We start from the raw sequence: 60383 nt of genomic DNA on the forward strand, positions 1-60383 counted from the left end.
TTTTAATCAAGCTTTTATCTTTTGAATTCAATCTTCTTTCCTTTTTGCAAATTTATTTGCTGACATTAATTCCTTATATTTTTCCATTTATTAGTTTCCAGCTTTGGAACTACTGCACCCAAACCTTGCCTCACCCACATACATCCACTTACATTTCTTTTTCATTTATCCAACCCTCTCCAAATATGCCCAACTCCAACATGCCCCAAACCTAGTCAACTAAACCCATTTCAGCTTTAGGTCGGTGTTAACTTCGTCTAGACCGGTGAGTTATGAACCCGAGCAATTTAAATCCTGAATTCTAGTATTTATTATTTCTCTGGATTAAGAGTATGATTTCATCAACTCACAAAGTCAAATCAACACTAAGTCAAAAAAGACGTCGTTTGAGTTAGTGTGGTTAGACGTACAATTGGGATTCCGAAAGGATCGATTGTCTAATCAGTTTTCCGTGAACACATTGACGTGCCAAGTGGGGATTCTTGTTTGGTTCCGTCAAGGGAAGTAGTAATCGGATTTAAATGTCCCACGCGGTTGAGGGCATTGGTTCGTGCTAAGCTCTTCTAGAACGCAAAGATGTAGGAGTTCTAAATCACGAACGTTTTGTAGGTTGTTTGATCGGCAATGGTTAGTTATAGGACATTTCATAACTAATTTACACAAGGAAGAGTTGGTGTCCGAGGTGTCTTTGGTAGCTATAACTAGCTTATTGGAATAGAGAAGTTCATCTAATTTCGAGGATCGGTTCAAAGACGGAAAAACTCATGCCTGAAGCTGAGCTAAATTTAATTGATTTTTCTTCAAATTTACTTAACTGTTTTTATTATTTAATTGTTTCCAGCTTTTACTTTTTACGCATTTTTTCCCCTGTTTATTTCAGGTTTCAAATTTTATCCCCCCAAATTTCTTGGGCATGACAACTTCCCAAACATAAATATGGTCGAGAGAGAGAAACAATTTTCAGTAATCTAGTCTCTAAGGGATTGATCCTACTCCCTATATTACTCAAATTTGCAAATTAGGTGTAGGATTTTATTGGTGGAATCAACAACCATCAGTTTTGGCGCCGTTCCCGGGGACTGGCAACACTCACAATTGTTTAAATCGTCTTCATGACTAAATCTTCATCCAGAGATCTCGAATACGACCCAGAGATTTGAGAAATCAAAATGAGCACGACGAAAAAAGACAGAAGCTCTTAAACATGCAAGTAAAGCAAAAGTTGAGCTAGGACAAGGGATCTTAGAATCCGACGTCGAAAAGTTGAGCTAAGAAATTCGGGCAGAGGCAATTCGACGTGGGAAACAAGTCAAAGTGGTTGAACCTGAGACCGAACCACTTTTTGAAAAAAAGAAGCAGAAGACAACCTCGGTGAACCAGAAAGGATGGCAAACCGAACCATTCGTCAACTAGCCACATAAGCAACTATTCCTTTTAAAAATTTAAATATTCCTTTTAACTTTTTATTTTTGTTGACATGGCAGCTGACATGGTATTTCCACATAAGCAACTATCGCTAACATGAAGCACCACGTTAGCGCCGTTAATGGCCACGTCAATGTTGTAACGGTCAATATTAGTCAAAGGGCCTATTTGGCCAATTTTGTTAGTTCAGGGGCTCAATTGGGTGCAAAAAGTTCGTAGGGGCTTAATTGATTTTTTTTGAAAAAGTTCGAGGACCAAAAATACCATTAAACCCTTCTTTAACTATTGATATTTCTTTTTCTAAGAATCAGTCAACATTAGTTAAAAGGCCTATTTTGTCAGTTTTGTTAGATTAAGGGCTCAGTTGGGTGCAAAAAGTCTGCAAGGGCTTAATTGATTTTTTTTGAAAAAGTTCAACGATCAAAAATACCTTTAAGCCCTACTTTAACTATTGATATGTCTTTTTTAATTAATTTTACATTAGTGCATAGTACAGGCACACTATGTACGAGGTGTTTCCACATATACATGTGAAGTGTATTTTGATACCACGGAGGAATTAGATGAAAATGTGACTATTAAGGTAGTAGTGTCACCTTCTAGTAATTGCAAAGAATTATAATTTTTTAGATGCATTTGGCTAGTAGAGTGTAATTATATTGTAATTCTTTGTGCCTTGTTTAGTAATATAAATTGTAATTACACATTTACAAATTTTAAATTTTTTAAAAAGTATTAATTACTATAAATAGTTATCAATAATACTTGAGAAAAAATTTTAAACAGGTGACATAAATTAAAATCAAATCATGTTATGTTAGTCCAAAAAAGTAACCGACAACACGATTATATGCAACTTTATTATTGCTCTAGCATTCCATGTTTGTTGGGTTATTCTTTTTCTAACATTTAACATATACTTCTTATCATCATCTATTTGTTCTTAACCAATTTCTTCATTGTTGATACAAGGTACAACAATGGAGGGGAGTAAGGAGGAGATAAGGTGGAGTGAGTGGTCGTTTTGTGGAGGCCAGTTCACTTAAAGAGGCGGAGAGTTAGAAAGGAATAAGAGGACAAGCTGATTGCTGAAAGAAAAGATGGTTGTTCAGAGTAACTTTAAGGGTTGGAAAATCGATCCATTCTTCATCGTTGGAAAGGTATTTATAAAAGAGGCCCTCTTGTCCATTAGCATGATGTGGCAAGATAAATGCTCAGTCCCACCAAATGTGTATATTCACGAACATGAAGGATATTCATGATGGGCCCTATTCTATTATCCATTCGATCAGTACAATGTTGTTACGCTCATGCAAGTCCTAATGGCCTCAAGGATGTGTTCACACCAAAAAAAGGGGTGCCTAACCTTTCTAAAGGGTTGGTGCTCCTTTGATCTTAGTGGATGGTCCGGCGAGACATCTTCTCAGGCAGACTCAATGAGTGGGTTAATGTTGTCTATACTGTTGACACGTGTCCATGTGGCGGGGGTATAACATTCATCATCTAAATCAAAATCTGAATATGCATCATTAAGATTATCTAGATCATTTTTTTATCTGTATCATTAAGATTATCAATATCTGTTTTTTTTTCATGTACTGTTTAAAAGTATTGATAATTCCAATTCCACCTATAAATGGAATTGTGAAATATACAACAAGTTAGAACGATTGAACATTGTTTTTCAGACTATATTGATGTGGTTTGTTAATATGGGAAATATTTTTTTAGAACAACAAATATCCTCTCAACCACATTTCAAAACTTTGAATAAAGAGTTTACGAGCCGTGTTCGGTACTTGTGTCTAGCTCTGTTCTTTCAAATGATATTGTACCCCGTGATATACTGTAAAAAAACCTTTTGCATTTGCATAATCAACATCTACCGCATAATATTTCCTAAAAAAATGTAACAATTTAAATAATTTGTGAGAAAAATAAAATAACAGCAAGGTGATGATAATATTAATGTATTTATGAAATACAATTTTGATCTATTTTCTCTCCCAAACATCATTCTTAGCATTCTAGTATCTGAGGCACAAATCAACTTTATAATCCTTCAATTATAATAGTTTTTATAAATCCAATTTGCAGTTTACTATGTGTTCAAATAATAAACCAAATTAGATAAAAGAAATAATATAAATTTTATAATATAATTGTTATACCCAATTTTAGCTCGGGCTCACATATGGAAACATAATTTTTGAGGATATGCAATCTTATATATGATATGCAATCCTAGATATGATATATGCAATCTTAGATATGATATGCAATCTTAGATATGATGTATAATCTTAGATATGATATGCAATCTTAGAAGATATGATTTTGAAATCTTAGAGATACCCTTTAATCTCAGCCGTTGATGTAATTGATCTGTACCGTTGGATTTGGGGAGGCTCAACTATAAATAGAGGCCTCTCCCTTCATTGCATGAGGAGAAAAAAAGAGGAAAGGGAGGAATAAAAAAAGAGAACGATTGACAGTTTTTTAAAGGTGGCTTACTATTTTTTTCGTTTGATTATTTTGTACTTATTTACAATTTTAAAAAAGGAGAAGGTGATACCACTACGAATTTTATTTATTTTTTTTATTTAGCCCCTCCGCCTTTTAATGTCTTTATAATTAGGTTTTTTTTTATTTTTTTAAAAATTTTGCCCTTTAATTTATTTTAATTTCAATTTAACCCTTCTTGAACGACACCGTTTTAGAGGAGAAGGGAAAATTTCCCTTCCAGCCCCTTTATGTAATTCGCGTATTCAATTTAGTCCTCCAGACTTTATTTATTTGCGAAATTACCCCATATTTTTTATTTGTAATCCAATTTAGCCTTTTTTTCATATTTTCTTCAAAAATCAATTTTTTTTGATGATGCAATTGTTCTTATCTTATAATTCTTATCTGTAATTATTATTATATTGTATATATGTTTTTTAAAAAAACATGTAGTTATGCCTTTTTTTAATTAGTATTTTTTTCGCGTACTTATATATATATATATACTTGTTTTATTTATTTAATTATCTTTGATATTATTTATTTCAAACCTATGTATTTTTATGTGCACTTGTATGTATTTTTTGTTATTTATTTTAATTATTCGCTTATTAATTTATGTTTGCATATTTTCTGCTCATTTATTTAATATCTTTTGCATGTCATTATTTATATTCAATTGTTTGTATTATTTCCATGCTATTATTGTACTTGTTATCATTGTTATTATGACATTTGCGCATATAAAATAATGTTACATTATTTTTTAGAAAAAACTCAAATTTAAAAATATAATTTTCAAAATTGAGATAATACTCGTATTTAGGATTGCTCAAGGAAATTGAGCCCTAACGTATTGGGTTCCGATTTTTTTGAAAATCTAACAATCGAAGATTGCTCTTTAAACCAACTAAAAACTCATTATTGGGAATTCAACACGTTGTGTCCTAACGTATTGGATGTGACGCATTGATTTCTCGATGTAGATTTTTTAAAAATCATAAAGGAAATATTCCGAGTTTGGGATTTTTAAAGGAATCGTGCCCTAACGTATTGGGTGTGATTTCTTAAATCTTGGATAAGTGGATGTTCTTTTAAAGTAAAGGAAATATTCCGAGTTTGGGATTCTAAAGGGATCGTACCCTAACGTATTGGGTGTGATTTCTTAAATCTTGGATAAGTGGATGTTCTTTTCAAGTTTTATTGTACAAGTATTTTGGCCCAATTCATTTTTGGGGGAAAATTAGAATGCTGTGCCCTAACGCATTGGGTGTGGTATCTTCTTTCTCTGAAATAAAAAGGGTCTTAATACGTAGCCTTTTAAGTTTTGCTAAGGATTACGTTTTTCCAAATTCTCGACCTTAAGATACTAATTAATTAACCAGGTACAAATTTTGGGCGTTACAAGGGTGTTAATCATTCCTCGAACGTAACTGACTCCCGGATCCGTTTTTCTAAAACTTGTAGACCAAAGCCGTTTTTTAGGTGATCCCTCTCACACCTCAATAAAAGATTGGTGGCGACTCCCAAATTTTCATTTTTTTTAAAGTCGACAACCTAAAATTTTTGTTTTTCAAAAAAATAGTTTCGACAATAACATTTATAAACAATGTTTTCTATAAAGTGTTGAATAGCTTTTACGGTGCTTATGTTAAAGTGCTCAAATATGTGGCCATACAAGAATAGTATAAAAATTATAATACATGCTTTATAAGCGCAATTGGTTAGGTTAAAATTTGCTTTATAAAACACAGGAGTTAAGTGAGATGAAAAGGGTTTCTCCTACCTTAATCAGTAATCGAGGGTTTAATCCTCGCCTAAGTATGGAGTAGCTTTAAAACTTGTGGCCAGCATCTACCCCCTTAATGGGCCTACAAAATGCGAAGGATTAGTTACCGGGCGCGCTTCGGTAGATACATTGAGGAATCAAAAAAAAAATTACACCAAATATTTTGACTTATGTGTCTAATAACAAAGCAGTTTTGACCCGATAAGAAATATATAATTTTATTTTAAAAAATATATAAAATATATGTCATAAAATTAAAATTTTTTATTATTATTGTATTAAAATAAATTTTATAAACTTCTATAAAAAATAATTTCTTAAATCATGTACGTGTGTTTGAAAGACTATAAGATAATTAGTAATTGATTGTAATTACTCACGTAATTACCCCAACTCTCAACTCCCTAAGAATTGAATAGTATAATTGAGGTGCTATTATATTCAATTTAGTGGACCCAACAATTACAATAGTTAGCCAAACATACTATTCCTTTGCACTTGCAAGTAATTACACTTAAATCTAATAATTAATTCACATTAAATTTTTCAAAATCATACACTTTGGGGTCGAAATTAAACTGATTTTTTTTTTAGTTTCCAAACAATTGCAAAGAAAATTCATGAAATTAAGTTGTTTTCAAATAATTAATTCACATTGGAATTTTCAAATAAGATATCACATTACTAATACTTCAATCATTAAAATATTATATAAGACATTTTGCCTTATACAGCAAAATATGAAAATACTAAAACTTAATCCAGTTTAATCATTCTAAAGTTTCTAATTTTGTTTAAAAGTATTTTCAAATATATATGATTTTAAATTTGTATATTTTAACATGAAATTCATTATATTGTAGCAAGATTTTAATGTAATATGTTTAATTTTTTTAATTTAATTCAAACAATTTCACTCGATTCAGCTCGACTCGAATTTTATTTCACTCAACTCAATTTGAAAAAAAATTCTAAATTGAATTAAGATGATAAAATAAGACTTGTCAACTCGATTAACTCAAAATTATTTTACTCAATCACCGCTAGCAATTGCATCCTTGATACTAATAACAACATAAAAATGTATACTCATCTTTTCAAATTAATATGCAGCCACGAAATGGAAATTTCCATGAAAAAAAACTATTGCATATGAAAAAGTAAGTTCCATGACATCGACTGAAGCAATAACAACAATTGCAAAAAGACATTGACTCCTATAGAAATCCATCAGTTTGGAAACTATAACGTATATGCTACAACTGGGTTTTTTTCGTGTGTCACCCGTTAGGCTTTGAATTATGTTGGTAATAAATATAATCTATTTTAATTAAAAAATGAGTAGAATTTAGTAATTTATTATGACCCAAATTATTGGTAAAGTTAAAATTAATTTTTTTTCGAACAAAAACTTTCGGTGCTCAGTACTTATGTGTAATTCAATCTTTCCATCATATATTCCGAATAAGCTAAAAGGCATGGCATGGTGTCTACCTTTGCTCATCCATGTCAGACTTGCAACTCCTTGTATTAACCCTAATTATCAGCCTTCACTAAAGACTTGTAGTTATAAAAGTCAAGAGCAAAAAAGATATGTCCCTCATATCACTTGAGGTGACGAGTCCGCTCTAAACCACTCCATCACCTTGGTATGTCATATCATACTTAAAAGATTCTACTTTAAGCACCTATCAATGTGAATCCATTTGGTGATGAATCAAAGTATGACGGTCAACATATGAGGAGAGTTTGTGTAAGTCTAAGGATTATTTACACTACCAATACATGGGAGTATTTCTATAGAAATTTGAGTGAAATACCAAATGGAACTCTCATAGCGGGTCAAGTTATATTTTATAATTTTTTTGGAACTTTTTAAAAATCATTCATATTTTATTTTTTATATTTGTAATAATTTTTATAATTTTTTATAACTTTTACATTTTTAAAAATATTCTAATAACTTGACCAGCAACATCAACATATATACTTTCACATGGCATGTCACATGTCAACTTGTCATAGCTTCCGCCAACCACATCAACAACCAATATTAATGAAATCAGTCAACAACCGTTTTCGTTAATGAAAGGAGCCAACTGATTTTTTTTCTCATTGAATGCTCAATTGGGTCCATTTTTCTATTATGAACTTAATTGATTTTTTAACTTTTTACTAAGGTATTTTTTACCCTTTAACCTTACATTAATATTCATTACTTTATTAAAAAACTGTTTATAAGTAATTTTTCTGATTGAATTGATATCGAATTAATTCATAACACTAATTTAATAAAATATATTATATATACATAGATATAACTTCATTAAAATCTGTCAATAAAGAAAACACACCATTAGTTTGTCTGAAGTCTCGACTTTTTGAGTCTTAATGGGTGAGAAATTTCTTATATAGAAACTGAAGACGATGGCCCAATTCTTTGTGGAAAAGGAAAATTAGGCAGGAAAAGTATATCCACAAAATGATAGAAGAAGGCTTTGAGCCACAATTAAATCATCTTTAAATTGTTAAACCAAATTAAAGATGGAATCGTCGTTGTCATGGGATCTACACGGGGTGTTCCAGTTTTACGTATCATGAATTTCCAATGTTTTTTTGCATGAAACTTTTGATTCAATGAGAAAGGAAATATTTTCAAAATCATGCAGCTTTGGATTCTAATTAAGCTTCTTCTTTTTCCCTAGCAATTGCAAAAATTTGTTTTGACAACACATAATAAAAGTGTAATTATTAAGTAGTAAGAATTATGATTTTCTAGACATGTTTGGTGACAGTGTGTAATTACATCGTAATTTCCTATATCATATTTCATAGTACAAATTGTAAATTATAATTTATAATTACATAGTTACTTAATATATTTTTTTTAAATATTAATTACTATAATAAATTATCAGTAAAATTAAAAAATTTCTAAACAAGTAACAAAATTAAAATAAAATCATCATATTTAATATGTTAGCCCAAGAAACTAATCGATAATATGATTACTAATAAAAATTATAAGAAAAATGATTTATTTTAGGTTATAACAAATATATATATATTTTTTTTGAACAATGAGATTTGAACCTAAGCTATTCCTTGGAAAGATGAATACTCGACCAATAGACTACAACTTAAAGTTTTTTAGAATATTATAACCATTTTTATAATTCATGAATTAGGTTAAAAATAGTATAAAATTTATAATATATAACAATTATAAAAAAAAATTATAAAGTGTCCAATAACTTCCAAAACACTTCTTATAAATAATATATTTTTTTATCTTAATTTTTTTTTAAATAAGTCATGGCAAAAAATTATAATTGTTTTATAAATAAATATATTATTTTCTACAACATATAGTATAGACACATAAGTAAGTTATATTTAAATTTTTTGACCATAATTTTTTATAAGTAAGTATGTAGTAACACTTTTTATAAAACATAAATTATTTTTATAATATACTTTTGCCTATAACTTTAGAAACTTTTTACGATTTAAATAATATAATTCTTGTCGTAACTTTATAAAATATTAAAAAATATATAATATAAATTTTTAGAACTTATAATATGATTTTAGAAATTTTTATTCATAATCATCCTAAACACGTATGCGTATTTATGTTTATAATATAAATTTTTTAACTTAAATTTGTATAAAAAATATTTTTTAAAAAGTTAAATTATGTATGAATTTTCCGTGAGAAATTAATATATCTGGAAACATGCGTTGACCATATACTTTTGATGAAAATTCAAATCAGGAGGTATCATTATCAAGAAATATGGACCATAGGAAGAGCAAAGATTCAATCCTAAATATAGTATTTGCATTATTGATACTAACATAGAAATTCCATGAAGAAGAAAGCATTGCGCATGATGAATTAAGTTCCATGACAAGGACTAAAACAATGACGATAACTTGCCCCTACAACTATTGCAACAAGAGCTTGAATCCTTTGATGAGTTCCTTTAAATTCATCGTTTGGAAACCATAACATATATGCTACCACTAAATACTTACCAGATTAAACAATGGCCTCATCCCTAACCATTTCTGTTATTCTAGGGGTACTGTGGGCTGCCATCCTTCTTTCCTTTGCTACAACTGTAACAGCAGCATATCCATCGCCATTGGAGTCCGAAGCCATAGCTCTGCTAGAAAGCAGGTGGTGGAGTAACCATAGCAGCAATACTTCACAACGTTGCCAGTGGCCTGGTATAACCTGCAACACTGCTGAAAGCATCACCAAAATTAACTTATCTGATGCGCCCAACATTGAGGTTGGAGATAGATTTGGGAAACTGAATTTCTCTTCATTTCCAAATCTTGTCCTTCTTGATCTTAGTGACCATCAAATTAGAGGAAAAATCCCGCATCAGATAGGTGATCTATCAGCATTGAAGTACCTTGACTTGTCCAGTTGTGGTTTATCTGGTGAGTTACCTCCTTCTCTAGGGAAGCTGACCCAATTAGAATTCCTCGACATTTCCTATAATGATAATATTAATGGTTCCATCCCTCCACAACTGGGGAATCTAGAGAACCTAGTTTCAGCAATTTTTGATTGGTTCCAATACTCACTAATAAGAAAGATTTTTATTTTCTGAATACGTATATAACCTGAATCCATTCTATATCAACAACAACGATAATACACATGATGGAGTGATAGATTACAAGTTTCCATACAAGATTTCACACATACAATAAAAGAAAAATAAGTGAATTAATTCCATCTAAAATGAAATTAAAGAAAGCCAAATATATTGATGATTACAATTATTGATGATTCCAATTCCACCTATAAATGGAATTGTGAAGTATACAATAAGTTAGAACGATTGAACATTGTTTTTTAGACTATATTGATGTGGTTTGTTAATATGGGGAATATTTTTTTAGAACAAGAAATATCCTCTCAACCACATTTTAAAGCTTTGAATAAAGAGTTTGCGAGCCTTGTTTGGTACTTGTGTCTACCCCGTAATATACTGTAAGAAAACCTTTTGCATTTGCATAATCAACATCTACCACATACTATTTCCTAAAAACATGTAACAATTTGAATAATTTGTGAGAAAAATAAAATAACAGCAAGGTGATGATAATATTAATGTATTTATGAAATACAATTTTGATCTATTTTCTCTCCCAAACATCATTCTTAGCATTCTAGTATTTGAGGCACAAATCAACTTTATAATCCTTCATTTATAATAGTTTTTATAAATCTAATTTGCAGTTTACTATGTGTTCAATGATAAACCAACTTTATAACCTTTTTATAATATTTCGATTGCTATTATTTCATGCAAATTAGATAAAAGAAATAATATAACTTTTTATAATATAACATTTATAAACAATGTTTTTATAAAGTGTTGAATAGCTTTTATATAATATAACATTGAAATTTTCAAAATCATGCACTTTTGGGTCCGAATTAAACTGATTTTTTTTTTTAATTTCAAAACAATTGCAAAGAAAATTCATGAAATTAACTTGTTTTCAAATAATTAATTCACATTGGAATTTTCAAATAAGATGTCACATTAATAATATTTCAATCATTAAAATATTATATAACACATTTTGCCTTACAAAAAAATATGAAAATACTAAAACTTAATCCAATTTAATCTGCTCAAGGAAATGACTGTAACACTTAGCTAATTCAATTAAGCCTCTGAAATTAGCTTAACTTCATAAAATTTCTTTGCAATGTTTTGGATATAAATATATATATATAAAAGAAAAAGAAAACATGTTGATTGGATCATATTATTTTCCGTGAGAAATTAAAATACCAGCCAACATGCATGCATTTATTTTGTAGAAAATTAAAACCATAAAAAAACAAAAAGCAAAGATTCAACTCTTTTATTATAGCATTTGTTAGGGGTAAGCAAAACTTGATTCGATTCTAAAAAATTAAAAAAATATTCAAAGTTCAAGTTAATCGAATAAAGTGTTAATTAAATCTTATATCAGACATTTTGCCTTATACAAGAAAATATGAAAATACTAAAACTTAATCCAGTTTAATCATTCTAAAGTTTCTAATTTTGTTTAAAAGAATTTTCAAATATATATGATTTTAAATTTATATGTTCTATCATGAAATTCATTATATTGTAGTAAGATTTTAATATAACATGTTTACTTTAACTCAAACAATTTCACTCGATTCGGCTCGACTCGAATTTCATTTCACTCAACTCAATTTGGAAAAAAATTTCAAATTGAGTTAAGATGATAAAATGAGACTCGTCAACTCGATTAACTCAAAATCATTTTACTCGATTTGATCCAACACTCACCCCTAACAATTGCATCATTGATACATATACAACATAAAAATGTATACTCATCTTTTCTAATCAATATGCGGGCACGAAATGGAAATTTCCATGAAAGAGAAGTATCACGTACGAAAAAGTAAGTTCCATGACATCGGCTGAAGCAATAACAACAATTGCAAAAAGACATTGACTCCTATAGAAATCCATCAGTTTGGAAACTACAACGTATCTGCTATACGACTGTGTTTTTTTGGCGTGTCACCCGTTAGGCTTTCAATTATGTAATAAATATAATCTATTTCAATTAAAAAATGAGTAGAATTCATTATGAACCCAAATTATTGGCAAAGTTAAAATTAATTTTTTTTAACAAAAATTTTTGGTGTGTAGTATTTATGTATAATCCAATCTTCTCATCATATATTCCGAATAAACTAAAAGGTATGGCATGGTGTCTACCTTTGCTCATCCATGTCAGACTTGCAATTCCTTGTATTAACCCCGATTGTCGGCCTTCACTAAGGACTTATAGTTATACAAGTCAAGAGCAAAAAAGATATGTCCACTAATATCACTTTGGGTGATGAGTCCTTTCTGAACCATTCCATCACCTTCGTATGTCATACCATACCTAAAACATTCTACTTTAAACACCTATCAATGCGGATCCATTTGGTGATGAATCAAAGTATGACAGTCAACATACAAGGAGAGTTTGTGTCTTTAAGTCTAAGGATTATTTACACTACCAATATATGGGAGTATTTCTATAAACATTTGAGTGAAATTTCAAATAGAACTCTCATAATTGGCCAAGTTATATTTTATAATTTTTTCAAACTTTTTAAAAATCATTAATATTTTATTTTTTATATTTGTAATACAATAATTTTTATAATTTTTTTTATAACTTTTACATTTTTAAAAATATTTTAATAACTTGAACATCAATATATACTTCCACGCGGCATGTCACATGTCAACTTGCTATAGCTTCCGTCAACTAATCAACAACCAATATTGATAAAATCAGTCAACAACAATTTTCGTGAAAAGAGCCAATTGATTTTTTTCCATTGAATCCTCAATTGGGTCAGTTTTTCTATTATAAGCTTAATTAATTTTTTAACTTTTTATTAAGATGTTTTTCCTTTAACCTTATATTAATATTCATTACTTTATTAAAAAAAACTTACTTTTAGGTAATTTTTCCAACCGAAATGATATCAAATTATCTCGTAACATAAATTCAATAAAATATATTATATAAACATATACATAAATTCATTAAAATCTGTCAATAGTGAAAACACCATTAATTTGTCTGAAGTCTCTACTTTTGGGATCTTAATGGGGGAGAAATTTCTTAGATAGAAACTGAAGACGATATTTAAAGTAAATGCCACGTTAAAAGCTCAGTTCTTTGGAAAATAAATTCCATCACGACTGAACCAAAAATTCCCTTGTGTCGTAATCTTTTGTGGAAAATTAGGCACATAATGGAAAAGTATATCCACAAAATGATAGAAAAAGGCTTTGGGCCACAATTAAATCAACATCTTTAAATTGTTAAATCAAATTAAAGATGGAATCGTCGTTGTCATGGGATCCACACGGGGTGTACGTATAATGAATTTCCCATGTTTTTTTGCATGAAACTTTTGATTCAATGAGAAAGGAAATATTTTCAAAATCATGCAGTTTCGGATTCTAATTAAGCTTATTTTTTTCCAAGCAATTGCAAAGATTTGTTTCGACAACAAATAATAATCGGATAAAAGTGTAATTATTAAATAGTAATTACAAAAGATTTATAATTACAAAATTAGATCGTAATTTTCTATATCATATTTCGTAGTACAAATTGTAAATTATAATTTATAATTACATAGGTACTTAATATATTTTAAAAAAATATTAATTACTATAATAAATAATCAGTAAAATTAAAAAATTTCTAAACAAATAACAAAAATTAAAATAAAATCATCATATTTAATATGTTAGTCCAAGAAAATAATCGATAATACGATTACTAATAAAAATAACAAGAAAAATGATTTATAAGTAAGTATATTATTTTCTATAACATATAGTATGGACACATAAGTAAGTTATATTTAAATTTTTTGACCATAACTTTTTTATAAATAAGTATGTAGTACACTTTTTATAAAACATAAATTATTTTTATAATATACTTTTGGCTATAACTTTAGAAACTTTTTAGGATTTAAATAATATAATTCTTGTCATAACTTTATAAAATATTAAAAAAATATAATGTAATTTTTTAGGACTTATAATATGATTTTAGAAATTTTTATTCATAATCATCCCAAACACGCATGCATATTTATGTTTATAAAATAATTTTTTTAACTTAAACTTGTATAAAAAATATTTTTTTAAAGTTAAATTATGTATGAATTTTCAGTGAGAAATTAAAATATCGAGAAACATGCGTTGATGAAAATTAAAATCAGGAGGTATCATAATTATCAAGAAATATGGACCATAGGAAGAGCAAAGATTCAATCCTATAATATAGTATTCGCATTATTGATACTAACAACATAGAAATTTCCATGAAAAAGAAAGCATTGCGCGTGATGAATTAAGTTCCATGACAAGGACTGAAGCAACGACGACAACTGGCCCCTACAACTATTGCAACAAGGCCTTGAATCCTTTGATGAGTTCCTTTAAATTCCTCAGTTTGGAAACCATAACATATATGCTACCACTAAATCCTTACCAGATTAAACAATGGCCTCATCCTTAACCATTTCTGTTATTCTAGGGGTACTGTGGGCTACCATCCTTTCTTTTGCTACAACTGTGACAGCAGCATATCCATCGCCATTGGAGTCCGAAGCCATAGCTCTGCTAGAAAGCAGGTGGTGGAGTAACCATAGCAGCAATACTTCACAACGTTGCCAGTGGCCTGGTATAACCTGCAACACTGCTGAAAGCATCACCCAAATTAACTTATCTGATGCGCCCAACATTGAGGTTGGAGATAGATTTGGGAAACTGAATTTCTCTTCATTTCCAAATCTTGTCCTTCTTAATCTTAGTGATCATCAACTTAGAGGAAAAATCCCGCATCAGATAGGTGATCTATCAGCATTGAAGTACCTTGACTTGTCTTATTGTGGTTTATCTGGTGAGTTACCTCCTTCTCTAGGGAAGCTGACCCAATTAGAATTCCTCGACATTTCCTATAATGATAATATTAATGGTTCCATCCCTCCACAATTGGGGAATCTAGAGAACCTTGTGACTTTAAACTTAAGTCAATGTGGAATTGTTGGTCCAATCCCTTCTGCTTTGGGTCAATTAACCAGTCTCCAATCTCTGATCCTTTCGGGGAACCAAATCAATGGATCTATCCCATTAGAAATTGGATATTTGAGAAATTTGACTTATTTGAGTCTCTCCAACAATAGAATTGTTGGTCCAATCCCTTCTGCTTTGGGTCAATTAACCAGTCTCCAATCTCTGATCCTTTGGGGGAACCAAATCAATGGATCTATCCCATTCGAAATTGGATATTTGAGAAATTTGACTTGTTTGGATCTCTACAACAGTAGACTTGTCGATTCAATACCAATTACTCTGTACCAATTAACCAATTTGGAAATTTTGTACCTTGATAATAACCAACTTCAAGGTTCTATTCCCCAAGAAATTTGTAATCTAGCAAATTTGACTATCTTGTACCTCTCCCAAAACAAATTGACTGGTTCAATCCCTTCTTGTGTTGGTAGTTTATCAAAGATGCTGGACTTAAGCCTTGGTTCTAATCTATTAAAAGGTCCTATTCCCCAAGAAATTTGTAATCTAGCAAATTTAACTTTTTTGGACCTCTCCCAAAACAAATTGACCGGTTCAATCCCTTCTTGTATTGGTAGTTTATCAAAGATGCTGGACTTAAGCCTTGGTTCTAATCTATTAAAAGGTCCTATTCCCCAAGAAATTTGTAATCTAGCAAATTTGACTTCATTGTACCTCTCCCAAAACAAATTGACTGGTTCAATCCCTTCTTGTATTGGTAGTTTATCAAAGATGCTGGACTTAAGCCTTGGTTCTAATCTATTAAAAGGTCCTATTCCCCAAGAAATTTGTAATCTAGCAAATTTAACTTTTTTGGACCTCTCCCAAAACAAATTGACCGGTTCAATCCCTTCTTGTATTGGTAGTTTATCAAAGATGCTGGACTTAAGCCTTGGTTCTAATCTATTAAAAGGTTCTATCCCAAAAGAAATTGGCAAGCTTTTTGATCTATCAAATCTAAACCTTAGCTTCAACCAACTCTCAGGTCCTATCCCTATCTTGTCTGCTACTCATCTCTACATTGTCGACGCTGGAAATGGTTGTGAAAAGATTTTTCCCGATCCATTTGAAGGCAATAGTGATTTATCACCCTATATGTGTCCTACTCCAGTAACCGAAAAGGCCAACAGCAGCAGAATTCCTTACTATATCAAAATATTCCTCCCTATTGCGATCTTATTCACATTCTCCATTTTAGGATGTTTGCTATGTTCACGGTTTAAGCTCAAGAATAACCATGTCAGCGTACAGCCAACCAAGAATGGGGATTTGTGTTCCATATGGGACTATGATGGAAAGATAGCATACGAGGATATCGTTGCAGCAACAGAGGATTTCGACTTCCGATACTGTATTGGAGTTGGTGGTTATGGTAGTGTTTACAAAGCAAAACTCCCTTCTGGTAAAGTAGTTGCTTTGAAGAAACTTCATCATTTAGAAGCCGAAAATCCAACTTTTGACAAGAGTTTCAGGAACGAGATCAAGTTTCTATCAGAAATACAACATCGAAACATAGTGAAGCTTCACGGGTTTTGTCTACACCGACGATCCATGTTTTTGATCTATGAATACATGGAAAAAGGGAGTTTGTTCTGCAACCTAAGGGATGAAGTGAACGCTGTGGACATGGATTGGACGAAAAGAGTAGAGATCATCAAAGGCATAGCACATGCTTTGTCTTACTTGCACCATGATTGCTGCCCTCCGATAGTTCATCGAGACATATCAAGTAACAATGTTCTTTTAAACTCAAGTTTTGAGGCCTTTGTGGCCGACTTTGGAACAGCTAGAATGTTGGATCTTGATTCATCCAATAAGACCATTATTGTCGGAACTTGTGGCTACGTAGCTCCAGGTGGCGTTTTCTTTTTTTACTTGATTTACTGACCTTTTCTCTGAACATATAATTGAATTTCTTCTTACTAATTTGTGTATGTAGAACTTGCTTATACAATGATTGTCACCGAAAAATGCGATGTTTATAGTTTTGGAGTGGTAGCACTGGAAATATTGATGGGAAAGCATCCTGAAGAAATGTTATCATGGTTGTCATCACCAACTTCTTTGGTAAACATGAAGCTGGTTGATGTGTTAGACAACCGTTTACCACTTCCAACAAGCCAACTAGTTACACAAAATCTTGTTCATGTTGCTACACTGGCTTTCGCTTGCTTAAATCCACAACCGAAGTCCCGACCAACAATGAAGGAAGTGTGTGAAGAGTTCCTTTCTCGCCATACATCCTTGGGAATTCCTCTTCGGATGATCTCTTTGTTACAACTCATGAACCGTGAAATGCATATTGGAGGCAAAACTAAAACTTGTGGTGTTTGAAGTCCATGCGCTTTTTGATTAGATACTGTTTATCATACTCTGATAACTTGTTTGTAAACCATCTCTGGTTTTATATATGATGGAATGAATTGCAATGTTTAATAAACCTGTTTATTCGGTTGCTTTAGAAGACATAAATTCTGCAATTTGATCCAAATATTAAGACATCATCGCTGGCTGCTTCCTTGAATTTTGTGCTTCTTTCAAACCAACTCAAAGATAAATAAAATATAAGTAAATTAAGGGTGAATTTATCAACCACTGCACAAGTAGTGTGTATTTCTTTTGTTATGCATATAAGCACAACTCCTCATATATGAATTATCTACCAAATACTCACGAAAGGCTTTTCAGAAAATAGTAGTTAGTAAAGCCATCCAGGAGGGAATATGCTACTAACGTGAAACGGGCAAAATTACATGGTAAATATGTCTTCATGAGACTGCTGTATTTCTTTAAGAACCAAAAGCACCATAAGTGAAGGCAAAATAGTTTATTGTCTCAACTCTTTATATCCCCATACCTCATTGTGCAATGAATAAAGTACATCAAGCAGGGATTTATCCCTGGCCATAAATATATCGCACTGGTCTTTGCTTTATACAAATTTCTTGAAACACAACTCTGAAATTTTAATATTTGGAACCCCTAAGCTACCTGAAATAACTGCAAGTTACCATGACTAAAGTGATGCATACATACATATATGAAAGTTTCTCAAGCAATGATAAGATAATTAATTGCTAAAAATCTTTATTGATTTTGTGGAGAGACAATCAGACAAGTCATGTCAGATTAATGATGGGACAAAAAGGTTTTCTGGACTTTTAAAAGTTATGAATGCATCTATCAGGCTCAAGCATTTCCAACATCTAATTTATGGCTTACATCTCAAAGCAAAGAATGCAAAGCATCAGGCTTAAAGATCATAATATGCACAAAAAATGTAGTGGCCCTACAAGGTTTGCATCATGTCATGCATGCATAGATACATTACATTACTACAAGCAAATTTACAGCTTTATTGGTCTACAACACGGTAGCATAATTAGAAACTATCAAACATGTCGGAGCGTGCATGTCTGAATCTACAAAGGCAAAAATATACAGGTTTCTTCTCACTGCAGTATAGTATAAACAAACTTCTATTGCCTGTAAAGGATGGAAGATGCTAACTCAAGCCTTACAACAGTGCATACATCACAAGATGCATGCGAGCCAATGGTGCTTCAAGAGACATGAAAATTTACACAGTTAGAATCTTCACGTTTACCCCGAAAATTCAGACTTCAAACAATAGAAAATGGTAGACGAACTAGCTTTTACAGTGTCAAACATGCTGCATTACAACAAAATATTCAGATTGTTCTTCTCCGGTAAAACAAAAGGTTAACATTTAGGGATTAAAACAAACGGAAAATGAAAAAATAATTGGAAACAGACTATTAAACAAAATAATTTCCAATATATATATGCTAAATAAAAACCCAAAATGGCAATCGGTCTTGAATCCCAATCACTTAACAATTCAAGAAACAAATTCCAATTCCAAAAAATCCCAGTCTCTTAACAAAACAAAAACCAAATATACCAAATACCCTTTCCCTTACACACAAAAGCTAATTCAAGAGATTACCAAAAAAAACACTAATTCAAGAACCAAGCTTGAAAAACAACCAAAACCCCCAATTAAAATCTTGGTCAGCTTACCCTGAAAAATCACATAGAAAGAGAAAAAGAGAAACTCACATGTGGCCATGGAGAAAGCAACGAATTTACAGAGTAACCAAAATACAATAACTTTGAAGAACAAAAATAATCAGGGAAATAACAAAAGAGAAAAGCAATAAGTTAAACCCCATGAAGGAAATTCCAACTGCTCATTTACAGAGTAATCAAAATAAAATATAGTGATATAACTTGATAGGATTGGAAAGCTAGATTTTGAAGTTTCTTCAAAATGCAGACTTGGTAAGGACGACGAGATAACAAGACTCGGATTCGGAGATGAGGCCAACGAATAGAGATGAGGAGGAGAGGCGGAGGCTGATGGACAAAGAGGAAGGAGAACGACTGTTGTGATGAGAGTGGAGGAAAATGGAAAATGTCTTACCGAAATAAAATTGGTAAGAAGTTTTCCATAAAAGGCCGTTTCATTTACCCTTGGTTTAGAAAATGTTTTCTGAAGTAATTTATTTTTCATCAAACAAATACAGTAAAATAAAAAAAATATTTTACGGAAAATATTTTACTGATAAATAAACAGAGCCTAAGTATTGCATTGCAAAAGATATAATATCACCCATGTCAACAATATAAACGGACAGACATATTAAAATTTAAATTTAAATTCATAAAAATTTATGTACTTATATTCATGCATTTATTCAAACACAAGAAAGATATATAAATTTACAAGAACAAACACGATGTCAAATCAATATAATTCCTTCCTTCAATACAAACATCGTGTGACATCAACCAACATAAAGAAGATAACAAAAAGTATGGCCTAGTTTCAGCACTCTTTTAAGGCAGTTACTAAAAGTTGTTTTCAACCAAGTTAAAAAGCATATCAAGAAATCAAGTTAAGGAGGACTTCGAATGAAAGTTGACAAGAAATTTTGCAGAGATGGATGTACTATCCAACAATTTGATCTTTAGTCTTACCTTCTATTATAAGAATGAGTAGCCTTTGTTTCTGGCAATTTTTGATTGGTTCCAATACTCACTAATAAGAAAGATTTTTATTTTCTGAATACGTATATAACCTGAATCCATTCTATATCAACAACAACGATAATACACATGATGGAGTGATAGATTACAAGTTTCCATACAAGATTTCACACATACAATAAAAGAAAAATAAGTGAATTAATTCCATCTAAAATGAAATTAAAGAAAGCCAAATATATTGATGATTACAATTATTGATGATTCCAATTCCACCTATAAATGGAATTGTGAAGTATACAATAAGTTAGAACGATTGAACATTGTTTTTTAGACTATATTGATGTGGTTTGTTAATATGGGGAATATTTTTTTAGAACAAGAAATATCCTCTCAACCACATTTCAAAGCTTTGAATAAAGAGTTTGCGAGCCTTGTTTGGTACTTGTGTCTACCCCGTAATATACTGTAAGAAAACCTTTTGCATTTGCATAATCAACATCTACCACATACTATTTCCTAAAAACATGTAACAATTTGAATAATTTGTGAGAAAAATAAAATAACAGCAAGGTGATGATAATATTAATGTATTTATGAAATACAATTTTGATCTATTTTCTCTCCCAAACATCATTCTTAGCATTCTAGTATTTGAGGCACAAATCAACTTTATAATCCTTCATTTATAATAGTTTTTATAAATCTAATTTGCAGTTTACTATGTGTTCAATGATAAACCAACTTTATAACCTTTTTATAATATTTCGATTGCTATTATTTCATGCAAATTAGATAAAAGAAATAATATAACTTTTTATAATATAACATTTATAAACAATGTTTTTATAAAGTGTTGAATAGCTTTTATATAATATAACATTGAAATTTTCAAAATCATGCACTTTTGGGTCCGAATTAAACTGATTTTTTTTTTTAATTTCAAAACAATTGCAAAGAAAATTCATGAAATTAACTTGTTTTCAAATAATTAATTCACATTGGAATTTTCAAATAAGATGTCACATTAATAATATTTCAATCATTAAAATATTATATAACACATTTTGCCTTACAAAAAAATATGAAAATACTAAAACTTAATCCAATTTAATCTGCTCAAGGAAATGACTGTAACACTTAGCTAATTCAATTAAGCCTCTGAAATTAGCTTAACTTCATAAAATTTCTTTGCAATGTTTTGGATATAAATATATATATATAAAAGAAAAAGAAAACATGTTGATTGGATCATATTATTTTCCGTGAGAAATTAAAATACCAGCCAACATGCATGCATTTATTTTGTAGAAAATTAAAACCATAAAAAAACAAAAAGCAAAGATTCAACTCTTTTATTATAGCATTTGTTAGGGGTAAGCAAAACTTGATTCGATTCTAAAAAATTAAAAAAATATTCAAAGTTCAAGTTAATCGAATAAAGTGTTAATTAAATCTTATATCAGACATTTTGCCTTATACAAGAAAATATGAAAATACTAAAACTTAATCCAGTTTAATCATTCTAAAGTTTCTAATTTTGTTTAAAAGAATTTTCAAATATATATGATTTTAAATTTATATGTTCTATCATGAAATTCATTATATTGTAGTAAGATTTTAATATAACATGTTTACTTTAACTCAAACAATTTCACTCGATTCGGCTCGACTCGAATTTCATTTCACTCAACTCAATTTGGAAAAAAATTTCAAATTGAGTTAAGATGATAAAATGAGACTCGTCAACTCGATTAACTCAAAATCATTTTACTCGATTTGATCCAACACTCACCCCTAACAATTGCATCATTGATACATATACAACATAAAAATGTATACTCATCTTTTCTAATCAATATGCGGGCACGAAATGGAAATTTCCATGAAAGAGAAGTATCACGTACGAAAAAGTAAGTTCCATGACATCGGCTGAAGCAATAACAACAATTGCAAAAAGACATTGACTCCTATAGAAATCCATCAGTTTGGAAACTACAACGTATCTGCTATACGACTGTGTTTTTTTGGCGTGTCACCCGTTAGGCTTTCAATTATGTAATAAATATAATCTATTTCAATTAAAAAATGAGTAGAATTCATTATGAACCCAAATTATTGGCAAAGTTAAAATTAATTTTTTTTAACAAAAATTTTTGGTGTGTAGTATTTATGTATAATCCAATCTTCTCATCATATATTCCGAATAAACTAAAAGGTATGGCATGGTGTCTACCTTTGCTCATCCATGTCAGACTTGCAATTCCTTGTATTAACCCCGATTGTCGGCCTTCACTAAGGACTTATAGTTATACAAGTCAAGAGCAAAAAAGATATGTCCACTAATATCACTTTGGGTGATGAGTCCTTTCTGAACCATTCCATCACCTTCGTATGTCATACCATACCTAAAACATTCTACTTTAAACACCTATCAATGCGGATCCATTTGGTGATGAATCAAAGTATGACAGTCAACATACAAGGAGAGTTTGTGTCTTTAAGTCTAAGGATTATTTACACTACCAATATATGGGAGTATTTCTATAAACATTTGAGTGAAATTTCAAATAGAACTCTCATAATTGGCCAAGTTATATTTTATAATTTTTTCAAACTTTTTAAAAATCATTAATATTTTATTTTTTATATTTGTAATACAATAATTTTTATAATTTTTTTTATAACTTTTACATTTTTAAAAATATTTTAATAACTTGAACATCAATATATACTTCCACGCGGCATGTCACATGTCAACTTGCTATAGCTTCCGTCAACTAATCAACAACCAATATTGATAAAATCAGTCAACAACAATTTTCGTGAAAAGAGCCAATTGATTTTTTTCCATTGAATCCTCAATTGGGTCAGTTTTTCTATTATAAGCTTAATTAATTTTTTAACTTTTTATTAAGATGTTTTTCCTTTAACCTTATATTAATATTCATTACTTTATTAAAAAAAACTTACTTTTAGGTAATTTTTCCAACCGAAATGATATCAAATTATCTCGTAACATAAATTCAATAAAATATATTATATAAACATATACATAAATTCATTAAAATCTGTCAATAGTGAAAACACCATTAATTTGTCTGAAGTCTCTACTTTTGGGATCTTAATGGGGGAGAAATTTCTTAGATAGAAACTGAAGACGATATTTAAAGTAAATGCCACGTTAAAAGCTCAGTTCTTTGGAAAATAAATTCCATCACGACTGAACCAAAAATTCCCTTGTGTCGTAATCTTTTGTGGAAAATTAGGCACATAATGGAAAAGTATATCCACAAAATGATAGAAAAAGGCTTTGGGCCACAATTAAATCAACATCTTTAAATTGTTAAATCAAATTAAAGATGGAATCGTCGTTGTCATGGGATCCACACGGGGTGTACGTATAATGAATTTCCCATGTTTTTTTGCATGAAACTTTTGATTCAATGAGAAAGGAAATATTTTCAAAATCATGCAGTTTCGGATTCTAATTAAGCTTATTTTTTTCCAAGCAATTGCAAAGATTTGTTTCGACAACAAATAATAATCGGATAAAAGTGTAATTATTAAATAGTAATTACAAAAGATTTATAATTACAAAATTAGATCGTAATTTTCTATATCATATTTCGTAGTACAAATTGTAAATTATAATTTATAATTACATAGGTACTTAATATATTTTAAAAAAAATATTAATTACTATAATAAATAATCAGTAAAATTAAAAAATTTCTAAACAAATAACAAAAATTAAAATAAAATCATCATATTTAATATGTTAGTCCAAGAAAATAATCGATAATACGATTACTAATAAAAATAACAAGAAAAATGATTTATAAGTAAGTATATTATTTTCTATAACATATAGTATGGACACATAAGTAAGTTATATTTAAATTTTTTGACCATAACTTTTTTATAAATAAGTATGTAGTACACTTTTTATAAAACATAAATTATTTTTATAATATACTTTTGGCTATAACTTTAGAAACTTTTTAGGATTTAAATAATATAATTCTTGTCATAACTTTATAAAATATTAAAAAAATATAATGTAATTTTTTAGGACTTATAATATGATTTTAGAAATTTTTATTCATAATCATCCCAAACACGCATGCATATTTATGTTTATAAAATAATTTTTTTAACTTAAACTTGTATAAAAAATATTTTTTTAAAGTTAAATTATGTATGAATTTTCAGTGAGAAATTAAAATATCGAGAAACATGCGTTGATGAAAATTAAAATCAGGAGGTATCATAATTATCAAGAAATATGGACCATAGGAAGAGCAAAGATTCAATCCTATAATATAGTATTCGCATTATTGATACTAACAACATAGAAATTTCCATGAAAAAGAAAGCATTGCGCGTGATGAATTAAGTTCCATGACAAGGACTGAAGCAACGACGACAACTGGCCCCTACAACTATTGCAACAAGGCCTTGAATCCTTTGATGAGTTCCTTTAAATTCCTCAGTTTGGAAACCATAACATATATGCTACCACTAAATCCTTACCAGATTAAACAATGGCCTCATCCTTAACCATTTCTGTTATTCTAGGGGTACTGTGGGCTACCATCCTTTCTTTTGCTACAACTGTGACAGCAGCATATCCATCGCCATTGGAGTCCGAAGCCATAGCTCTGCTAGAAAGCAGGTGGTGGAGTAACCATAGCAGCAATACTTCACAACGTTGCCAGTGGCCTGGTATAACCTGCAACACTGCTGAAAGCATCACCCAAATTAACTTATCTGATGCGCCCAACATTGAGGTTGGAGATAGATTTGGGAAACTGAATTTCTCTTCATTTCCAAATCTTGTCCTTCTTAATCTTAGTGATCATCAACTTAGAGGAAAAATCCCGCATCAGATAGGTGATCTATCAGCATTGAAGTACCTTGACTTGTCTTATTGTGGTTTATCTGGTGAGTTACCTCCTTCTCTAGGGAAGCTGACCCAATTAGAATTCCTCGACATTTCCTATAATGATAATATTAATGGTTCCATCCCTCCACAATTGGGGAATCTAGAGAACCTTGTGACTTTAAACTTAAGTCAATGTGGAATTGTTGGTCCAATCCCTTCTGCTTTGGGTCAATTAACCAGTCTCCAATCTCTGATCCTTTGGGGGAACCAAATCAATGGATCTATCCCATTAGAAATTGGATATTTGAGAAATTTGACTTATTTGAGTCTCTCCAACAATAGAATTGTTGGTCCAATCCCTTCTGCTTTGGGTCAATTAACCAGTCTCCAATCTCTGATCCTTTGGGGGAACCAAATCAATGGATCTATCCCATTCGAAATTGGATATTTGAGAAATTTGACTTATTTGAGTCTCTCCAAGAATAGAATTGTTGGTCGAATCCCTTCTGCTTTGGGTCAATTAACCAGTCTCCAATCTCTGATCCTTTCGGGGAACCAAATCAATGGATCTATCCCATTAGAAATTGGATATTTAAGAAATCTGACTTTTTTGGGTCTCTACAACAATAGACTTGTCGATTCAATACCCATTACTCTGTACCAATTAACCAATTTGGAAATTTTGTACCTTGATAATAACCAACTTCAAGGTTCAATCCCTTCTTGTGTTGGTAGTTTATCAAAGATGCAGGACTTAAGCCTTGGTTCTAATCTATTAAAAGGTCCTATTCCCCAAGAAATTTGTAATCTAGCAAATTTGACTTCATTGTACCTCTCCCAAAACAAATTGACTGGTTCAATCCCTTCTTGTATTGGTAGTTTATCAAAGATGCTGGACTTAAGCCTTGGTTCTAATCTATTAAAAGGTCCTATTCCCCAAGAAATTTGTAATCTAGCAAATTTAACTTTTTTGGACCTCTCCCAAAACAAATTGACCGGTTCAATCCCTTCTTGTATTGGTAGTTTATCAAAGATGCTGGACTTAAGCCTTGGTTCTAATCTATTAAAAGGTTCTATCCCAAAAGAAATTGGCAAGCTTTTTGATCTATCAAATCTAAACCTTAGCTTCAACCAACTCTCAGGTCCTATCCCTATCTTGTCTGCTACTCATCTCTACATTGTCGACGCTGGAAATGGTTGTGAAAAGATTTTTCCCGATCCATTTGAAGGCAATAGTGATTTATCACCCTATATGTGTCCTACTCCAGTAACCGAAAAGGCCAACAGCAGCAGAATTCCTTACTATATCAAAATATTCCTCCCTATTGCGATCTTATTCACATTCTCCATTTTAGGATGTTTGCTATGTTCACGGTTTAAGCTCAAGAATAACCATGTCAGCGTACAGCCAACCAAGAATGGGGATTTGTGTTCCATATGGGACTATGATGGAAAGATAGCATACGAGGATATCGTTGCAGCAACAGAGGATTTCGACTTCCGATACTGTATTGGAGTTGGTGGTTATGGTAGTGTTTACAAAGCAAAACTCCCTTCTGGTAAAGTAGTTGCTTTGAAGAAACTTCATCATTTAGAAGCCGAAAATCCAACTTTTGACAAGAGTTTCAGGAACGAGATCAAGTTTCTATCAGAAATACGACATCGAAACATAGTGAAGCTTCACGGGTTTTGTCTACACCGACGATCCATGTTTTTGATCTATGAATACATGGAAAAAGGGAGTTTGTTCTGCAACCTAAGGGATGAAGTGAACGCTGTGGACATGGATTGGACGAAAAGAGTAGAGATCATCAAAGGCATAGCACATGCTTTGTCTTACTTGCACCATGATTGCTGCCCTCCGATAGTTCATCGAGACATATCAAGTAACAATGTTCTTTTAAACTCAAGTTTTGAGGCCTTTGTGGCCGACTTTGGAACAGCTAGAATGTTGGATCTTGATTCATCCAATAAGACCATTATTGTCGGAACTTATGGCTACGTAGCTCCAGGTGGCGTTTTCTTTTTTACTTGATTTACTGACCTTTTCTCTGAACATATAGTTGAATTTCTTCTTACTAATTTGTGTATGTAGAACTTGCTTATACAATGATTGTCACCGAAAAATGCGATGTTTATAGTTTTGGAGTGGTAGCACTGGAAACGTTAATGGGAAAGCATCCTGAAGAAGTGTTATCATGGTTGTCATCACCAAGTTCCTTGGTAAACATGAAGCTGGTTGATGTGTTAGACAACCGTTTACCACTTCCAACAAGCCAACTAGTTACACAAAATCTTGTTTATGTTGCTACACTGGCATTCGCTTGCTTAAATCCACAACCGAAGCCCCGACCAACAATGAAAGAAGTGTGTGAAGAGTTCCTTTCTCGCCATACATCCTTGGGAATTCCTCTTCGGATGATCTCTTTGTTACAACTCATGAACCGTGAAATGCATATTGGAGGCAAAACTAAAACTTGTGATGTTTAAAGTCCATGCGCTTGTTGATTAGATATTGTTTATCATGCTCTGATAATTTCTTTGTAAACCATCTCTGGTTTTATATATGATGGAATGAATTGCAATGTTTAATAAACCTGTTTATTCGGTTGCTTTAGAAGACATAAATTCTGCAATTTGATCCAAATATTAAGACATCATCGCTGGCTGCTTCCTTGAATTTTGTGCTTCTTTCAAACCAACTCAAAGATAAATAACATAAAAGTAAATTAAGGGTGAATCAAAGCAACAAAATGCAATCAATACATACATCAAGATTTCACCTCAACTATCTATAATTCATGAAACAATCTCTCAACTTATAAAATGTAAGTGAGATTCCACAGACCTGATATCCAAACTCAAAAGCAATAAAAGGCGTCATCAGAACCCTGGCAAGTGAAGACGACATTCTTTTCAAGCAAGGTAGCGATACAACTTCCTGTCACCTTTATCCCTCTACAGGAACTCACATTAGTATACATTTTTATTTAACATATTATATAAATTACACTTTATAAATCAAAAAAACAAATGAAACTCTGAGTATTACATATATAATAATATACTGCATATTTCCTAAAAAATGATAATATACCGCACATGTTACAATGCATTTTCAAAAAAAAGAAAAAGAAATGTGACCATAATATATAATTTATATTACAAACAAAGGTACTCATATTTTATAGAACATAGGGGCCCTTTCGAAGTTCTTGAGCAAAGAGGCCGAGAGACTGTGGGTAAAGCGAAACCAAGTGTGGTGAATCAAGAGGATTCTGTTCGAGCAAAGTTAGAATGTGGACAAGAGAGTGACATAACTTCTTGTCATCGAGATGCACAAACGAGTAGGACGGTTCGAGTGAAGAAGTGACGTAAGCCGAAGCAAAAGTCCCGAAAGAAGGAAAAGGCTAAGGCGTTGAGACGAGATCGAGGCGAATCAAGCCAGTGCCATTCGGAAGTCGCAACGAGGACGTTGCGAGAATGGGTGGGGGAGAATGTCACGGGCCGCAGTGCAAAGCCCGTGACCATGGCACAAGATGCACCCCATGGAGGTCTATCGATAAGATGGGGAACATTTAGCCCACGAGAGCTGGCCCGATTCAGAGAACTATTGGAGAAGCCTATCAGATTGAAGCCTGGTTGGCCCAATGATGAAAACATGGCAACTTAGGCTAATATGGTAACTAATCTTAGAAGATAGAGAGAATCATATCTTGTAAAGATTAGATTAGATTTGATATAGCATATCTTGTAAAATCCCTAAAATTAAGGGATATGGTTAATCTCGTCCGTCGATGTAAATGAATCTTGACCGTCGGTTTTGGGGGAGCTCAACTATAAATAGAGAGCCTCCCCCTCATTTGTACTCATTCCATTGTATTCTGAATTCTTAAGAGTAATAGAGTTCTGAGAGCATTTACTCAAACACCTTGTGTGCATTCTTTTCTGTGGCTTTCTGTTGTTCTTTGGCGTAGCTTCTTTTGGCCTAAATCGTTTCTGCTCTTCAATTGGTGCCTTGGAGGAGTTCTTAAGGAATCCTCATTTGAGTTAAGGCTGACTTAGGCGAGTTTGGACGAACGGATAGCCTAAGGCCGCACGGGTTGCGAAACAAAAACTCTAGCCCCGTAACACTAGTAAATGTAAAGAATTATAATTTTCTAGATGCATTTGGCTAGTAGAGTATAATTATATTGTAATTCTTTGTGCCTTGTTTAGTAATATAAATTGTAATTGCACATTTACAAATTTTAAATTGTTTAAAAAGTATTAATTACTATAAATAGTTATCAGTAATACCTGAGAAAAAATTTTAAACAAGTGACATAAATTAAAATCAAATCATGTTATGTTAGTCCAAGAAAGTAACCGACAACACGATTGCCGATAAAAAAGAACAAGAAAACTAAACATCATATGCAACTTTATTATTGCTCTAGCATTCCATGTTTGTTGGGTTATTCCTTTTCTAACATTTAACATATACTTCTTATCATCATCTATTAGTTCTTGACCAATTTCTTCATTGTTGATACAAGGTACAACAATGGAGGGGAGTAAGGAGGATGTAAGGTGGAGTGAGTGGTGGAAAAGTATTAATAAGAGAGGTTCTCTTGTCCATTAGCATGACATGGCAGGATAAATGTTCAGTCCCACCAAATGTGTAAAGGATATTCATGAACATAAAGGATATTCATGATGGGGGCACGTTATGTTACTCATTCGATCAGTACAAGGTTAATACGCCCATGCAAGTCCTAATGGCCTCAAGGATTTGTTCACACCAAAAAAAAAGGGTGCTAGCCTTTCTAAAGGGTTGGTGCTCCTTTGATCTTAGTGGATGGTTCAGCGAGACATCTTCTTAGGCAGACTCAATGAGAGGGTTAATGTTGTCTATACAGTTAACACGTGTCCATGTGGCGGGGGTATAAAATTCATCATCTAAATCAAATTTTGAATATGCATAATTAAGATTATCCAGATCATTTTTTTATCTGTATCATTAAGATTATCAAGATCTATTTTTTTTTCCATGTATTGATTGAAAGCATTGATAATTCCAATTCCACCTATAAATGGAATTGTGAAGTATACAACAAGTTCGAACGATTGAACATTGTTTTTTAGACTATATTGATGTGGTTTGTTAATATGGGAAATATTTTTTTAGAACAAGAAATATCCTCTCAACCACATTTCAAAGCTTTGAATAAAGAGTTTGCGAGCCTTGTTTGGTACTTGTGTCTAGCTGTGTTCATTCAAATGATATCGTACCCCATAATATACTGCAAGAAAACCTTTTGCAATTGCATAATCAACATCTACCACATAATATTTCCTAAAAACATGTAACAATTTAAATAATTTGTGAGACAAATAAAATAACAGCAAGGTGATGATAATATTAATGTATTTATGAAATACAATTTTGATCTATTTTCTCTCCCAAACCTCATTCTTAGCATTCTAGTATTTGAGGCACAAATCAACTTTAAAATCCTTCAATTATAATAGTTTTTATAAATCCAATTTGCGGTTTACTATGTGTTCAAATAATAAACCAAATTAGATAAAATAAATAATATAAATTTTCTAATATAACATTTATAAACAATGTTTTCTATAAAGTGTTGAATAGCTTTTATGGTGCTTATGTTAAAGTGCTCAAATATGTGGCCATACAAGAATAGTATAAAAATTATAATACATGCTTTATAAGCACAATTTGTTAGGTTAAAATTTGCTTTATAAAACACAGAAGTTAAGTGAGATGAAAAGGGTTTCTCCTACCTCAATCAGTAATTGAGGGTTTGATACTGTATTGGAGTTGGTGGTTATGGTAGTGTTTACAAAGCAAAACTCCCTTGTGGTAAAGTAGTTGCTTTGAAGAAACTTCATCATTTAGAAGCCGAAAATCCAACTTTTGACAAGAGTTTCAGGAACGAGATCAAGTTTCTATCAGAAATACGACATCGAAACATAGTGAAGCTTCACGGGTTTTGTCTACACCGACGATCCATGTTTTTGATCTATGAATACATGGAAAAAGGGAGTTTGTTCTGCAACCTAAGGGATGAAGTGAACGCTGTGGACATGGATTGGACGAAAAGAGTAGAGATCATCAAAGGCATAGCACATGCTTTGTCTTACTTGCACCATGATTGCTGCCCTCCGATAGTTCATCGAGACATATCAAGTAACAATGTTCTTTTAAACTCAAGTTTTGAGGCCTTTGTGGCCGACTTTGGAACAGCTAGAATGTTGGATCTTGATTCATCCAATAAGACCATTATTGTCGGAACTTATGGCTACGTAGCTCCAGGTGGCGTTTTCTTTTTTACTTGATTTACTGACCTTTTCTCTGAACATATAGTTGAATTTCTTCTTACTAATTTGTGTATGTAGAACTTGCTTGTACAATGATTGTCACCGAAAAATGCGATGTTTATAGTTTTGGAGTGGTAGCACTGGAAACGTTAATGGGAAAGCATCCTGAAGAAGTGTTATCATGGTTGTCATCACCAAGTTCCTTGGTAAACATGAAGCTGGTTGATGTGTTAGACAACCGTTTACCACTTCCAACAAGCCAACTAGTTACACAAAATCTTGTTTATGTTGCTACACTGGCATTCGCTTGCTTAAATCCACAACCGAAGCCCCGACCAACAATGAAAGAAGTGTGTGAAGAGTTCCTTTCTCGCCATACATCCTTGGGAATTCCTCTTCGGATGATCTCTTTGTTACAACTCATGAACCGTGAAATGCATATTGGAGGCAAAACTAAAACTTGTGATGTTTAAAGTCCATGCGCTTGTTGATTAGATATTGTTTATCATGCTCTGATAATTTGTTTGTAAACCATCTCTGGTTTTATATATGATGGAATGAATTGCAATGTTTAATAAACCTGTTTATTCGGTTGCTTTAGAAGACATAAATTCTGCAATTTGATCCAAATATTAAGACATCATCGCTGGCTGCTTCCTTGAATTTTGTGCTTCTTTCAAACCAACTCAAAGATAAATAACATAAAAGTAAATTAAGGGTGAATCAAAGCAACAAAATGCAATCAATACATACATCAAGATTTCACCTCAACTATCTATAATTCATGAAACAATCTCTCAACTTATAAAATGTAAGTGAGATTCCACAGACCTGATATCCAAACTCAAAAGCAATAAAAGGCGTCATCAGAACCCTGGCAAGTGAAGACGACATTCTTTTCAAGCAAGGTAGCGATACAACTTCCTGTCACCTTTATCCCTCTACAGGAACTCACATTAGTATACATTTTTATTTAACATATTATATAAATTACACTTTATAAATCAAAAAAACAAATGAAACTCTGAGTATTACATATATAATAATATACTGCATATTTCCTAAAAAATGATAATATACCGCACATGTTACAATGCATTTTCAAAAAAAAGAAAAAGAAATGTGACCATAATATATAATTTATATTACAAACAAAGGTACTCATATTTTATAGTTCATCATTTTTAATGTTTGGGACTGTAGTCGGCCATCACGATTTGGTTGGTAACAAATGAATATATTATGGATAAACTATTATAGAGTTTACAAAATTACTGCTTTTTAGTCACTCGATTATAAAAAGTTATAAAATAGCCATTTAATTATTATTAAATTACATTTTTGATTAAATGCAAAAAGTACATATCTTATGTAATTTAATTGGTCAATTTATGAGAATGAACCATTGATTTTCTCCATGTTTATATTAAATTTTATACAGGGGTGCAATTTGGGGTCAAAAGAGAAAAAGGAGAAGCAATTGGGCTAGATTGAAGAAAGGAGCAAAGAAGGCGAGCCAAAACAGAATTTTTCCAAGTTGTAATTAGCTGAAATTTTATTTTGACTTAGTGGGGGATTATGTAGAGATTTTGATATCGTAGGAATATGTTTTTTTCCTTGATTTTCTATGGCTAGTGGCCTTTAATTTGGCAAATTTGTTCAAAGCCACTAGTATAAATAGAGGGCTACTATGTTCATTTAATCATCAAGTTTTTCAATCAAGTTTTTAATCAAGCTTTTATCTTTTGAATTCAATCTTCTTTCCTTTTTGCAAATTTATTTGCTGACATTAATTCCTTATATTTTTCCATTTATTAGTTTCCAGCTTTGGAACTACTGCACCCAAACCTTGCCTCACCCACATACATCCACTTACATTTCTTTTTCATTTATCCAACCCTCTCCAAATATGCCCAACTCCAACATGCCCCAAACCTAGTCAACTAAACCCATTTCAGCTTTAGGTCGGTGTTAACTTCGTCTAGACCGGTGAGTTATGAACCCGAGCAATTTAAATCCTGAATTCTAGTATTTATTATTTCTCTGGATTAAGAGTATGATTTCATCAACTCACAAAGTCAAATCAACACTAAGTCAAAAAAGACGTCGTTTGAGTTAGTGTGGTTAGACGTACAATTGGGATTCCGAAAGGATCGATTGTCTAATCAGTTTTCCGTGAACACATTGACGTGCCAAGTGGGGATTCTTGTTTGGTTCCGTCAAGGGAAGTAGTAATCGGATTTAAATGTCCCACGCGGTTGAGGGCATTGGTTCGTGCTAAGCTCTTCTAGAACGCAAAGATGTAGGAGTTCTAAATCACGAACGTTTTGTAGGTTGTTTGATCGGCAATGGTTAGTTATAGGACATTTCATAACTAATTTACACAAGGAAGAGTTGGTGTCCGAGGTGTCTTTGGTAGCTATAACTAGCTTATTGGAATAGAGAAGTTCATCTAATTTCGAGGATCGGTTCAAAGACGGAAAAACTCATGCCTGAAGCTGAGCTAAATTTAATTGATTTTTCTTCAAATTTACTTAACTGTTTTTATTATTTAATTGTTTCCAGCTTTTACTTTTTACGCATTTTTTCCCCTGTTTATTTCAGGTTTCAAATTTTATCCCCCCAAATTTCTTGGGCATGACAACTTCCCAAACATAAATATGGTCGAGAGAGAGAAACAATTTTCAGTAATCTAGTCTCTAAGGGATTGATCCTACTCCCTATATTACTCAAATTTGCAAATTAGGTGTAGGATTTTATTGGTGGAATCAACAACCATCAGTTTTGGCGCCGTTCCCGGGGACTGGCAACACTCACAATTGTTTAAATCGTCTTCATGACTAAATCTTCATCCAGAGATCTCGAATACGACCCAGAGATTTGAGAAATCAAAATGAGCACGACGAAAAAAGACAGAAGCTCTTAAACATGCAAGTAAAGCAAAAGTTGAGCTAGGACAAGGGATCTTAGAATCCGACGTCGAAAAGTTGAGCTAAGAAATTCGGGCAGAGGCAATTCGACGTGGGAAACAAGTCAAAGTGGTTGAACCTGAGACCGAACCACTTTTTGAAAAAAAGAAGCAGAAGACAACCTTGGTGAACCAGAAAGGATGGCAAACCGAACCATTCGTCAACTAGCCACATAAGCAACTATTCCTTTTAAAAATTTTAAATATTCCTTTTAACTTTTTATTTTTGTTGACATGGCAGCTGACATGGTATTTCCACATAAGCAACTATCGCTAACATGAAGCACCACGTTAGCGCCGTTAATGGCCACGTCAATGTTGTAACGGTCAATATTAGTCAAAGGGCCTATTTGGCCAATTTTGTTAGTTCAGGGGCTCAATTGGGTGCAAAAAGTTCGTAGGGGCTTAATTGATTTTTTTTGAAAAAGTTCGAGGACCAAAAATACCATTAAACCCTTCTTTAACTATTGATATTTCTTTTTCTAAGAATCAGTCAACATTAGTTAAAAGGCCTATTTTGTCAGTTTTGTTAGATTAAGGGCTCAGTTGGGTGCAAAAAGTCTGCAAGGGCTTAATTGATTTTTTTTGAAAAAGTTCAACGATCAAAAATACCTTTAAGCCCTACTTTAACTATTGATATGTCTTTTTTAATTAATTTTACATTAGTGCATAGTACAGGCACACTATGTACGAGGTGTTTCCACATATACATGTGAAGTGTATTTTGATACCATGGAGGAATTAGATGAAAATGTGACTATTAAGGTAGTAGTGTCACCTTCTAGTAATTGCAAAGAATTATAATTTTTTAGATGCATTTGGCTAGTAGAGTGTAATTATATTGTAATTCTTTGTGCCTTGTTTAGTAATATAAATTGTAATTACACATTTACAAATTTTAAATTTTTTAAAAAGTATTAATTACTATAAATAGTTATCAATAATACTTGAGAAAAAATTTTAAACAGGTGACATAAATTAAAATCAAATCATGTTATGTTAGTCCAAAAAAGTAACCGACAACACGATTATATGCAACTTTATTATTGCTCTAGCATTCCATGTTTGTTGGGTTATTCTTTTTCTAACATTTAACATATACTTCTTATCATCATCTATTTGTTCTTAACCAATTTCTTCATTGTTGATACAAGGTACAACAATGGAGGGGAGTAAGGAGGAGATAAGGTGGAGTGAGTGGTCGTTTTGTGGAGGCCAGTTCACTTAAAGAGGCGGAGAGTTAGAAAGGAATAAGAGGACAAGCTGATTGCTGAAAGAAAAGATGGTTGTTCAGAGTAACTTTAAGGGTTGGAAAATCGATCCATTCTTCATCGTTGGAAAGGTATTTATAAAAGAGGCCCTCTTGTCCATTAGCATGATGTGGCAAGATAAATGCTCAGTCCCACCAAATGTGTATATTCACGAACATGAAGGATATTCATGATGGGCCCTATTCTATTATCCATTCGATCAGTACAATGTTGTTACGCTCATGCAAGTCCTAATGGCCTCAAGGATGTGTTCACACCAAAAAAAGGGGTGCCTAACCTTTCTAAAGGGTTGGTGCTCCTTTGATCTTAGTGGATGGTCCGGCGAGACATCTTCTCAGGCAGACTCAATGAGTGGGTTAATGTTGTCTATACTGTTGACACGTGTCCATGTGGCGGGGGTATAACATTCATCATCTAAATCAAAATCTGAATATGCATCATTAAGATTATCTAGATCATTTTTTTATCTGTATCATTAAGATTATCAATATCTGTTTTTTTTTCATGTACTGTTTAAAAGTATTGATAATTCCAATTCCACCTATAAATGGAATTGTGAAATATACAACAAGTTAGAACGATTGAACATTGTTTTTCAGACTATATTGATGTGGTTTGTTAATATGGGAAATATTTTTTTAGAACAACAAATATCCTCTCAACCACATTTCAAAACTTTGAATAAAGAGTTTACGAGCCGTGTTCGGTACTTGTGTCTAGCTCTGTTCTTTCAAATGATATTGTACCCCGTGATATACTGTAAAAAAACCTTTTGCATTTGCATAATCAACATCTACCGCATAATATTTCCTAAAAAAATGTAACAATTTAAATAATTTGTGAGAAAAATAAAATAACAGCAAGGTGATGATAATATTAATGTATTTATGAAATACAATTTTGATCTATTTTCTCTCCCAAACATCATTCTTAGCATTCTAGTATCTGAGGCACAAATCAACTTTATAATCCTTCAATTATAATAGTTTTTATAAATCCAATTTGCAGTTTACTATGTGTTCAAATAATAAACCAAATTAGATAAAAGAAATAATATAAATTTTATAATATAATTGTTATACCCAATTTTAGCTCGGGCTCACATATGGAAACATAATTTTTGAGGATATGCAATCTTATATATGATATGCAATCCTAGATATGATATATGCAATCTTAGATATGATATGCAATCTTAGATATGATGTATAATCTTAGATATGATATGCAATCTTAGAAGATATGATTTTGAAATCTTAGAGATACCCTTTAATCTCAGCCGTTGATGTAATTGATCTGTACCGTTGGATTTGGGGAGGCTCAACTATAAATAGAGGCCTCTCCCTTCATTGCATGAGGAGAAAAAAAGAGGAAAGGGAGGAATAAAAAAAGAGAACGATTGACAGTTTTTTAAAGGTGGCTTACTATTTTTTTCGTTTGATTATTTTGTACTTATTTACAATTTTAAAAAAGGAGAAGGTGATACCACTACGAATTTTATTTATTTTTTTTATTTAGCCCCTCCGCCTTTTAATGTCTTTATAATTAGGTTTTTTTTTATTTTTTTAAAAATTTTGCCCTTTAATTTATTTTAATTTCAATTTAACCCTTCTTGAACGACACCGTTTTAGAGGAGAAGGGAAAATTTCCCTTCCAGCCCCTTTATGTAATTCGCGTATTCAATTTAGTCCTCCAGACTTTATTTATTTGCGAAATTACCCCATATTTTTTATTTGTAATCCAATTTAGCCTTTTTTTCATATTTTCTTCAAAAATCAATTTTTTTTGATGATGCAATTGTTCTTATCTTATAATTCTTATCTGTAATTATTATTATATTGTATATATGTTTTTTAAAAAAACATGTAGTTATGCCTTTTTTTAATTAGTATTTTTTTCGCGTACTTATATATATATATATACTTGTTTTATTTATTTAATTATCTTTGATATTATTTATTTCAAACCTATGTATTTTTATGTGCACTTGTATGTATTTTTTGTTATTTATTTTAATTATTCGCTTATTAATTTATGTTTGCATATTTTCTGCTCATTTATTTAATATCTTTTGCATGTCATTATTTATATTCAATTGTTTGTATTATTTCCATGCTATTATTGTACTTGTTATCATTGTTATTATGACATTTGCGCATATAAAATAATGTTACATTATTTTTTAGAAAAAACTCAAATTTAAAAATATAATTTTCAAAATTGAGATAATACTCGTATTTAGGATTGCTCAAGGAAATTGAGCCCTAACGTATTGGGTTCCGATTTTTTTGAAAATCTAACAATCGAAGATTGCTCTTTAAACCAACTAAAAACTCATTATTGGGAATTCAACACGTTGTGTCCTAACGTATTGGATGTGACGCATTGATTTCTCGATGTAGATTTTTTAAAAATCATAAAGGAAATATTCCGAGTTTGGGATTTTTAAAGGAATCGTGCCCTAACGTATTGGGTGTGATTTCTTAAATCTTGGATAAGTGGATGTTCTTTTAAAGTAAAGGAAATATTCCGAGTTTGGGATTCTAAAGGGATCGTACCCTAACGTATTGGGTGTGATTTCTTAAATCTTGGATAAGTGGATGTTCTTTTCAAGTTTTATTGTACAAGTATTTTGGCCCAATTCATTTTTGGGGGAAAATTAGAATGCTGTGCCCTAACGCATTGGGTGTGGTATCTTCTTTCTCTGAAATAAAAAGGGTCTTAATACGTAGCCTTTTAAGTTTTGCTAAGGATTACGTTTTTCCAAATTCTCGACCTTAAGATACTAATTAATTAACCAGGTACAAATTTTGGGCGTTACAAGGGTGTTAATCATTCCTCGAACGTAACTGACTCCCGGATCCGTTTTTCTAAAACTTGTAGACCAAAGCCGTTTTTTAGGTGATCCCTCTCACACCTCAATAAAAGATTGGTGGCGACTCCCAAATTTTCATTTTTTTTAAAGTCGACAACCTAAAATTTTTGTTTTTCAAAAAAATAGTTTCGACAATAACATTTATAAACAATGTTTTCTATAAAGTGTTGAATAGCTTTTACGGTGCTTATGTTAAAGTGCTCAAATATGTGGCCATACAAGAATAGTATAAAAATTATAATACATGCTTTATAAGCGCAATTGGTTAGGTTAAAATTTGCTTTATAAAACACAGGAGTTAAGTGAGATGAAAAGGGTTTCTCCTACCTTAATCAGTAATCGAGGGTTTAATCCTCGCCTAAGTATGGAGTAGCTTTAAAACTTGTGGCCAGCATCTACCCCCTTAATGGGCCTACAAAATGCGAAGGATTAGTTACCGGGCGCGCTTCGGTAGATACATTGAGGAATCAAAAAAAAATTACACCAAATATTTTGACTTATGTGTCTAATAACAAAGCAGTTTTGACCCGATAAGAAATATATAATTTTATTTTAAAAAATATATAAAATATATGTCATAAAATTAAAATTTTTTATTATTATTGTATTAAAATAAATTTTATAAACTTCTATAAAAAATAATTTCTTAAATCATGTACGTGTGTTTGAAAGACTATAAGATAATTAGTAATTGATTGTAATTACTCACGTAATTACCCCAACTCTCAACTCCCTAAGAATTGAATAGTATAATTGAGGTGCTATTATATTCAATTTAGTGGACCCAACAATTACAATAGTTAGCCAAACATACTATTCCTTTGCACTTGCAAGTAATTACACTTAAATCTAATAATTAATTCACATTAAATTTTTCAAAATCATACACTTTGGGGTCGAAATTAAACTGATTTTTTTTTTTAGTTTCCAAACAATTGCAAAGAAAATTCATGAAATTAAGTTGTTTTCAAATAATTAATTCACATTGGAATTTTCAAATAAGATATCACATTACTAATACTTCAATCATTAAAATATTATATAAGACATTTTGCCTTATACAGCAAAATATGAAAATACTAAAACTTAATCCAGTTTAATCATTCTAAAGTTTCTAATTTTGTTTAAAAGTATTTTCAAATATATATGATTTTAAATTTGTATATTTTAACATGAAATTCATTATATTGTAGCAAGATTTTAATGTAATATGTTTAATTTTTTTAATTTAATTCAAACAATTTCACTCGATTCAGCTCGACTCGAATTTTATTTCACTCAACTCAATTTGAAAAAAATTCTAAATTGAATTAAGATGATAAAATAAGACTTGTCAACTCGATTAACTCAAAATTATTTTACTCAATCACCGCTAGCAATTGCATCCTTGATACTAATAACAACATAAAAATGTATACTCATCTTTTCAAATTAATATGCAGCCACGAAATGGAAATTTCCATGAAAAAAAACTATTGCATATGAAAAAGTAAGTTCCATGACATCGACTGAAGCAATAACAACAATTGCAAAAAGACATTGACTCCTATAGAAATCCATCAGTTTGGAAACTATAACGTATATGCTACAACTGGGTTTTTTTCGTGTGTCACCCGTTAGGCTTTGAATTATGTTGGTAATAAATATAATCTATTTTAATTAAAAAATGAGTAGAATTTAGTAATTTATTATGACCCAAATTATTGGTAAAGTTAAAATTAATTTTTTTTCGAACAAAAACTTTCGGTGCTCAGTACTTATGTGTAATTCAATCTTTCCATCATATATTCCGAATAAGCTAAAAGGCATGGCATGGTGTCTACCTTTGCTCATCCATGTCAGACTTGCAACTCCTTGTATTAACCCTAATTATCAGCCTTCACTAAAGACTTGTAGTTATAAAAGTCAAGAGCAAAAAAGATATGTCCCTCATATCACTTGAGGTGACGAGTCCGCTCTAAACCACTCCATCACCTTGGTATGTCATATCATACTTAAAAGATTCTACTTTAAGCACCTATCAATGTGAATCCATTTGGTGATGAATCAAAGTATGACGTCAACATATGAGGAGAGTTTGTGTAAGTCTAAGGATTATTTACACTACCAATACATGGGAGTATTTCTATAGAAATTTGAGTGAAATACCAAATGGAACTCTCATAGCGGGTCAAGTTATATTTTATAATTTTTTTGGAACTTTTTAAAAATCATTCATATTTTATTTTTTTATATTTGTAATAATTTTTATAATTTTTTATAACTTTTACATTTTTAAAAATATTCTAATAACTTGACCAGCAACATCAACATATATACTTTCACATGGCATGTCACATGTCAACTTGTCATAGCTTCCGCCAACCACATCAACAACCAGTATTAATGAAATCAGTCAACAACCGTTTTCGTTAATGAAAGGAGCCAACTGATTTTTTTTCTCATTGAATGCTCAATTGGGTCCATTTTTCTATTATGAACTTAATTGATTTTTTAACTTTTTACTAAGGTATTTTTTACCCTTTAACCTTACATTAATATTCATTACTTTATTAAAAAACTGTTTATAAGTAATTTTTCTGATTGAATTGATATCGAATTAATTCATAACACTAATTTAATAAAATATATTATATATACATAGATATAACTTCATTAAAATCTGTCAATAAAGAAAACACACCATTAGTTTGTCTGAAGTCTCGACTTTTTGAGTCTTAATGGGTGAGAAATTTCTTATATAGAAACTGAAGACGATGGCCCAATTCTTTGTGGAAAAGGAAAATTAGGCAGGAAAAGTATATCCACAAAATGATAGAAGAAGGCTTTGAGCCACAATTAAATCATCTTTAAATTGTTAAACCAAATTAAAGATGGAATCGTCGTTGTCATGGGATCTACACGGGGTGTTCCAGTTTTACGTATCATGAATTTCCAATGTTTTTTTGCATGAAACTTTTGATTCAATGAGAAAGGAAATGTTTTCAAAATCATGCAGCTTTGGATTCTAATTAAGCTTCTTCTTTTTCCCTAGCAATTGCAAAAATTTGTTTTGACAACACATAATAAAAGTGTAATTATTAAGTAGTAAGAATTATGATTTTCTAGACATGTTTGGTGACAGTGTGTAATTACATCGTAATTTCCTATATCATATTTCATAGTACAAATTGTAAATTATAATTTATAATTACAAGGTTACTTAATATATTTTTTTTAAATATTAATTACTATAATAAATTATCAGTAAAATTAAAAAATTTCTAAACAAGTAACAAAATTAAAATAAAATCATCATATTTAATATGTTAGCCCAAGAAACTAATCGATAATATGATTACTAATAAAAATTATAAGAAAAATGATTTATTTTAGGTTATAACAAATATATATATTTTTTTTGAACAATGAGATTTGAACCTAAGCTATTCCTTGGAAAGATGAATACTCGACCAATAGACTACAACTTAAAGTTTTTTAGAATATTATAACCATTTTTATAATTCATGAATTAGGTTAAAAATAGTATAAAATTTATAATATATAACAATTATAAAAAAATTATAAAGTGTCCAATAACTTCCAAAACACTTCTTATAAATAATATATTTTTTTATCTTAATTTTTTTTAAATAAGTCATGGCAAAAAATTATAATTGTTTTATAAATAAATATATTATTTTCTATAACATATAGTATAGACACATAAGTAAGTTATATTTAAATTTTTTGACCATAATTTTTTTATAAGTAAGTATGTAGTAACACTTTTTATAAAACATAAATTATTTTTATAATATACTTTTGCCTATAACTTTAGAAACTTTTTAGGATTTAAATAATATAATTCTTGTCGTAACTTTATAAAATATTAAAAAATATATAATATAAATTTTTAGAACTTATAATATGATTTTAGAAATTTTTATTCATAATCATCCTAAACACGTATGCGTATTTATGTTTATAATATAAATTTTTTAACTTAAATTTGTATAAAAAATATTTTTTAAAAAGTTAAATTATGTATGAATTTTCCGTGAGAAATTAATATATCTGGAAACATGCGTCGACCATATACTTTTGATGAAAATTCAAATCAGGAGGTATCATTATCAAGAAATATGGACCATAGGAAGAGCAAAGATTCAATCCTAAATATAGTATTTGCATTATTGATACTAACATAGAAATTCCATGAAGAAGAAAGCATTGCGCATGATGAATTAAGTTCCATGACAAGGACTAAAACAATGACGATAACTTGCCCCTACAACTATTGCAACAAGAGCTTGAATCCTTTGATGAGTTCCTTTAAATTCATCGTTTGGAAACCATAACATATATGCTACCACTAAATACTTACCAGATTAAACAATGGCCTCATCCCTAACCATTTCTGTTATTCTAGGGGTACTGTGGGCTGCCATCCTTCTTTCCTTTGCTACAACTGTAACAGCAGCATATCCATCGCCATTGGAGTCCGAAGCCATAGCTCTGCTAGAAAGCAGGTGGTGGAGTAACCATAGCAGCAATACTTCACAACGTTGCCAGTGGCCTGGTATAACCTGCAACACTGCTGAAAGCATCACCAAAATTAACTTATCTGATGCGCCCAACATTGAGGTTGGAGATAGATTTGGGAAACTGAATTTCTCTTCATTTCCAAATCTTGTCCTTCTTGATCTTAGTGACCATCAAATTAGAGGAAAAATCCCGCATCAGATAGGTGATCTATCAGCATTGAAGTACCTTGACTTGTCCAGTTGTGGTTTATCTGGTGAGTTACCTCCTTCTCTAGGGAAGCTGACCCAATTAGAATTCCTCGACATTTCCTATAATGATAATATTAATGGTTCCATCCCTCCACAACTGGGGAATCTAGAGAACCTTGTGACTTTAAACTTAAGTCAATGTGGAATTGTTGGTCCAACCCCTTCTGCTTTGGGTCAATTAACCAGTCTCCAATCTCTGATCCTTTCGTGGAACCGAATCAATGGATCTATCCCATTAGAAATTGGATATTTGAGAAATTTGACTGATTTGAGTCTCTCCAGCAATGGAATTGTTGGTCCAATCCCTTCTGCTTTGGGTCAATTAACCAGTCTCCAATCTCTGAGCCTTTCGGGGAACCAAATCAATGGATCTATCCCATTAGAAATTGGATATTTAAGAAATCTGACTTTTTTGGGTCTCTACAACAATAGACTTGTCGATTCAATACCCATTACTCTGTACCAATTAACCAATTTGGAAATTTTGTACCTTGATAATAACCAACTTCAAGGTTCAATCCCTTCTTGTGTTGGTAGTTTATCAAAGATGCAGGACTTAAGCCTTGGTTCTAATCTATTAAAAGGTCCTATTCCCCAAGAAATTTGTAATCTAGCAAATTTGACTTCATTGTACCTCTCCCAAAACAAATTGACTGGTTCAATCCCTTCTTGTATTGGTAGTTTATCAAAGATGCTGGACTTAAGCCTTGGTTCTAATCTATTAAAAGGTCCTATTCCCCAAGAAATTTGTAATCTAGCAAATTTGACTTCATTGTACCTCTCCCAAAACAAATTGACTGGTTCAATCCCTTCTTGTATTGGTAGTTTATCAAAGATGCAGGACTTAAGCCTTGGTTCTAATCTATTAAAAGGTCCTATTCCCCAAGAAATTTGTAATCTAGCAAATTTAACTTTTTTGGACCTCTCCCAAAACAAATTGACCGGTTCAATCCCTTCTTGTATTGGTAGTTTATCAAAGATGCTGGACTTAAGCCTTGGTTCTAATCTATTAAAAGGTCCTATTCCCCAAGAAATTTGTAATCTAGCAAATTTAACTTTTTTGGACCTCTCCCAAAACAAATTGACCGGTTCAATCCCTTCTTGTATTGGTAGTTTATCAAAGATGCTGGACTTAAGCCTTGGTTCTAATCTATTAAAAGGTTCTATCCCAAAAGAAATTGGCAAGCTTTTTGATCTATCAAATCTAAACCTTAGCTTCAACCAACTCTCAGGTCCTATCCCTATCTTGTCTGCTACTCATCTCTACATTGTCGACGCTGGAAATGGTTGTGAAAAGATTTTTCCCGATCCATTTGAAGGCAATAGTGATTTATCACCCTATATGTGTCCTACTCCAGTAACCGAAAAGGCCAACAGCAGCAGAATTCCTTACTATATCAAAATATTCCTCCCTATTGCGATCTTATTCACATTCTCCATTTTAGGATGTTTGCTATGTTCACGGTTTAAGCTCAAGAATAACCATGTCAGCGTACAGCCAACCAAGAATGGGGATTTGTGTTCCATATGGGACTATGATGGAAAGATAGCATACGAGGATATCGTTGCAGCAACAGAGGATTTCGACTTCCGATACTGTATTGGAGTTGGTGGTTATGGTAGTGTTTACAAAGCAAAACTCCCTTCTGGTAAAGTAGTTGCTTTGAAGAAACTTCATCATTTAGAAGCCGAAAATCCAACTTTTGACAAGAGTTTCAGGAACGAGATCAAGTTTCTATCAGAAATACGACATCGAAACATAGTGAAGCTTCACGGGTTTTGTCTACACCGACGATCCATGTTTTTGATCTATGAATACATGGAAAAAGGGAGTTTGTTCTGCAACCTAAGGGATGAAGTGAACGCTGTGGACATGGATTGGACGAAAAGAGTAGAGATCATCAAAGGCATAGCACATGCTTTGTCTTACTTGCACCATGATTGCTGCCCTCCGATAGTTCATCGAGACATATCAAGTAACAATGTTCTTTTAAACTCAAGTTTTGAGGCCTTTGTGGCCGACTTTGGAACAGCTAGAATGTTGGATCTTGATTCATCCAATAAGACCATTATTGTCGGAACTTATGGCTACGTAGCTCCAGGTGGCGTTTTCTTTTTTACTTGATTTACTGACCTTTTCTCTGAACATATAGTTGAATTTCTTCTTACTAATTTGTGTATGTAGAACTTGCTTATACAATGATTGTCACCGAAAAATGCGATGTTTATAGTTTTGGAGTGGTAGCACTGGAAACGTTAATGGGAAAGCATCCTGAAGAAGTGTTATCATGGTTGTCATCACCAAGTTCCTTGGTAAACATGAAGCTGGTTGATGTGTTAGACAACCGTTTACCACTTCCAACAAGCCAACTAGTTACACAAAATCTTGTTTATGTTGCTACACTGGCATTCGCTTGCTTAAATCCACAACCGAAGCCCCGACCAACAATGAAAGAAGTGTGTGAAGAGTTCCTTTCTCGCCATACATCCTTGGGAATTCCTCTTCGGATGATCTCTTTGTTACAACTCATGAACCGTGAAATGCATATTGGAGGCAAAACTAAAACTTGTGATGTTTAAAGTCCATGCGCTTGTTGATTAGATATTGTTTATCATGCTCTGATAATTTGTTTGTAAACCATCTCTGGTTTTATATATGATGGAATGAATTGCAATGTTTAATAAACCTGTTTATTCGGTTGCTTTAGAAGACATAAATTCTGCAATTTGATCCAAATATTAAGACATCATCGCTGGCTGCTTCCTTGAATTTTGTGCTTCTTTCAAACCAACTCAAAGATAAATAACATAAAAGTAAATTAAGGGTGAATCAAAGCAACAAAATGCAATCAATACATACATCAAGATTTCACCTCAACTATCTATAATTCATGAAACAATCTCTCAACTTATAAAATGTAAGTGAGATTCCACAGACCTGATATCCAAACTCAAAAGCAATAAAAGGCGTCATCAGAACCCTGGCAAGTGAAGACGACATTCTTTTCAAGCAAGGTAGCGATACAACTTCCTGTCACCTTTATCCCTCTACAGGAACTCACATTAGTATACATTTTTATTTAACATATTATATAAATTACACTTTATAAATCAAAAAAACAAATGAAACTCTGAGTATTACATATATAATAATATACTGCATATTTCCTAAAAAATGATAATATACCGCACATGTTACAATGCATTTTCAAAGAAAAGAAAAAGAAATGTGACCATAATATATAATTTATATTACAAACAAAGGTACTCATATTTTATAGTTCATCATTTTTAATGTTTGGGACTGTAGTCGGCCATCACGATTTGGTTGGTAACAAATGAATATATTATGGATAAACTATTATAGAGTTTACAAAATTACTGCTTTTTAGTCACTCGATTATAAAAAGTTATAAAATAGCCATTTAATTATTATTAAATTACATTTTTGATTAAATGCAAAAAGTACATATCTTATGTAATTTAATTGGTCAATTTATGAGAATGAACCATTGATTTTCTCCATGTTTATATTAAATTTTATACAGGGGTGCAATTTGGGGTCAAAAGAGAAAAAGGAGAAGCAATTGGGCTAGATTGAAGAAAGGAGCAAAGAAGGCGAGCCAAAACAGAATTTTTCCAAGTTGTAATTAGCTGAAATTTTATTTTGACTTAGTGGGGGATTATGTAGAGATTTTGATATCGTAGGAATATGTTTTTTTCCTTGATTTTCTATGGCTAGTGGCCTTTAATTTGGCAAATTTGTTCAAAGCCACTAGTATAAATAGAGGGCTACTATGTTCATTTAATCATCAAGTTTTTCAATCAAGTTTTTAATCAAGCTTTTATCTTTTGAATTCAATCTTCTTTCCTTTTTGCAAATTTATTTGCTGACATTAATTCCTTATATTTTTCCATTTATTAGTTTCCAGCTTTGGAACTACTGCACCCAAACCTTGCCTCACCCACATACATCCACTTACATTTCTTTTTCATTTATCCAACCCTCTCCAAATATGCCCAACTCCAACATGCCCCAAACCTAGTCAACTAAACCCATTTCAGCTTTAGGTCGGTGTTAACTTCGTCTAGACCGGTGAGTTATGAACCCGAGCAATTTAAATCCTGAATTCTAGTATTTATTATTTCTCTGGATTAAGAGTATGATTTCATCAACTCACAAAGTCAAATCAACACTAAGTCAAAAAAGACGTCGTTTGAGTTAGTGTGGTTAGACGTACAATTGGGATTCCGAAAGGATCGATTGTCTAATCAGTTTTCCGTGAACACATTGACGTGCCAAGTGGGGATTCTTGTTTGGTTCCGTCAAGGGAAGTAGTAATCGGATTTAAATGTCCCACGCGGTTGAGGGCATTGGTTCGTGCTAAGCTCTTCTAGAACGCAAAGATGTAGGAGTTCTAAATCACGAACGTTTTGTAGGTTGTTTGATCGGCAATGGTTAGTTATAGGACATTTCATAACTAATTTACACAAGGAAGAGTTGGTGTCCGAGGTGTCTTTGGTAGCTATAACTAGCTTATTGGAAAAGAGAAGTTCATCTAATTTCGAGGATCGGTTCAAAGACGGAAAAACTCATGCCTGAAGCTGAGCTAAATTTAATTGATTTTTCTTCAAATTTACTTAACTGTTTTTATTATTTAATTGTTTCCAGCTTTTACTTTTTACGCATTTTTTCCCCTGTTTATTTCAGGTTTCAAATTTTATCCCCCCAAATTTCTTGGGCATGACAACTTCCCAAACATAAATATGGTCGAGAGAGAGAAACAATTTTCAGTAATCTAGTCTCTAAGGGATTGATCCTACTCCCTATATTACTCAAATTTGCAAATTAGGTGTAGGATTTTATTGGTGGAATCAACAACCATCAGTTTTGGCGCCGTTCCCGGGGACTGGCAACACTCACAATTGTTTAAATCGTCTTCATGACTAAATCTTCATCCAGAGATCTCGAATACGACCCAGAGATTTGAGAAATCAAAATGAGCACGACGAAAAAAGACAGAAGCTCTTAAACATGCAAGTAAAGCAAAAGTTGAGCTAGGACAAGGGATCTTAGAATCCGACGTCGAAAAGTTGAGCTAAGAAATTCGGGCAGAGGCAATTCGACGTGGGAAACAAGTCAAAGTGGTTGAACCTGAGACCGAACCACTTTTTGAAAAAAAGAAGCAGAAGACAACCTCGGTGAACCAGAAAGGATGGCAAACCGAACCATTCGTCAACTAGCCACATAAGCAACTATTCCTTTTAAAAAATTTAAATATTCCTTTTAACTTTTTATTTTTGTTGACATGGCAGCTGACATGGTATTTCCACATAAGCAACTATCGCTAACATGAAGCACCACGTTAGCGCCGTTAATGGCCACGTCAATGTTGTAACGGTCAATATTAGTCAAAGGGCCTATTTGGCCAATTTTGTTAGTTCAGGGGCTCAATTGGGTGCAAAAAGTTCGTAGGGGCTTAATTGATTTTTTTTGAAAAAGTTCGAGGACCAAAAATACCATTAAACCCTTCTTTAACTATTGATATTTCTTTTTCTAAGAATCAGTCAACATTAGTTAAAAGGCCTATTTTGTCAGTTTTGTTAGATTAAGGGCTCAGTTGGGTGCAAAAAGTCTGCAAGGGCTTAATTGATTTTTTTTGAAAAAGTTCAACGATCAAAAATACCTTTAAGCCCTACTTTAACTATTGATATGTCTTTTTTAATTAATTTTACATTAGTGCATAGTACAGGCACACTATGTACGAGGTGTTTCCACATATACATGTGAAGTGTATTTTGATACCACGGAGGAATTAGATGAAAATGTGACTATTAAGGTAGTAGTGTCACCTTCTAGTAATTGCAAAGAATTATAATTTTTTAGATGCATTTGGCTAGTAGAGTGTAATTATATTGTAATTCTTTGTGCCTTGTTTAGTAATATAAATTGTAATTACACATTTACAAATTTTAAATTTTTTAAAAAGTATTAATTACTATAAATAGTTATCAATAATACTTGAGAAAAAATTTTAAACAGGTGACATAAATTAAAATCAAATCATGTTATGTTAGTCCAAAAAAGTAACCGACAACACGATTATATGCAACTTTATTATTGCTCTAGCATTCCATGTTTGTTGGGTTATTCTTTTTCTAACATTTAACATATACTTCTTATCATCATCTATTTGTTCTTAACCAATTTCTTCATTGTTGATACAAGGTACAACAATGGAGGGGAGTAAGGAGGAGATAAGGTGGAGTGAGTGGTCGTTTTGTGGAGGCCAGTTCACTTAAAGAGGCGGAGAGCTAGAAAGGAATAAGAGGACAAGCTGATTGCTGAAAGAAAAGATGGTTGTTCAGAGTAACTTTAAGGGTTGGAAAATCGATCCATTCTTCATCGTTGGAAAGGTATTTATAAAAGAGGCCCTCTTGTCCATTAGCATGATGTGGCAAGATAAATGCTCAGTCCCACCAAATGTGTATATTCACGAACATGAAGGATATTCATGATGGGCCCTATTCTATTATCCATTCGATCAGTACAATGTTGTTACGCTCATGCAAGTCCTAATGGCCTCAAGGATGTGTTCACACCAAAAAAAGGGGTGCCTAACCTTTCTAAAGGGTTGGTGCTCCTTTGATCTTAGTGGATGGTCCGGCGAGACATCTTCTCAGGCAGACTCAATGAGTGGGTTAATGTTGTCTATACTGTTGACACGTGTCCATGTGGCGGGGGTATAACATTCATCATCTAAATCAAAATCTGAATATGCATCATTAAGATTATCTAGATCATTTTTTTATCTGTATCATTAAGATTATCAATATCTATTTTTTTTTCATGTACTGTTTAAAAGTATTGATAATTCCAATTCCACCTATAAATGGAATTGTGAAATATACAACAAGTTAGAACGATTGAACATTATTTTTCAGACTATATTGATGTGGTTTGTTAATATGGGAAATATTTTTTTAGAACAACAAATATCCTCTCAACCACATTTCAAAACTTTGAATAAAGAGTTTACGAGCCGTGTTCGGTACTTGTGTCTAGCTCTGTTCTTTCAAATGATATTGTACCCCGTGATATACTGTAAAAAAACCTTTTGCATTTGCATAATCAACATCTACCGCATAATATTTCCTAAAAAAATGTAACAATTTAAATAATTTGTGAGAAAAATAAAATAACAGCAAGGTGATGATAATATTAATGTATTTATGAAATACAATTTTGATCTATTTTCTCTCCCAAACATCATTCTTAGCATTCTAGTATCTGAGGCACAAATCAACTTTATAATCCTTCAATTATAATAGTTTTTATAAATCCAATTTGCAGTTTACTATGTGTTCAAATAATAAACCAAATTAGATAAAAGAAATAATATAAATTTTATAATATAATTGTTATACCCAATTTTAGCTCGGGCTCACATATGGAAACATAATTTTTGAGGATATGCAATCTTATATATGATATGCAATCCTAGATATGATATATGCAATCTTAGATATGATATGCAATCTTAGATATGATGTATAATCTTAGATATGATATGCAATCTTAGAAGATATGATTTTGAAATCTTAGAGATACCCTTTAATCTCAGCCGTTGATGTAATTGATCTGTACCGTTGGATTTGGGGAGGCTCAACTATAAATAGAGGCCTCTCCCTTCATTGCATGAGAAGAAAAAAAGAGGAAAGGGAGGAATAAAAAAAGAGAACGATTGACAGTTTTTTAAAGGTGGCTTACTATTTTTTTCGTTTGATTATTTTGTACTTATTTACAATTTTAAAAAAGGAGAAGGTGATACCACTACGAATTTTATTTATTTTTTTTTATTTAGCCCCTCCGCCTTTTAATGTCTTTATAATTAGGTTTTTTTTATTTTTTTAAAAATTTTGCCCTTTAATTTATTTTAATTTCAATTTAACCCTTCTTGAACGACACCGTTTTAGAGGAGAAGGGAAAATTTCCCTTCCAGCCCCTTTATGTAATTCGCGTATTCAATTTAGTCCTCCAGACTTTATTTATTTGCGAAATTACCCCATATTTTTTATTTGTAATCCAATTTAGCCTTTTTTTCATATTTTCTTCAAAAATCAATTTTTTTTGATGATGCAATTGTTCTTATCTTATAATTCTTATCTGTAATTATTATTATATTGTATATATGTTTTTTAAAAAAACATGTAGTTATGCCTTTTTTTAATTAGTATTTTTTTCGCGTACTTATATATATATATACTTGTTTTATTTATTTAATTATCTTTGATATTATTTATTTCAAACCTATGTATTTTTATGTGCACTTGTATGTATTTTTTGTTATTTATTTTAATTATTCGCTTATTAATTTATGTTTGCATATTTTCTGCTCATTTATTTAATATCTTTTGCATGTCATTATTTATATTCAATTGTTTGTATTATTTCCATGCTATTATTGTACTTGTTATCATTGTTATTATGACATTTGCGCATATAAAATAATGTTACATTATTTTTTAGAAAAAACTCAAATTTAAAAATATAATTTTCAAAATTGAGATAATACTCGTATTTAGGATTGCTCAAGGAAATTGAGCCCTAACGTATTGGGTTCCGATTTTTTTGAAAATCTAACAATCGAAGATTGCTCTTTAAACCAACTAAAAACTCATTATTGGGAATTCAACACGTTGTGTCCTAACGTATTGGATGTGACGCATTGATTTCTCGATGTAGATTTTTTAAAAATCATAAAGGAAATATTCCGAGTTTGGGATTTTTAAAGGAATCGTGCCCTAACGTATTGGGTGTGATTTCTTAAATCTTGGATAAGTGGATGTTCTTTTAAAGTAAAGGAAATATTCCGAGTTTGGGATTCTAAAGGGATCGTACCCTAACGTATTGGGTGTGATTTCTTAAATCTTGGATAAGTGGATGTTCTTTTCAAGTTTTATTGTACAAGTATTTTGGCCCAATTCATTTTTGGGGGAAAATTAGAATGCTGTGCCCTAACGCATTGGGTGTGGTATCTTCTTTCTCTGAAATAAAAAGGGTCTTAATACGTAGCCTTTTAAGTTTTGCTAAGGATTACGTTTTTCCAAATTCTCGACCTTAAGATACTAATTAATTAACCAGGTACAAATTTTGGGCGTTACAAGGGTGTTAATCATTCCTCGAACGTAACTGACTCCCGGATCCGTTTTTCTAAAACTTGTAGACCAAAGCCGTTTTTTAGGTGATCCCTCTCACACCTCAATAAAAGATTGGTGGCGACTCCCAAATTTTCATTTTTTTTAAAGTCGACAACCTAAAATTTTTGTTTTTCAAAAAAATAGTTTCGACAATAACATTTATAAACAATGTTTTCTATAAAGTGTTGAATAGCTTTTACGGTGCTTATGTTAAAGTGCTCAAATATGTGGCCATACAAGAATAGTATAAAAATTATAATACATGCTTTATAAGCGCAATTGGTTAGGTTAAAATTTGCTTTATAAAACACAGGAGTTAAGTGAGATGAAAAGGGTTTCTCCTACCTTAATCAGTAATCGAGGGTTTAATCCTCGCCTAAGTATGGAGTAGCTTTAAAACTTGTGGCCAGCATCTACCCCCTTAATGGGCCTACAAAATGCGAAGGATTAGTTACCGGGCGCGCTTCGGTAGATACATTGAGGAATCAAAAAAAAAATTACACCAAATATTTTGACTTATGTGTCTAATAACAAAGCAGTTTTGACCCGATAAGAAATATATAATTTTATTTTAAAAAATATATAAAATATATGTCATAAAATTAAAATTTTTTATTATTATTGTATTAAAATAAATTTTATAAACTTCTATAAAAAATAATTTCTTAAATCATGTACGTGTGTTTGAAAGACTATAAGATAATTAGTAATTGATTGTAATTACTCACGTAATTACCCCAACTCTCAACTCCCTAAGAATTGAATAGTATAATTGAGGTGCTATTATATTCAATTTAGTGGACCCAACAATTACAATAGTTAGCCAAACATACTATTCCTTTGCACTTGCAAGTAATTACACTTAAATCTAATAATTAATTCACATTAAATTTTTCAAAATCATACACTTTGGGGTCGAAATTAAACTGATTTTTTTTTAGTTTCCAAACAATTGCAAAGAAAATTCATGAAATTAAGTTGTTTTCAAATAATTAATTCACATTGGAATTTTCAAATAAGATATCACATTACTAATACTTCAATCATTAAAATATTATATAAGACATTTTGCCTTATACAGCAAAATATGAAAATACTAAAACTTAATCCAGTTTAATCATTCTAAAGTTTCTAATTTTGTTTAAAAGTATTTTCAAATATATATGATTTTAAATTTGTATATTTTAACATGAAATTCATTATATTGTAGCAAGATTTTAATGTAATATGTTTAATTTTTTTAATTTAATTCAAACAATTTCACTCGATTCAGCTCGACTCGAATTTTATTTCACTCAACTCAATTTGAAAAAAATTTCTAAATTGAATTAAGATGATAAAATAAGACTTGTCAACTCGATTAACTCAAAATTATTTTACTCAATCACCGCTAGCAATTGCATCCTTGATACTAATAACAACATAAAAATGTATACTCATCTTTTCAAATTAATATGCAGCCACGAAATGGAAATTTCCATGAAAAAAAACTATTGCATATGAAAAAGTAAGTTCCATGACATCGACTGAAGCAATAACAACAATTGCAAAAAGACATTGACTCCTATAGAAATCCATCAGTTTGGAAACTATAACGTATATGCTACAACTGGGTTTTTTTCGTGTGTCACCCGTTAGGCTTTGAATTATGTTGGTAATAAATATAATCTATTTTAATTAAAAAATGAGTAGAATTTAGTAATTTATTATGACCCAAATTATTGGTAAAGTTAAAATTAATTTTTTTTCGAACAAAAACTTTCGGTGCTCAGTACTTATGTGTAATTCAATCTTTCCATCATATATTCCGAATAAGCTAAAAGGCATGGCATGGTGTCTACCTTTGCTCATCCATGTCAGACTTGCAACTCCTTGTATTAACCCTAATTATCAGCCTTCACTAAAGACTTGTAGTTATAAAAGTCAAGAGCAAAAAGATATGTCCCTCATATCACTTGAGGTGACGAGTCCGCTCTAAACCACTCCATCACCTTGGTATGTCATATCATACTTAAAAGATTCTACTTTAAGCACCTATCAATGTGAATCCATTTGGTGATGAATCAAAGTATGACGGTCAACATATGAGGAGAGTTTGTGTAAGTCTAAGGATTATTTACACTACCAATACATGGGAGTATTTCTATAGAAATTTGAGTGAAATACCAAATGGAACTCTCATAGCGGGTCAAGTTATATTTTATAATTTTTTTGGAACTTTTTAAAAATCATTCATATTTTATTTTTTATATTTGTAATAATTTTTATAATTTTTTATAACTTTTACATTTTTAAAATATTCTAATAACTTGACCAGCAACATCAACATATATACTTTCACATGGCATGTCACATGTCAACTTGTCATAGCTTCCGCCAACCACATCAACAACCAATATTAATGAAATCAGTCAACAACCGTTTTCGTTAATGAAAGGAGCCAACTGATTTTTTTTCTCATTGAATGCTCAATTGGGTCCATTTTTCTATTATGAACTTAATTGATTTTTTAACTTTTTACTAAGGTATTTTTTACCCTTTAACCTTACATTAATATTCATTACTTTATTAAAAAACTGTTTATAAGTAATTTTTCTGATTGAATTGATATCGAATTAATTCATAACACTAATTTAATAAAATATATTATATATACATAGATATAACTTCATTAAAATCTGTCAATAAAGAAAACACACCATTAGTTTGTCTGAAGTCTCGACTTTTTGAGTCTTAATGGGTGAGAAATTTCTTATATAGAAACTGAAGACGATGGCCCAATTCTTTGTGGAAAAGGAAAATTAGGCAGGAAAAGTATATCCACAAAATGATAGAAGAAGGCTTTGAGCCACAATTAAATCATCTTTAAATTGTTAAACCAAATTAAAGATGGAATCGTCGTTGTCATGGGATCTACACGGGGTGTTCCAGTTTTACGTATCATGAATTTCCAATGTTTTTTTGCATGAAACTTTTGATTCAATGAGAAAGGAAATGTTTTCAAAATCATGCAGCTTTGGATTCTAATTAAGCTTCTTCTTTTTCCCTAGCAATTGCAAAAATTTGTTTTGACAACACATAATAAAAGTGTAATTATTAAGTAGTAAGAATTATGATTTTCTAGACATGTTTGGTGACAGTGTGTAATTACATCGTAATTTCCTATATCATATTTCATAGTACAAATTGTAAATTATAATTTATAATTACAAGGTTACTTAATATATTTTTTTTAAATATTAATTACTATAATAAATTATCAGTAAAATTAAAAAATTTCTAAACAAGTAACAAAATTAAAATAAAATCATCATATTTAATATGTTAGCCCAAGAAACTAATCGATAATATGATTACTGTTAAGAAATGGCTTAAAATTGGTAGTGGATTGTTGTTGTTGGTAGTGGGTTGTTGGTGGTAGTGGATTAGTGGATGGTTGTTGGTGTCCATTTTCAACCACAAATCTTTGCCAAAGTTTTGGACAATTATGTCCTTGAACTCTCTTATAAATAGAGAGGTTCATTAGCCATATTCATCATCCCAAACCAAGAGAGAGCAAAGCTTGTTCTTTGAAAGCTAGGATTTTAGCTTTCGGGTTTTCTATAGGGGTTGAGAGTTGTGAGGTTCTCGGGTTGTGTCTTGAGTGTAAAACACTTGTAATCTTCATCTTGTTATAGTGAAATTTCTTTTCGCCTCTGCCCGTGGACGTAGGCATTAAAGCCGAACCACGTAAATCCTTGTGTTCACTTTATTTTTCGTTCCGGTCAATTTACTTGTAGTCATATCGGAGTTCTCGAATCGATCCTTTCCGCAACAAATTGGTATCAGAGCGTAGTTGAAGGAGTGATAATATTTTCTGAATTGCCCTGTGACTGCAGCTTTGTCTGATCTTTCACATCAGGAAGAAAATATTATCATTCATTCAAAGGTTCCAAATTATGGCTACAAGTGTTTCATCGACTAAGTATGATGTCGAGAAATTTACCGGGAAAAATAGTTTCAGTTTATGGCGCATCAAGATGCGGGCAGTGCTGGTTCAACAAGGATTGCTAAAAGCATTGTCTGGTAAAGATAAATTACCAAGCACGCTTTCGGAAGAGCAAAAGGATGACATGCTAGAAAGAGCACATAGTGCTATTCTGCTATGTCTAGGAGATGAAGTGCTACGAGAAGTAGCGGATGAGAAAACCGCGTCCGGTTTGTGGCTCCGGTTAGAGAGCAAGTACATGACGAAGTCATTGACGAACCGGCTCTACCTCAAGCAAAGACTCTATGCCCTGAAGATGGAGGAAGGTACACCTGTTTCCCAGCACCTGGATAAATTCAATTCCATTATCATGGATTTGAATAATATCGATAACAAAATCGATGATGAGGACCAAGCAATAATTGTTTTGTGTTCTTTGCCTCCCTCGTATGAGAATTTTGTTGATACAATAATGTACGGTCGTGATGACCTGACTCTAGAGGAGGTGAAAAATGCCTTAAGTTCCAGTGAGTTGAGGAAGAAAATCACTGGTAAGGTGGTCGAAAACAATGAAGGCGAAGGCTTGGTTGCTCGAGGAAGATCCAAGGCAAAGGGTGGAAGTTCAAGTAAAAGCCATCCTAGATCGCAGTCCAAGAAGAGAATACAGTGCTACTACTGTAAGAAGTACGGGCACATGAAGGTAGATTGTCCGAAAAGGAAGGAGAAATCAGAATCACAGGAGCAACAAAATGATCGTGCGAATGTAGCTGATGCAGATTCTTCAAGTGATGCCGAGATCGTTCTTGCAGTATCCGACTCTTACGCTGGTGGGAGATGGATTCTTGATACGGGAGCTACATTTCATATAAATACTTCGAAAGATGCATTCTCAACATACGAGAAGCATTCTGGTTCAGTACTAATGGGAAATGACCACGCATGTCAAGTCATGGGGATTGGCACAGTTCGTATAAAGATGTTTGACGGTATTGTTAGAACTCTAACTGATGTTCGGCACATTCCAGAAATGAAGAAAAATTTGATCTCTTTGAGTACGTTGGACAAGAAAGGCTTTCGGTACTCTGCTGAAGGTGGAGTTCTCAAGGTATTCTCGGGTGCTTTGACTGTGATACGTGGTAATTTGGAGCGGGGCCTTTACTTCCTCGATGGTTCCTCGGTTACAGGTGTTGCGGGAGTGTCATCATCAGATGATCTAGATTCTGACACCACGAAGTTATGGCATATGCGGCTCGGGCATATGAGCGAGAGAGGCTTATCGGTGCTAAGCAAACGAGGATTATTGTCTGGGCAGTGTACAGGAAGTTGAATTTCTGTGAGCACTGCGTCTTCGGTAAGCAGACTCGGGTAAAGTTCAGCACTGGGATTCACAAGACAAAAGGCACAGTGGATTACTTCCATTCTGACCTTTGGGGCCTTCTCCGACAATTTCTAAAGGTGGTTACAGATATCTGCTTACCTTTATCGATGATTACTCGAGAAAGGTTTGGGTGTATTTTCTGAAGAGCAAGTATGAGGTTCTCATCAACTTCAAGCAATTTAAAGCTTTGATCGAAAATCAAACAGGAAAGAAGATCAAGCGATTCCGGACGGATAATGGCTTGGAGTTTTGCTCAGGTGAATTCAATGAGTTCTGCAAAAATGAAGGAATAGTGAGACACCGCACTGTTCGTCGAACACCACAACAAAATGGAGTTGCAGAACGCATGAATAGAACTCTCTTGGAGCGAGCTCGTTGCATGCGATCAAATGCTGGGCTCGGTGAAGAATTTTGGGCTGAAGCTGTTAATACTGCTTGTTATTTGGTTAACAGATCTCCGTCAACAGCTATTGAGCTGAAGACTCCTGAGGAAGTATGGTCTGGTTCTCCTGCTGATTACTCTGGTTTAAGAGTGTTTGGCTGCCCTGCGTATGCTCATGTAAATGAGGGAAAACTCAAACCGAGGGCGAAGAAATGCATATTCTTGGATACGGCAAGGGTGAAAGGATACAGGTTGTGGTGTCCTGATCCGGTTTCGTCCAAGTTCATCATCAGCAGAGATGTGACTTTTGATGAGTCATCCATGCTTCGATCCACCACAAATTCCCGGGAAAAGGAGGAGTCAGATAGAATGGGAGATCACGGTGTTGAGAAGCAGGTGGAGTGTCAGGTGGACGCTCCAATTCCTACGGAAGGTACTTCAGTCCAGGATGATCAAGTTGAGGTGCAAGATTCCGATGAAGATGAGTCACCTCAAGAAAAACCATATAGCATTGCCACTGGAAGAACGAAGAGACAAATCAAACCAAATCCGCGTTACGCTAATCTGGTGTCTTTCGCGCTCAGTGTGGCGGAGTCCATTGGTATAGAACCTTCCAGTTATAATGAGGCTGTCACGTGTGATGAGTCGGCACAGTGGGCAATTGCTATGAGTGAGGAGATAGAATCTCTTCACAAGAACCATACTTGGGAGTTGGTTAAGCCGCCAAGTAACCAGAAGATAGTTGGTTGCAAATGGGTCTTCAAGAAAAGGAAGGCATCCTAGGGGTTGAAGCAACTAGATTCAAGGCACGATTGGTTGCTAAAGGCTTCACTCAGAAAGAGGGGATTGACTACAATGAAGTTTTCTCCCCAGTCGTAAAGCATTCTTCCATTCGTGTATTACTTGCCATGGTGGCCAAGTCTGATCTAGAACTTGAGCAGCTTGACGTAAAAACGGCGTTCTTGCATGGTGAGCTCGAGGAAACAATCTACATGCGTCAACCAGAGGGTTTTACAGTTCCTGGTAAAGAAGACCATGTCTGTCTATTAAAGAAGTCTTATATGGATTGAAACAATCCCCAAGGCAGTGGTACAAGCGGTTTGATAGCTTCATGATTCAGCATGGTTACACAAGATGTGACTATGATGCTTGTGTCTATCATCGGAAGCTCTCAGATGGTTCGCACATTTATTTGTTGCTGTATGTTGATGACATGTTAATTGCTTCCAAAAACATGTCGGAAATCAACAAGTTAAAGTCGCAGTTGAGTGGTGAGTTCGAGATGAAGGATCTGGGTGCTGCCAAGAAAATTTTGGGCATGGATATTCACAGAGATCGCAAGGCGGGCAAGCTTCGTGTGTCGCAGAAGAACTACATTGAAAAGGTTCTTCAACGCTTCGGCATGGATAAAGCGAAAACTGTGAGTACTCCGTTGGCACCACATTTCAAACTCTCTGCAGAGTTGTCACCACAATCTGATGAAGAAAAGCAGCAAATGTCTCACATTCCATACTCGAGTGCAGTTGGAAGCGTGATGTATGCAATGGTTTGCACTCGTCCAGACATTTCACATGCAGTTAGTGTGGTCAGCAGATACATGAGTTGTCCTGGCAAGGAACACTGGCAGGCCGTGAAATGGATTCTCAGGTACTTGAGAGGTTCTGCAGATTTATGCTTGGTATATGATCAGAGTGACTGCACTAGCAGTGTCACGGGCTATGTGGACTCTGATTATGCTGGAGATCTGGACAAAGAAGATCTCTGACGGGTTATGTTTTCACTTATTCTGGAGGAGCCATTAGTTGGAAAGCTGTGTTACAGTCTACCGTAGCCTTATCTACGACTGAGGCGGAATATATGGCGTTAGCAGAAGCAGTGAAAGAAGCATTGTGGATGAAAGGTCTAGTAAGCAGTTTGGGTTTACAACAGGATTTCACTGTTGTATTTTGCGATAGCCAGA

General features: G+C 32.3%; 2 protein-coding genes and 1 long non-coding RNA gene across 11 annotated transcripts; 2 read left to right on the forward strand and 1 right to left on the reverse strand.

The window, feature by feature from the left end:
• Positions 1-9580: 9580 nt before the first annotated feature.
• LOC121226261 (probable leucine-rich repeat receptor-like protein kinase At1g35710) lies at positions 9581-32361 on the forward strand. Of its 5 annotated transcripts, none has more exons than XM_041110300.1 (3): positions 9581-10174; positions 16580-17236; positions 17321-17821. In XM_041110300.1, exons 1-3 carry the CDS (start codon positions 9772-9774, stop codon positions 17713-17715), a joined length of 1455 nt encoding a protein of 484 aa, XP_040966234.1. In that variant the 5' UTR covers positions 9581-9771; the 3' UTR covers positions 17716-17821. The 5 variants fall into 5 exon arrangements, with proteins under 5 accessions (XP_040966234.1, XP_040966232.1, XP_040966233.1 ...); XM_041110298.1 differs by lacking the exons at positions 9581-10174; positions 17321-17821 and adding exons at positions 31110-31601; positions 31685-32361 and having other exon boundaries at positions 14757-16744; XM_041110299.1 differs by lacking the exons at positions 9581-10174; positions 17321-17821 and adding exons at positions 31110-31601; positions 31731-31870 and having other exon boundaries at positions 14757-16744.
• On the reverse strand, positions 10086-15370 carry LOC121226264 (uncharacterized). Its single transcript, XR_005924113.1, has 2 exons — positions 15322-15370; positions 10086-10284 (listed from the first exon to the last, which is right to left on the reverse strand). It is a non-coding gene; the product is annotated as an uncharacterized lncRNA (long non-coding RNA).
• On the forward strand, positions 24726-46516 carry LOC121226259 (MDIS1-interacting receptor like kinase 2). 5 transcript variants are annotated; one of them, XM_041110293.1, is made up of 4 exons: positions 24726-25485; positions 25630-26331; positions 44062-45597; positions 45681-46516. In XM_041110293.1, the coding sequence occupies exons 1-4, from the start codon at positions 24939-24941 to the stop codon at positions 46073-46075; spliced, it is 3180 nt and encodes a 1059-aa protein (XP_040966227.1). In that variant the 5' UTR covers positions 24726-24938; the 3' UTR covers positions 46076-46516. The 5 variants fall into 5 exon arrangements, with proteins under 5 accessions (XP_040966227.1, XP_040966226.1, XP_040966230.1 ...); XM_041110292.1 differs by having other exon boundaries at positions 24726-26331; XM_041110296.1 differs by lacking the exons at positions 25630-26331; positions 44062-45597; positions 45681-46516 and adding exons at positions 26635-27291; positions 27375-27875 and having other exon boundaries at positions 24884-25338.
• The last annotated feature ends 13867 nt before the right edge of the window (positions 46517-60383 follow it).

The sequence above is a fragment of the Gossypium hirsutum genome, unplaced genomic scaffold (assembly GCF_007990345.1).
Source record: "Gossypium hirsutum isolate 1008001.06 unplaced genomic scaffold, Gossypium_hirsutum_v2.1 scaffold_42, whole genome shotgun sequence".
Lineage (NCBI taxonomy): Eukaryota > Viridiplantae > Streptophyta > Magnoliopsida > Malvales > Malvaceae > Gossypium > Gossypium hirsutum.

What these genes read in the sequence shown, in the direction of transcription:
- LOC121226261 (XM_041110298.1), top strand. Translation starts at nt 14,812, where the DNA reads ATGGCCTCATCCTTAACCATTTCTGTTATTCTAGGGGTACTGTGGGCT. An exon ending in CCGATACTGTATTGGAGTTG is followed by an intron (nt 16,745 to 31,109) that starts GTGGTTATGGTA and finishes GTATTGGAGTTG; the next exon opens with GTGGTTATGGTAGTGTTTAC. An exon ending in TTATGGCTACGTAGCTCCAG is followed by an intron (nt 31,602 to 31,684) that starts GTGGCGTTTTCT and finishes TTGTGTATGTAG; the next exon opens with AACTTGCTTGTACAATGATT.
- LOC121226259 (XM_041110292.1), top strand. Translation starts at nt 24,939, where the DNA reads ATGGCCTCATCCTTAACCATTTCTGTTATTCTAGGGGTACTGTGGGCT. An exon ending in GATGCTGGACTTAAGCCTTG is followed by an intron (nt 26,332 to 44,061) that starts GTTCTAATCTAT and finishes ACTTAAGCCTTG; the next exon opens with GTTCTAATCTATTAAAAGGT. An exon ending in TTATGGCTACGTAGCTCCAG is followed by an intron (nt 45,598 to 45,680) that starts GTGGCGTTTTCT and finishes TTGTGTATGTAG; the next exon opens with AACTTGCTTATACAATGATT.